The following is a 72,089-nucleotide window of genomic DNA, read 5'->3' on the forward strand; positions in this document are numbered from 1 at the left end:
CATAAGAATAAATTCTGTCCTCGCTTAGTTATAAGCTTGAATTCTGTTAGCCACTGATTTAAATTTTGAATTAGCAACTAAAAAGCATTTTTAAACGGCGCTTTCTTTTACAAATTTTAGAGATAAAGTGTTTTTATTTTATAGAAAATTTTTTGTCACATGACAAGATAAAAGGCTTCACCGTTCATGAACTTTATGTATATACTACGCCATCTCGGATGAAAAGTGTTTTTGAGTATATATAATACATAAAAGTTGCTCCAAAAGAATAAAATAAAATTAAATTTCATAATTATTTTACGGTGTTTGTTGAATTATGCTAACACTTTCAGCTACAAATTTTATTGCATAAAAGTTGCTATTTGTGTATTCTTGTTTTAAGCATGTATGTGTCGCAATACAACTAATCTTGAATTTTTTAGAAATCTTTAAGATTTTTTTAGTGGCTGTATTTTATTCAATATTCTAAATCAGGGATTCTATCGACGCCGTTTAAAGGAACGGATTTTCTTTATAATAGACTGAATTTTTCATGGACATTTTCTTTATAATAGACTGAATACAACATAATTATAATACAAATAATTGTATATAAATAATATGAAGATGACCATTAGATTATGAATATGAACAAAAGTTTTGAAAGAAAGGGCTTATACTAAATTTATGTTTTATTATTTTTTGCATTATTATTAGTTTTACAAATATAAACAAGTTTTCTGAAACAAAATCCTTGCCTCTAATTGCACAAAAATTCTATTTTAATGAATTGGACGGATTTTCTGTTAATACTTGACATACAGTAGCTTAATTTAATTTTTAAATTGCCTCCTTATATATATATATATATATAACCTATTTCATGTTTTCTATTCCAGTTTTATGTTTTCCATATTTTATATTGTTTTCGTATTGTACTTATTGCCCAGAAAACTTTTTGAAAAAAAATTTATTTAGAATTATATTAATTAATTTTAGCATATTATTATTACCCTTATATTTATATGATTTATTTTCCGTACTATATCATACAGCTTTAATGTCAATAAACAATTAATTATCAATTTTTTAATATTTTTTGTTATCAATGGAATCTTAATAATGTCGATTAATTAATTTGCGGGGCATATTCGGCTATCGACTCTCACTCGGTCTCTTGATCATCATGACCTTTTAAAATTTCCTCGACACTCGGGGGGGGGGTGAATATCGATTCCCTTGGGACCCTTGGGAACCCCTGGTATAAATTTATTAAAGTAGTCGGAAGTAACAACGCCTTTTAATTTGTTTGTGTATTTAAGTTAAAAATTATTTTTACCTGAATTAAATTGTTCATTGAGTAGTTCAGAAATATGTTTTTCTGGTTACACCTCTGGCGCCAATCCTTCATGAAATATTGTCTTAGTAATTCAGAAATATGTTTTTCTGGTTACACCTCTGGCGCCAATCCTTCATGAAATATTGTCTTGCCTTTGAATTTTTTTCCCTTTATTTCTTCTTTTATATGGTGCGCAGTGTAAAATTCTTGCTGCCTTAAAAAATTACGAATTCATTCATTATTTTATTTTTATTATTACAATTAAAACACGTAATATTTTACTAAAAGAGAGGCGCCCCCTTGCCGCACCGATGTGTAAAGTGTATACGAGCGAGTTTCGCTTAGAAAGTCCTCCACGAAGGCATCCCTTCCTTAGGCAGATAGCCCTAGTGTGCTTTGCCATATTAAATAAACCAAACCTTGCCGCACCGATGGCTTATTGTTAAAACCGCATACTATTAGTAATTTGAACCCTGGCGAATGGACTTGCTGCACGTTAGCAGGCATAGGCTTAGCAGGCATCCCGCTTTGACCGGGATTGTCCCGATTTGATGATATGATCCTTGCCAATTTGTCGTTTTGTCCCGGTTATTTGGTAAAATCTTATAAAAGCGCCGAATATCCACGTGGAATAGAATTTTTTGTTGGGATAAACAACAGCAAATGAAGATAGTCTGGAAATGAAGCTTCAGGTTAAAAAAATTGATGAAACTGTAATGTCATGGATCAACTTTTTGATGATGTAGTAATAGAAAAACGTTTTCGTTATCAGTTAATTGCGAAATTAAAAGAAAAAAAAATAATGAATGCAATTTTTCAGTCGTTTCAAAGATAAATAAAATCATTCTCCAATCTTGTTGGAACACCTTTTCAGCATGTTAGGCACATTGGCTCCAGTCGAAAGAGCTCTTATTTTCAGTAATAAGTACCGTATAGTCTCAAGAAAGATGCAGAATGGCTGAATCAACTGCAAAAGCTTTACCAAACTGCAAATGAAGATACAATGAACTAAATAGCAGCAAATTTTTCGATACCATTAAAACTATCTAAAATTTTTTTTAAAGAAATTTCACACTAGTGGAAAATCTTAATGATTTCTTAATAATAAGATACGTTAAATCGATTTATCAAATTTTTTAACAACAAAGAATTCTTAAAGAAAGTTCACACTAATGATAAATACTAATAACTTCTTAATGAAATATGCTTAATGGAGTTATTAAAATTTTTTCTAGTAGCGAAGAGTTTTTAAAGAAAAACTGCCTATTAAATTATACATATTTTATTTCTGCATTTCATTTAAACTTATTTCCTCGAATTTCATTAGAGATATATTTCTCATTCAATTAATTCAGTTTTCTTGGCAAGGCAAAAAAAAAAAAAAAAAAGAAAAACTCAAAATATCTTTATTAAAATTTGTAAAATATAGAAAAAACATAAAACATCAAATACCAATTAAAATTAAAGTTTTTACGCAAAAAGCAATTCGTTCAACGGGCTATAAGACCAAATTTTCGGAGCACAAAACTGTAATTTAGCTTACGGTACCACTGGGCAAAAAGACACTGATGTTGGTGTAGCAACTGATTCACTGTTCTACTAAGAATTTCAAATGTAAACAAATGGTGGGCCTTGTTAGGCCTAGCCTCACTTAAAACTTTTAAATTGTTGATAATTCTATAACTATTGCATGCAGATCAACTAAAGGCATAAAAACGAGCACATAAGAATAACATAATTCAACGACTTTTAAATGAAAAAAATCACAATTTTTTATTCGTTTTTTAATTACGTACGTACATAGATGTCACGAAAAATAATCTCTTCTGAGTCCATTTTAAATCCATTTTACAGTCCGTTTTGAGATAAAGAGTTCTTTATTATGTCCATACGTACAGATGATTTGAGAGTGGTTAAAAGGACATTTTTGTTGAATTATGATATCATAATTCATCGAAATTTTTCTTACGACACTTTCTAGAAGTAAGTAAAAAAGAATGCCAGTTTGAGTATAGCAAATGATTTCCACGTTTTCGGATATAAATGTGTTTTCAATTAAGCCGAATCCTTCAATTGCGCTGAGGGAAAAAAAAGGGGGGCTCAGTTGTGTGTAGGAATAATCAATCCTGTCTGTTTGAGGTTGGTGATAGAATTCTGTGTCTTTTAATTCCTCTTTAAGCATTTATCAAAATTCTATTAAATTTTTTAGTGGTCGGGCGTGGCCATAATTAATCGTTATAATCTAACATGGCTGGTAACTTGACACTTGTCGTTATTAATGAAACCAGTGTCCACAAAACTTGGCAGAAGTCCTAAAAATCTACGTTGAACTAAAAATGATTTTGCTTGGACTTCTTAATTTTGTGGTTACCACTCTTTTACGCGAAAGATTAAGCAAACGCCAGATTTGATTTTTTGTATAGAATTTTAATTTTAACTTTCGTTACAGGTATGAGTTACGAAGAATGTTTAGCTAATATTTTGCTGCCGAAGTTAGGTTAGTTCAATATTATTTGCAAGTCATTCGACGACAAAAATAATAATATAGTCTAAATACTTGAAAAAATATTGATTTTTATTTTACTGGATCCTAATACAATGATACCTCAGTATACGTCCGCTTTGAAGTACTTCGAACTTGTTATACGGACTTGTTTGGACGCGAAAATTTTTGTATGGAATACGATTCGAGTTCAGTGAGTCATGACTGCGTGCACCACATTTGATCACCTCTTTCGCTGCGACTGTCCCTAAGCGTCAGTACGGCTGTTGTTACTATTCAGTCAACAGCCTGAGCTATAACTCCGAAATTTTTAGTGATTTTGTATTTTTTAGTGTTTAAGGTTTTTATAAGTTCATTAGCAATGATTTTTAGGCAAGTCAATGAGTAGAGCCAAGCAACGAAGAAAATAGTTACGATCACTATGGGAGTGGAAAAAAAGATCGTTGGAAAGCATGCATGAAGATATGATGCGTATATGGACTTGGCTATTGCATACTGTATGCCGATTACGACGGTGTCTACGATTTACATAAACGTGAAAATGAAGACGCTATTAAATTGGGTAATGCTGCGAAGGGAATGAAATCGATTACCAAACAAAGATCAAAGACGTTTAGGCTTGTTGAAAAATTACTTTGGATCGGGGTAGCTGAAATATTTATGTACAGTATCACCTGTAGTGCTTTAATTGTGTACGATATATATTTCACTCACTGCATTGGCATTTTAGTATAAATAGTGTTATAGTAATAACAATTTTTTTCTAAGAAAGTACTAAATATTTTCGCTATTTCTTATTCTGGAAAGGATTAATGACGTATACCGAGGTACCGCTGTAATCTAATATCGGATAGAGCTGCAGCCCTAGTCCCCTCATGGTTAACGCAGCCATGAGGCCGATTCATGAGGCTGAGGCACTATTCTATATATAAACCAAATTTCTCACACACGGCATTCGATTCGTAATTTTTTAGCAATTTTTGGAATTTCCGTTTTGGTACAGGGAAGTTCGGGTGATTATCCTGGACTTTCAGTACACCATTATTATCTTCAGTTCCGTTCACAGTATTGCTAATGCAATAGTTTTTGGACTATCAATTTCTGTCTTATTTTTCTGCCAGGTAAGGATATGCTGACCTTCTTGCCTGAATGGGCCAAACTTTAAGAAAATTTAATTTCGGCTTCTGCACGGGTTTTTCACGTTTAGCTGAATTTATATGGCAAAATATTATCCTTTCGTTTAGAACATGAATTGTCTTTTATTAGAAAATATGCGTAAGCTGTAAATTGTTTCTGAAAAAAAAATATTTTTTAAAATTTATAAAAGAATGATCCCAATTTAATGTTATTAGAGAATATGAATAAGCTGTAAATTGTTTCTGAATAAATATATATATGTCATAATAGCAGCAAGGAAAAAGTCGGAACACTGTTGATGCGTAGTTATCCTAAATTGAAGAGGAAGTAATCTGATTGCGTCGTAAACTAATGAATGTGTTGACTTCGTAAATAAAACTTGGCAGTAGAAGCGATTTTAATTCCATTTTTATTTCCAATTGATATTTGTGGCCACAATCACTTGGCACTAGTCGTGCCTTTTCACACAAGATTTACATTTTTATATATTGTTAAGATAGAAAGCAAGCCAGCGAAATTACATCTTAGCAGAGTAGAGGGCAAAAGTTGAAGTGCGTAGTTATGAAAGATGGAAGTACGTGAAAAGTTTTGGTTTACAAGGTCAGTTTCAGTTCTTAATTATTACGTCATCAGAGTTGCGCGGGCCATAGAGTGATCTAGAAATGACGCAATGCAGAGAAGTTATTACGATTTTAGAATAAAGAGGAAGAATTAATGTTTTTAGTTATTCTGATTCATATAATTTTATCTTACATATATATATATTTAAATTTATAAAAAATGATCCCAATTTAATTGTGATCGCGTTTGGCCACGGTTGTTTTGATAACAGTAACAGAATGATGATATTAAAACGATGAGAAAGTATATCCTTCAAAATAGCAAGGGAATTAATTTAATATTAAATATACCTATGTTATGTGGCTTAACACCTCTTTTTTCGACATTTCTCTGTGACTTGGCAATTTTTATAATTTATTTTGATTTTATTTGGCGAATTTCATTTACTTGGCGATTTTATTTTAGTTAAAAAAATTATTCTATTATAATTTGACCATATTAACCGAATACTTTGTCACTGTAAGCGATGTGTGGGCCCACCAGCGGCCGAGCGGTAAAGTCGCTGAACACTGGTAGTTCGGTCCGAGGTTCGAATCCCGCGAACGGGCTGGCTGCATGGGCGTTTTCGTGGTTTTCCCCATGTGTAACGTGTATACGAGCCAGTTTCCCTTAGAAAGTTCTCCACGAAGGCATCCCACCTTTTAGGCAGATAGCCCTCGAGGCTTTGCCATACTCAACACACACACACACTGTAAGCGATGTATTCCTCCTGTTTTTGTATACAAACTAGCGGGATTTCGGCAAATCTATAACATCCGAATGATAACATTAACCGCGCTCTTATCTAATGTAATTATTTCCGTTATAAAAAATTTGGAATAAATTTCACTAAAAAATATTTTGTACTTCCAATTCTTATTGTAAGTATTTTGTTGTAAGAAAGAATACGATATTTGGAAATAAGTAGCATATGTTAAATGTTACACTACTGTTGATGAATAAACACGTAAATATGCATGTAAGATTTTCTTTCCTACCATATATTCATCTGCTCCCCCTTCATATTTATTGGACAATTTTGCACTTCTATTTTGAGTTTTCACCAAACGTATTGGCATAGGATTGTAAGCATCAGACGTGTCGACTTTCCTTGATTTTATAACAACCGGTATCCTATTCAATGATATTAGCTCAGTCTTTCACAGATCTTCTTTTACGTAACATTTTCGTTAATTTCACGTTTTCTAGCGTCGATAACGATTTATTTGCGATACGTATTACAGTAGTGGCCACTTAATGTTATAATATTTGTCCACAATTATTTTGATAATTTAACAATGATAATAGCATTAAGCGAGGAGAAAATTATCCTTCAGAATCTAAATGAAATTTAACCAATTAAATAGAAATATAACTAGAAACGTATAAATACTTACTTCAGAACATTTTAATTAGGAAAAATTCGTGGATAGTTGATTTTCTGCAGTTATGACCAAAAGTTCATTTGTGAAGTGTTCGTAACATTTCTGGAAATTATTTGACAGATACGGCTTTGGCAGCAACTGTCTCTTTAAACAATGATTTATCTTTTTTGTCATCTGCTAATCCTTCCCCATTTTTTATGGTTAATTATTCAGCTTTCTGCCGCATGTTTCTGAATACTTACCTACTACCACAACCATCTTAGTAGAAGTCGCCAGATTTTCAGAATGGGCCAAACTGTAGCAACCATGCCCATAGAATCCCTCAGTCAAGCAACGTCATCATTTTCATATACGTTCCTCTTGTTGTATTCCAAGTTCTGACAGTGTTTGTAAATAAATCTTGATATTTTTTGGCCTCAAAATCAGTTTTAAAGTATCCTTTTGTGGAATTTGCCGGAAGTGGAAGAAAGTGCGGTAAAATTTCAGTAAAAATGGTGTATTTTGCAGCAAAATCCCTAAAAAGAAAACAAAGATAGAAAACAGAAAACGTTTAGCAGGTAGTACTTGCGCAATACCGAGGTTGTGGACGATATTTGTAAAGCGAAAACAGATCGCTGTGTACAAAGGGAGAACAGCGAGAAAAATTTGCAGAAGCATTTCGCGCAAAATCCGAATCTTTTATTTTTAGCGTATAATTTTATCCGTGTTTAATAATTAAAATTTGTATTTTACATTGGTAATGTGTGTTTTCTTTTGAGTGGATAATGTTCGTCCACTTACGATAAATATCCTCATTTAGGAAGTTCTTAAAAAAATCATCAAAATCACCAGCTCGCATCCAATGAATAGTAAATTTATCTTTTCATCTCTAGAAAATCGCCAAATTGTGAAAAGAGGATTGCGTTAATACGTAAGTACCTTTCTCTGTCACATCCTTTTCACGAAACCAAATCTTCAATGCTTTCTCAACACTGCGTTCTTTCTTGCTGCCCATCAGTATCATGTTTTGATTTCAGTTTTGCTTTGATTTGAAAATAACATCGTCACGATTCTTCAGAATTTTGCATAAGAGCAGCATTACATTGGCTTACTTTTAAGATCCGGTCATAGCGGTTTAACAAGTCAACTGAATCTCTTAGAATCTGAGGCTCAGATCATTACACCTCTTGTTAGATTTTATGATCGAAGTGACTAAACAGAATAATAGAAAAAAAAAAAAAAAAGAACATTCATAAAAATGCAATGCTTTAAACAAAGAGTTATTTTAGCGCGAAAACGCAAGGTCATCTGGAATTCTGCTTCCTTAAACTGGTTATTCTAATCAATCTTCCAAGGGCCCACCAGCGGCCGAGCGGTAAAGTCGCTGAACACTGGTAGTTCGGTCCGAGGTTAGAATTCCGCGAACGGGCTGGCTGCATGGGTGTTTTCGTGTTTTCCCCATGTGTAACGTGTATACGAGCCAGTTTCCCTTAGAAAGTCCTCCACGAAAGGCATCCCTCCTCTTAGGCAGATAGCCCTAGTGTGCTTTGCCATAATTAAATACACCACACCACACTAATCAATCTTCCTAAAATTTGGAAAAAATAAATTTCCGTAATGCATGCTTGCTTTAAATCAAAATCAAGCTTCTTGGGGACAAACTCTATCACTTGGGTAAAGTACTCAATTTCGATTTTATATGGCAATTTCATTTTCTACTTAACAACTTTATTTCAGATTGAAAAATTTATTCTATAATATTTTGATCCTGTTAACCGAATTGTTGAACACTATAAGCGATGTATTTTCTATGTTTTCGTATACAAACGTTCGGAACATCCGCAGTTCAATATCAATATCCGAATGCTAGCGTTAACAACGATAACATTAAACGGCGCATGCTGTATTACTGTTGTAGTTCGTATATATTGATCTCTTAGTTGACATTTAAAAGGGTTCAGTTTACATCCCAAGTGTAAGTAAAGCTGCAAACATAAAAAAAAAGTAGTTCTTAACAGTGCGTAAGTGTAAATATTGACCAGCTGAGTGCTTCCACGGCACATTTTTTTTTCCCGTTGCCTTTTGTAATATAAGGTGAATGTAATGTGTTTTTTTCATTGTGTGAAAATTTGTTAAAAAATTCATTACGATATTTATCGTATTGTTTTAATTTTAATAATGACTATTATACAGATATCATTTTATTTACATAGAAGTTTCGTTCACACGGCATATTTTGCTGTAAAGTGATCACATATTGTACAATTTATTTATTTTTCTTGGAATATAACAAGCCTTGAATGAAATTATCAGTTTATACCCCAGAGTTCTCTTCTCAGATCATCGATTTCTTTTGGGTAGTGGTGTTTCTGAGGTTTGAGCTGTAACAAAATTAAAGCGTATTGTATAAAAACCTTTTTTTTTATTTTCTATTGTTTAGTCTCAGTCACATGTTATCACTGGTGAAATTTTTAGTAATTATTAAAACACAAGCAATAAATTATAAGAAAATTATGAAATAACGAAAAATACATAAGCAAAAATGTCATTCAGAGAATAAAGAAATCGCTTTAATTTTTCAGTTTTGGAAAAAAGAGCGTAATTACTGTGTTACAAGGAGCATTTTCTTGAAGCTAAAATGAAAAAACAAATATCGCCAATTCGTCGTGAAATGCGCCAAGATGGCAAACAACTTTTCCGCGAGAAAGAACTTTTTCCTTCCGTCTGTGTCAGACTGCAACATATTTTTAAAAATAATGTAAAAAAAATCACTGAATGTTCTTTATCGTTCTTGTTTCCAAAAAGGACGGAACGTTTGTTTTATAATCTGAAAATTTCGAAACTTTATATCCAGTATATTTTCAGATGTTGAATGTTTTAAATCATGGAATTCAAATAGTCGAAAAAAACGAGCAGTTTGAAAAATTCGCCAAAAATTCAAAAATAAAGTTACATTAATAAAATTTTTTACCGCTGCGTTCAGTGATACGAATCAAAGTTCAACGTTTGTTCATTGAACGAAGTATGTGCGAAAAATCTTTTAAGCATTAAATTAAAAAATATAAATCCAAAAAATTGCTATTGTCATCGACAAACAGTGTGTATAAAAAATTTGAACTCGATACCCTCTCAGGAAAAGTAGGATTAGTAAATTCCACTACAGTCAAGTAACATGAGTGAACTAAATAAAAGATTATAATTAAAACGAAGTGTAAATGGGATGAAATGCATTTTTAATCAATTGAAATTAGTTAATAAAGAACGAAACCTAAATATAAATCTTATTCCTGCAGAAGAAATAAATTTCTCCTACATTAGCCAGAAATTAAATAATAAAAACCTAGCACATGAAATTAACCGATAATAATAAAACCGTCAAAAAACTATTTTTGAACATTATTTTTCAACATTCTAATCTGCGCAATATTTTCTTTCGAATTAAACAATGTTCCATCTCACAGCTTTTAAATAGACAAAGCGGAATTTGTAATTCACAGCTTTTGTGCTTTTCGCCTGCAAGGAAAGGGGTCGTATCAATATTTAAAAACATTTTATTCTTCTCGTCACGTACGATCGGATAGCAATTGTTCAGAAATTTATTTTCTTGTTATACATATATGTTATTTTCTGTCGTGGAGAAAATAATATCTGCCGAATAATTGAAAAAAGGGAGATATATTGCTGAAATATGAATAAATCCGATGATTTTTATGGATTAAATATGCATAAAGATTGGAATAAATTGAAATGCATACATGATGTTTTATAAATTAAATATGAATGAAGGATAGAAAAAGCTTTAAAACTGATGTTTTTTTCTTTTTTTTAGTGTTTATTAGAACATAAAGAGCGTTTGGTTTGCTACTCTTGTCTGGCATTATTATTTTTATTTGAAAATTTTCTTCCTGCCGATTGGTGGAAAGTATCGGAGTGAAAATTATTTCCTGTTAGACAACTTAATTTCACAGCTACTGATGTTATAAGGTATTTCTCCCGCCTCCTTAGCATGCCTTCGAGGCGTAATGGTCTGCAAGCTCGGCGCATATTTGAGAGGTCCGAGTCCCGGCGAGAGCATTGCATATTTTTCATGTTTTCTGCTTCGAACTAACCTAATGTCTCCACAGTGGCGCCCGAACTAAAAAAGGTGGTTGATGATGAATCATCACCAGGATTTGGCGATTGGGTCCCCTAATCCCCACTCTCCGTTTAAAAGTGGAGTATATAAGGTATTTCTCCGTCTTCCTAGCATGCCTTCGGGGTGTAGCGGTCAGCACAATCGGCGCGTATTCGAGAGGTCCGAGGTTCGAGTCTCCGCGAGGGCATTGGTCATTTGTCTCTTTTGTTTCAACATAACCTAATGTTTCTGCAATGTTAAAAAACTAATAAATCAATTAAAATTAGGGAAAAAGCAACTTAAGTTCCGTCTACATTTTTTAATAAAACTGTATCGATTTAAAGGACGATTAAACACATGTTCTTTCGCTTTGGGCATTAAAAAGTTTAGATGTTAGAATTTCAAAAGGGTTATGAAGTAATGAATTTGATTTAATATTATTAACTGAAGCAAATAGCTGTTTGTGAATGCGAAGCATTTTAAAGAAATCCAATTCATTAACCGAAGACGCTTTCAGGATAATTTTTGCAGAGCCAGAATTAAAATTGTCTTTAAGCAAGCAGTTGTGATTAGCTATCAAAGCTAGTGTCTTTTTCCCTTATCGAATATAAGATTCATGCTATTTGATGCAAAGTTTAAACTTTTTTTTTGACTCCCCCCCCCCGACGAAGAAGGAATTTGGTAAATTTTTTTAAAAGAGCCGAATATACAAGAAGTAAAAATAGTGCAGCCTCAAGTAAAACGGAGATTTTGTAATTAAAATATCGCCTGTGTTAACACTCAGTGATGCCAATCTAAATATTATTTTGAATGTTGTCTAAATTATTTCTCCCAAAATAGTGACAGATGCCTTTCTTACATTGAATTATGGGAAAACATTAGGAGCAGAATCGGTGGAGCATTCGGTGGAGCAGAATCATTTATTTGGATAAACAAAAGTGAATAAACATAGTTTAATAGGTTTAGTTTATTTGACTATGTCAAAGCTAGGGCTATCTGCCTAAGGGAAGGGACGCTTTCGTGAATGACGCAGAAGTTTTTTTGCTCGGCTAATTGTAAAATTTGGAAAAGTAAAATTTGCGAAGAAAACTGGATTCAACTTCTCAGTCATTTCAAAGAAAAATACGTTTCATTGCCCAGTCTTGCTCAAACAGTAGAATAGATTTTCAGCTTCCCAGAACATGGGTTATTTATTTAATTACGGCAAAGCCTCGAGGGCTATCTGCCTAAGGGGCGGGATGCCTTCGTGGAGGACTTTCTAAGGGAAACTGGCTCGTATACACGTTACACAAGGGGAAAACCACGAAAACACCCATGCAGCCAGCCCGTTCGCGGAATTGGAACCTCGGACCGAACTAACAGTGTTCAGCGTCTTTACCGCTCGGCCGCTGGTAGGCCTCCCAGAACATGGACCGCAGTAGAAAGAATTTTCGCAATAATGAATATCATATGATCTAAAAAAAGAGGTAGAACAGCTGAATCAACAATAAAAGCTTTACAAAGCTTCGAAATTAACGGTGAACTAAACCGTGAATTTTTCTATGCCATTAAATATAAATTTTACAAAATTATTAATGAAATTTACACTATTACACTAGTTTCTTTTAACTCTGTTCTTTTTTTGTTCACAACTACTTTATTTATATTTTTCAGTCATAGGCAGTTTTCAGGCATCCTAGTAGGTTATATTCTCTAGGTGGCGAGTTCCGAAAATCGTCCTCGTTTGAGCAAAAAAAAAAGTTATCATAAGCATACTCTTAAGTTATGTATCGTATAGTAAGAAATGGGAGGGGCATGTTTTCAGTAGGAAGTGGAAGAATTTAATATTTTCAGCGTTAAGCAGTCTTCGGATTTATTGGAAATAAAAATGAGACTTACAGTTTGAGGTTGGTCCAGGCCAATTCTTTTGTACCGATCGGCTCGAGATCTGATTACTCTGTAAAAAGGAAGCATATATTTAGCTAGGTAAGAGTATTCAGTAATTTTCTATTAATTGTTAAGCAGCAATTGATAATAATAAAACATGAAGCCAATGTTCTAAGATATTATACTACCTGTGTCCCATAATATGTTGTGACTTAGTTCACTTGTCTGACAGTAGTAACATCAGAACAAGCCCACGAAATTCATCGTTGCAAGGAGTGCAAGACTGCCTGTGTCGTTGGCAAGAATCTTGAGTACTACACGGATGACAGTAAGAGAGCCCTCGGGAGGTTAAGCTAGGGCAGTAAACTAGGGGCGCAGTCCGGCCCTCCTTGCAAAGTAAATTTACCTTATGGCCATACTTTAGTTGTACCCATTCCAACAACAAACGAGGACATCCAGTGACCCGACCATGCCCCATAGAAAAGATTTTAAGGGGCATGGCCGGGTCGCTAGATGTCCTTGTGGCACCCCGGGAGTACGGGTCACCCACCTTTCTTCCCCTACAACCAACCTCTCAAGAGGATTTTCGGCTTGCCATACATTTCGAGTGTCCCCGTGCTGTACACACTATAAATTTACAAACATCCATGCCATCTCTGGGATTCGAACCGGGCCCTTCAGTACCGCAGTAGGCTCCACTAACCGCTATGCCATCTGGGCTTCTCTGCCCCATCATAATAGTAGCAACTGAATATTTAAATTCCTATTTATTGGCGAATGCAGCTGTAAGTTGTGTTGTAGCGCAAAACTGCGAAACTTTCAATCAAAATCAATGTTTCATGACATCTGTCATTTGTTTTGACACATCTTTCAATTTTCAGGTTAATTATTATGAATAATAGCTATTTTTCTAATTTCATCCGCTGATCGAAATCAGTTATTTTATTTCAGTTGAATATTAACACATTGTGAAAGTAAGATGAAAAAAAAAAGTGTTCAAGCAAAGATCGAGTTGAGATTATCTATTTCTTGATGCACCAAATGAAAAAACGAAATATTGCAGAAAGTTGCGTTTGCGTTAGCTGCAAAATAATTTAAGTGCAGCAGAATGATCGTATCCAGAATCTGGAAAATCAGGGTGAATCTTAATGTTATACAGTCAAAAGTCGTTAATCCGGACTCGTCGGGACTTCGGCGATTCCGGATTATCAATTTTTCCGGATTATAGATCATCAGTTTAAATCTGGTAAGATGGTATGCAGAAATTATAAAATTAAAAATATGAAACCGTAATTTATGAAATAAAGAACAATTATGATCTAAAGGGTATCAAAATTTACAAATAAAAGCTTAATATTTATTTGTTTACTTTACTTTCTTCGGTATCGGAAGCGAATTTTAATGACGAGGAATTTGATTTAAATCATACAAAGACGGAGTACATCGAGATGAAATACTACATTTAGTAAGGAATTATAAGCCAAATAAAATAAAAGCATCTGCCCTGAAGATAAGGATAGTGCTGACAGATCAACTTCCAATTCATTGCGTGCTGCGGCGTTCCCCCGCCGCAGAGCAACGTGAAATTGATAAACAGATTTCGGAATGTTTAGATAAACAAAGGATATGCCTTTATCCATTTTTTGCAGCAATTTCACTTTTTGTTTAATGGACTTCGAAACATACTTTCGCTTTGTAGATCCTTTACATATTAGTAAATATATATCGGAAATTCTATTTGACATTATCGAAAGTTCAAGCTTACTTTTATAAAATTGCTCTAACAGTCTGCAAAAAAATAATAAGCCGGATCCAATTCGAAGATTAAGGAACAACGCAATCTGCAATATTAACCGAATTAGATAATTTTAGCTTAGCTTATACCGTCCGTTATACATTAAACACGCATGCGTAAACGTATTTTGGGCATGCAAACACGCATATTCGCAGCCGTAATAGTCCTACGCGCATGCGTCAACGCGACGGATGCGCAGAAAGTTTGTAGCTTTGAGGTCCGGATTATAGATCATTCCGAATTATGGGTGTCCGAATTAACGACTTTTGATTGTAGTAGATTCATTGAAAAAACGACTTAAATGCAAAGATTAAGGAGAAAAACATCGTAAACATATTTCTGTTAGCAGAAGAGGCACCATAGAAGCAGTAATCATAGTCATATATCTCCCGAAATACTGAATTAATTGTATTCTGTCACTTCAACAAGTTACGCTCTAACTCCAGCAATTTTAATCCCACGCATATAAGGAAAGCAAAGCTTTGCTGCCAAGGACCAACCTACAAATGCAGTAACGAAATTGAAAATTCCAGAAACTATCTGGACACTCAGAATAAAAATTAGGAGTATAATATTTTTAATTTATTGTTCAATTTAATCTAGTTTTTTGATAATAAATGTTGTGTTCTATATTTATTTTCTTTTGATAGTATAATTATTATTGTGTTTAACGTCCTTGTAGTAGACTAGAAGAGAAACACGCTAATGTGACAATCAAAATCGTAAAAAACAACCTTATATTTAGTTAGCGTAGGTATTAGGTAGGTAGGTAGCGTAGGTAACCTTATATTTAGCGTAGGTATATACCTACGCTAAATATAAGGTTGTTTTTTACGATTTTGATTGTCCTTATAGTAGTTTGAAGCGTAACTACTGATTTCAGTCTGTGATACGAAGAAGAGCTGTATTAGATTTTTGTTGAAAGTTTCAGAAGTGTAAAGTATTTCTCTTGGTAAAAGTAAATTTTATCAAGCTATCATAGGTTCTGTGTACATTCAATCCGTTACGAACCCGTACGCACGCAACGTTACAAATCCTGCTTCCTGATGTTCGCGTAAAAAATGTTTTTAGGTACAAGTTTTTTTAAAGCTGTATTTGTTATGTGAATGAAAGTATGCATACTTTTATCTGAAAGTTTTTAACTTGTGCGTTAAACGGATCAAGGGAATTATTTCCTTAAAGAAGAGGGGGGGACTCAGAATGCCGTTTCACGAGCCACATAATGTTAACGACCTGTTTAATTTAAAAGTTTTCAGCCGGCCGCCGAGATATTTCTAGTACTTTATGCTTCTCGAAATTACTTGGAAGGAATAGGAGGGTGGAATTAAGGTTACAGGTACAGGTAGAAGCTAGTCCAGTAGTACTACAGGTAATTGAGGTATTGCCGAACCTAGCTAACTGTTAAACTTTCCACCGAATTTTACGGTTACATCTAACATAGTGATTTATTACATTTATTGAATTTCAGTACATATTACGATTTGATACAGGAACCGAACTAAAATGTCGCCTAGTTCGGCGACTTTTGGCGATGGCGAGAAAATAAATTCCCAAAACCGTTGTCGGGTTGGCGATATCTTGCTAAATTACCGAGATACCCATTTACTCAACGTTAAATGTCCCTATAATCTTACTTTTCCGGCATAGCTTCTCTTCAGATTTTTCATGTTACAAAAGAAATACAACAATTTTACTTATAATTCTACTAAAATTATCTAAGCACAAAATTATTAACAGTACATTTGTTTCTGCCAATTGAAATAAAAAAGGGGAGGTGCATAACTAAATGTTATAGCAGTCTCATGTACAAAATTTCAATCTTCTACGGCTAATCCTTTTTTTGGGGCGGGGGGGGGGAGGGTTATGCGAGGTTCATACGTACGTACCCACGTCAAGAAAAGAATCTCTTTTGCATTGATTTTACAATCCATTTTGGTAAAAAAGAGTCCTTTATTCTGTTCGTACATCTAGACGTCTTGCCATCCCCCCAACAAACAAACAAACAAACAAACAAACAAACAAACAAACAAACAAACAAAAAAAAAAGACTTTACATTACGCCCATAGGGGGCTTTTTTTTTTTTTTTTTTTTTTTTTTTTAACGTTTTGTGTATTACCTTTATTTATTAAATATAATGTTCTTCGCACTTAAACCATAAAATTCAATTCAACAGCAATATTACAAGATAATTTTAAAACAGCATGTCTTTAGAATTTCGAAAACTCAGTGTCACGCGCTGGAGATAAAAATGTAGTGTTATCCCCCCCTCCCGTATAAATGTTGCCATTGCTCGCTTTTAAATCGCTGAGTTTGTTAATCAAAAATTCGTTAAATTTGAAAACGGTAATAAAACAAATTCCAAATTCCAAATTTGGTCTTCCAGATGCCCATATTCGGGTGGAGGATTGCGTGTTATTCAAAATTGGATGGCTCTAGGTGCCGTTGTTATATCACAGTGCGAGAAACATGCATATCTTTGTGCAGATTCTTCATTATTTAATTTAAATATAATACATAGCGATAATATTTGGTGGCAACAATTTGAAAAGTGATTCAGACTTTATAGTGGTGGTGTAGTGGTGTATTTAATTATGGCAAAGCACACTATGGCTATCTGCCTAAGGGGAGTGATGCCTTCGTGGAGGACTTTCTTAGGGAAACTGACTCGTATACACGTTACACATGGAGAAAACCACGAAAACGCCCATGCAGGCAGCCCGTTCGCGGGATTCGAGCCTCGGACCGAACTACCAGTGTTCAGCGACTTTACCGCTCGGCCGCTGGTGGGCCCCAGACTTTTATTGTGAGCCAACGCAAAATACCAAAACGAAATTAATAGCCCTTCTGATAACGCCCTTCGGGCTAAAAAAATCAAAATGGGTTCGAAAACCGTCAAAATGGATAGATATTTCCAATAAAATATTCAAGCAAAATTTTTCGCGAATGTTTACTTTGTCTAAGGAAGTAAGAAACTAGCAAACTTAAAATCAAAGTATAAATACGGGGATAATATTCAATAACTTCGTTAGATGAAATTCGTAAAAAAGTCGCTATGTATATAATTAATTATAATTATTTTTTTGTATTGTCGTTGAAACCATTCGAGGTACGCGCGTACGTCGTCAGGATGGATACCTGTCAAATGAGATAAATTATTCCTTCAGAGTGTTTCTGTGAATGATTATGTTACGGTCGTTATTGTTTTCTCAGCCGAGTGGGATCGAATGTGCATTTTTCATAGGTGACAGGTTTTCAGAATCAGAGCCCGACGATGACAAAGCGAATAACGAGACGGAATAAATACGTCGTTAAAAATGATGTGTCTCGCATTGATGGGGCATTCGGTTCATTCTTGTATGTTTTCAAAAGAAGGACAGCAAATAACTAATTACCGATGTGATTAGCAGTTTTCTAGTATCTGAATGTGGTGTAGAATTTTCAATGCCATGGTTGCAGTTAGTGTGTTTTATTATGCTCTTAATCGTAGTTAAGCGATTTTAGTATGCCCTGACAGATTTACAGTTATCTTTTATCAGTACTAGAAGTGCTATTAAGCTTTGAAGCTCACTTTTTTGTCCGTAACACTTTTGTATTCAAATCACTTTTTAAATTGTTGCCACCAAATATTATCGTCATGTATTATTTTTCAAAAATATTAAATGATAAATCTGTATATATGTCTTCCGCATTCAGAAAACAGGAGAGCTACCGAATTTTTAATAAATGTCGCCCTCCACCGAAAATGGGCAAATCGTAACCCTAATTTTGAATTTTGAAATTGTTTTTGATTCATTTCATATTTTGAACAAATTGTACGAATGTAGTACAATAGTTTAACGAATTCATAGAAATTTAACGAATTTCATATTTTATACAAACTCAGCGATATTAAAACGGATTTTTCACAGATTTTTCTAACTATAAATCTCTGATCACGTTGAGTCATATCAAGTCCTCTTTGCCGGACAACTTTTCTTACATTATTTTGGATCCGATTTTCTTCTTTAAAGCATTTTATCACGTACTGTACCATAAAATGGGATAAATTTTCTAATTTAGCCACATCCCGAATTGAATTTCCATCCTTGTGATAAAAAATGACCAGTTTTCGAATGCTGTTCGTTGTTTCCTTACACCTACAAGCTGTTTTAAATAGTAAATAAAATATAACGATTATCAAGCAAAAATAAAGCCAAACAATTTTTTAAACGTCACCAAAATGCAGAAAAAAAGTGGTAGATGATAATTTTATTTATGAAATTTTACGAAAATATTTCGGTGCACGATGACTTTTGTGGCGTGTTTTATCGATGCCTCCTTACATTTTCAAATTTAGAAAAAAAAAAAAAAAAAAAAAAAAAAAAAGAAAAGAAAAAAAAAAAAAAAGTTAGTATTAAAAGTTAAAAAGTTTGGTTTTATTCAAAGTCACATGGAGATGATATGAAAAAATATTGGCCTTTATATTCGAATTCAATTCCGGGTTACAGCGCTTTTTCCGCAAATTCTTAAAGTGTGAGAACACTTTTGTGAGACACTGTAGGCTTGTAAAGAATCTTCTCTTTCTTTAATCCGTGTCATAGTGGTGTAATTAATTGGAAGCGTATTGAACTGGCAACTGAGAGGTCCAGAGTTTAAATCCCTGCGAGGGTTTTGTTCATTTTTCATGTTTCTTGCTCTAAATTAAACCTAATATCTCAATAGAATTATAAAATTTGTGCTTTGGAATTTACATTATTGAGCAGACCATACATTTTAAATATAAATAATTCTTTTTTATTTCGGTGACAACTTTCATTATTTAATACTAGCAGCTTCGCTGCCAGCGTACCAAATTTCGTAGCCGTGGGTCTATTAGCTTACGCGCAGCGCAAGCGAAAGACACACACACCGCGCCAACGCAAATCGCCAAAAAATCCGTGCAACCGTCTACCAAAGTAGCACCAATCTGTCAGTGATTGACTTTTAGTACTTCAATAACTTACCCGTGCACATATAATTAGAATGTTCACTCTTCTTTTGTAGTTTGTCATTAAGCCTAATGTTAAGGCAGACATCGTCTGTGCGCCATTTGTTGAAATCTTTCTGCCCAGTGTATTGAAATTGAGTGCAGCATTATTTCATATTTTTCTGCGCGTTGACGATTTTATTGGGTTTTCACTTTGTGGCTTAGATTTAATGCTTTTCTGCTCCAGGTGATGCGGAACTTTATATTTTTTTTTATATTAATGTACATTTGTTTTATGATTTTAAATTTTTATTACCTTGTAAAATTTTAGTTGTCTTGTATATTGCACACACACACACATACATATCTGCGTTGTTCACTGGTGGTAATATTTGTCGTGTAATTTGCTGTGCCATGGTAAATTGTTTTGTAAATATCGCATATTAAGTAGAGTTAGATTTTGTGTACTTTGAATTTCATACGAATTTGAAGTATTTCGTATTGAATGCATTATATTTTATAAGTACTTCCCTATAAGTTATTTGGAATTAATGTCAACATTGAATGAATGAGATTAATGTATTAGTATTCTAAGAGTTTTATTTCTGATATTGGTAGGAAAGACGAAACAAAGAACGTGGACCTTTTGAACTAAAGCAGTTTATTCTCAAGTAACAAAGTTCCAGATATTGTAATACTGTTGATAACTTACCTCAGAATTGTAAACAGTGCTAGTTGTCAGAACAGTTTTCTAAATAGTATTTAGATAGTATTTAAGAATTACAAATGTTTATTTTGCATTTAAGCAATCTTTCTCAACAGTCAACATTACACTCAACTATCAAGTAGACCTTTACAATAAATATCATCAGTGGTTTTTGAGAACCTCCCCCACCCTGAAAAAAAGAACAATATAATTTTAAAATGTTAAAATTAAATTTTTCTTCAAAATAGTAAATGTAAAGTTTAAATTTATTTTCCTATATATCATTTTGACCTTTTTTTTTTAGTTATTTATTTTTATATCGAGAGAAGCGGACCATTCTCAAGTGGCAGACTCGGGGATATCCTGGGCAGCAAAAGCTCTAGCTACGCCACTATCCACCAGATTTCGTATTTTTGTGGGAAAAAAATACTTTGAATGAATTATAATTCTGCATTCAGCAAATCGGATAATTTATAAAAATGAAGAATACTTACGTTACATCCGGTTTCGTGCAAAGCATGTACGCGCCGAAAGCAAAGGAACCCACCATGTGGGCAACGAACAGCGTTGTCATAGGTATGAGCTGTATGAAAAAGAAATGAACGAAATGCTTACTAAAATTGGTAAATATTATCCATTTTACATGGAAGACTCGTTATGTTCTTCTATATGCAAAAACATTAGACATTAATTTCAACTGAAAACAATTTTTAAATTCTTCAAGTCACAGATTTGTAATACATCAGAACTACACTTCTTTAAATATACTTTATTCTTTTTAACGTACTTGTCGTATTTTAGCTTGTTTGCTTTATTTAATTATAGCAAAGCACGCGAGAGCTATCTGCCTAAGAGAAGGCTACCTTTGTGGGAAACCTTCTAAGGGAAACTAGCTCGTAATCACGTTACACACGAGAAAACACGAGAACGTCTATATGCAGCCACCTCATTCGTCTGAAATCGAAGCAGGTCGAAATTATCAGTGTTAACTGACTTAAATACTCGGCTGTTTGTGGGCCTTATTATGTATCAGTTTTGCGTTTCCCTCCGAGGCCGATGCCTCACTTTCTCCATTCTAGCCACAGTCTTTCAAAAATAATTTATTCTTAACAGCAAAGTTGTATGTCATCAATCAGGAATTGATTTATAACTTAATTGTCAGTTTTTTAAGTAGCTAAATTCTTTGCAGTTAAATGTTCGCATTTCCCCCTAGACTGCGTTGAGTACCTTATGTATGTATCTTGGACACTGGGGGAAAATGTACGATTTTTTTTAAATTTGATTGCTTAAAAAGAGAACATATTTACTAGGTATAGAATACGAAATCTGCTTCGTGTAGATTTTAGAATAGAAATTTAAAATATTATTTATACAGTATGTAGTAGATTTTAATTGTGTAAAATAATGCACCACAATATGAATTTATGAAGGCCTACAATTGGTTAAACTTTCAAGTGTCCTGTAATAATATTGATAAATAATAGTGTGCTTTTATCCGTTATCGGGTATAATGTATTATATTCCCGGATACTTACGTGTTATCTCTTGGACCATGAAACTGTTGCCAAGCAGTGCTATTTTACGCAAATTATGGATAAACATGACGTCACAATACGCCCGTTAACATTTGCGCTTTCATTCGTTGTACCCCCCCCGATTGATTCTCGATAAGCTTCCGTTTGTTTCTCTGAACGATAATATAAGTTGGCTGTTGTTGCTGTAATTTTACTTACTTGTACGAAGTAAAGGAAGTACTGTAATCCGAAAACATTCTGTTATCCAGATTTCAACGGAACGCCCACTTTAACCGTTTCGTGAGTCCATTTTGACTGTTTTCTTGAATGGCGTCTATACGTACGAGGAAAAAGGTATTTTTTATTCTAAAACTGATTGTGAAATGGATTCAAAATAGACTTTTTTTCACAACGCCTGTATGTATCTACGTTTGTATATTTCTCACATAACTCAAATGATAAGCCGCAAAACGTTCAAATTTTGTGTGTGTGACTGCCATAAAATCTAGTTATGCACTTCCATTTTTTATTGCATTCGCCAGGACCAAACGTGTATACATAATATACTTTTGGAACTGCCGGGGGTTACATGTGTGTGTGTATATATATATATATATATATGTATGTGTGTGTTTTAAATGACGAAAATGTTCATGGTTTGGCAATGGAAAATTTAAAAAAAAAAAAAAAAAATAAATATAAATAAACAAATAAATAAAAATTAAAAAGTTTTGTTTGTTTATTATTATTATTTTTTAAATAACGGAATCAAACTTTTAATGCTTTCATTTCCTATGCTTATATTTTGGAAAGCTTATATTCCGTATGAAGTAATAAAACTGTAAAGGATAAAAACTGACAGGGATATTTAATTTCAAAATCTGCAATTTTTGATATCAGTTTCAACCTGCCTGGTAGGTTCGGTTAATTAATTTGTAGCAATTCGAGGAAATAATTTTAAATGAAGTGCAGCAAAAGGTATAGAATTTGTTAAGCCGTACAATAAAGTCATGCGGTTTCGACATCAGTTTTTCTTTGTTTAAAAAAATTGCATATAATGTGTAATAATATAATAATGAACATATATGGTCAGCTGAATACGGCCACAAAACAGTAACAAATTACAACCTTTAGGAAGTTTATACTCATAGCATTCTAAACAAAGCTTCGGGTGAAATCGGAGGGCTTAAATCGACGAAAGCCTTTTTATGAGGCGCAAAAAGGAAGCGTAACGAATGCTCGTTGTTTTTAAAATAAAAACGCGTCGGGTCCTTCTGAATTGTGCAGAAACGATTGGCGCAACTTTGGCGGCATCTCCGCCAGTTTTCGTTATTCGATTTTAGCTTTCACGGTCGACGGGCTAATACGCAAATACCTAGTATTAAAATTAATAAAATTGTTTTATGACTATATCTTTCCTTGTTCATTTACTTATAAATCTTCAGTTCATTACTAGCAAGGATTTTTATGTCTTTTTCCAGAAACTACCTTTTTTAATGCATTTTTGCTCTTATGTCTGTTAGGTAATTGTGGAGGAAAATGATAATTAAAAGGACTGCGAATTATTACGTAGTCGGTGCCCTGGATGAGAATACTTATTTTGAGTACGGCACAGAGCGTGGTGTCAGCTTCATTAATCAAACTCTGATTTAGATTGTGCATAAGTGCGTTTTAAAACGTTAGAGTACAAATGGGTATTACACACATGTTTGAAAAATACAGCATAGTCATAAAAAATCTTCCCCGATATATGAACCTATAACGACCTACTCACTCAACAACTGGAATGAAATTTCAGGCACCGTTATTTGAAGATAGGCGTTCGTGGTTATAATGATTGAAAAACAATAGAGTCTCCCGGTTACGGTTACATTGAAAAAATTTCGAAATTTTCGAATCGCAATACCCTCTTATTTACGCCCTAGATTTCAGATAACCCCAAGACCAAAAATATGTTACGTTCGTTTAACGTGTATCAATCCAACGTCATTTATGGTTTCTCCGTGTGCTGATCAATCGGCGCAATAAAAGTAGATGTTGCTATCCGAAAATTTCGAAATCTTTTCACTGTAAGTATGAGAGCTGTATTGTATTAAATCATCACAATCTCGAACGACATACCTTCAAATAACAATATCTGAAACTTCATTTTAGTTGGTTCAGCGGTAAGTTGCTAGGGGTTCATATATCGGGGAAGTTTTTTTACGAGCACGCTGTACTGTTTCATTTTGGCATGTTAAATAGTATTTACTTACCTCATAATGTTTTATCAGAGTTCTAAGACTGAAGATGGGTGAAGCCATTGTGTAATAAAATCCTGAAAAAATAAAAATCAAAATAAACTTTGAAATTGTTTTCGAAACATGTTAAAATTTGTTATACTGTATATGGATTCTAAAAAGGGTCATGCAAAGGAATCTCTGGTTTAAATAAACAATTATTATGTCCAAGAATGATTTTACAGTTTAAACTTTTTACATTGATTCCTAGGGAAAAATTGTTCTGTTTTACGAACATTTTCGATGACAAATGGCCTTCACGAACGAATAACCGAGGTTTTACTGTATATCCGAAAGTGTCTGTTAAGGCTGACAAAAATAGTTTCGTAGTGGAGGATTTTTCTCCTTGTAATTTCTAAAGTATCAGATGGATTAAGTCGGTGATGTTTAAAATTTTATTGACTCAAGAAACCTATAAAATTAATTGTTACGAATTTTTTTTTATATATTTAAAGAATTTTAATGAAGTAGTATCTCTTGTATAATGTAACATGAAAGACCTTGAGAGAAGCTTTGGCGAAAAAATAAGATACAGGGACAGGACTAACATTGTGGTTGGTCCGGTCCTTGTATGAATGTAATTGGTATTGTAGTTGCATAACTGTGATTGATCCTTATATGTAACTGTAACAGTATCCGGTTCTTATTAACCGTATATACCTACCAGTAATTTCCAGAAATGCATAGTACTAGAAATTTCTCGGCAGCTGAGGGAAAATTATGTAAGACTGGAGAGAGCAAAAGTAAACTGTATTTTTAATCATCAATTTTGTAGTTTTAATTGTTCTCGTTTGATCCTTTCTGGTTGATAATATATCCTGAGGTATTATAAATGCCGAGGGTTTGGTGATCTTTCTTATTAAAGTCGTCAAAATCGCCAACTCGCCAACTGTAAACTAAATTTAGTGGAATAAAAAAGTTAATGAGTTATTAAATTAATTAATTAAATTACTTTCCTTTATATTTTCGTATTTTATTTTCATATTTAAAAATAAGTTTCAGTGGTGCCATCTGTGAAATAACGAGTTAATTAAAGCGGTAGATCGCATACTACATGAATACCATTGTTTTTTCCTTGTAACACCTTAAAAAAAGCCGATAATTATTATGAAGTTTTACTTAATTAGTAGAGAATTTAGTTAGTTTTTTTTTAATTATTTCGTGTTTTCAATATTAGGGGGTAGCTAATTTTAGTATATAAAACGTAAATTATAGAAACATGTATAATAGAATAACTAAAAAAAATGTACTTTAAAAAATTAAAGTTACTTTTTATTTTACAAAAGAAAAAGAAAAGCATTTTTATGTTTTAGAAGAGCGAGGAAAACAGTTAATCACGTTGAACCATAATTGTTTTGATTTCAGAATAATCTCTACATATCATAAAAGAAAGAGTCTGTTTTGTCTTTCCTTCGTGCTGCGCGTAGACCCAGAGCTACGAAATTTGGTATATAGGTGCATCTCGACAAGAGCCAGTGCACTTCGAAACGATTTTTTCAAAATTCAAATCAGATTTTTTATTTTTTTGAGTTTATCGCATCATTTTGAATAGTTTCATTCTTTTAGAAATGTGGTTTTTAACAACAGTTTTTCATTCAATTGCATACTGGACTGCTGACTGTTGAAAATCAACACTGTAGCCACTTGGAAAAATGAGGGCGATAATTCTATGCAGTTTTTAAATTTAATGTTTCTCTTGAATACTAGACGTTTGTTGAGAGAAGGCAACGGGAAGTTGATTAATTTATTTATTAGGATAATTAATATTTGTATTAAGGGATATTGCGTATTTCATTGTAATTTTGTTATATGTAATACATTTTTTTCATTTGCCTTTTCTTTTTGTGAAGTTGTTTTGCAGAGTAAAATTCTGCGCAGATTTTAAATTTAACGTTTGGTATTCCCTTCAGGCATTTTTCCGGTACATTTAAAGCCAGACGAAAAATGGCAGCTTAGCTGCTAGTTGGAAATAAATTGTATTTTTCTTTGTTTACAGCTAGTCTGTAAAATTCAGATACTTATAAAACAAATAAATATAATTTATTTTAACAAATAACTATAATTTTCTTTAATGAGTAAGCAATCAATAAAACTGTTAAAATATGTAAAAATATTGGTTAAAGGATATGAAGCATACAGCGAAATTCCTGCATAACATTAATTCGATATGCGCGATTGAACGAAATGATAGTTTTTCAGTTTAATCAAGTTTTCGGTAATAATATTTGGCTGAAATGCGGTTTAGCCCACTGCTTGGCGATTTTTTTGAATGGGCAATAAACACGCCAAAATGGCTATCACGATATTTTGAAGCTGTGTTGTTATTCTGTTACCACTAAATGTTATCGCTCTGTGTTATATTTAAAGAAATTAAATATTAAAAAATCTGCATAAATGTTTCTCGCATTGTGATAAAACAATGGTACCAAGAGCCATCAAATTTTGAATAACGTACGTTTTCAACCAAATATGGGCATCCCAAACTTGGAATTTTGTTTTGTTATCTGTTTCATATTTTGTAAAACTTTAACGAATTTTCGATTAACAAACTCAAAAGATTTCAAAGCGAGTAATGGCAGTACAGTGCAGGGGGGAGGTATTATCTCCAGAGCGCGAAACTGTATATCGGAAGTTCTAAACGCTATGCTCATTTTAAAATTATTTTGGGATATTGCTGTTGAAGTGAATTTTATGGTTTAAGTGCGAAGAACGTGATACTTGATAAATAAAGGTAACACACAAAACATTAAAAAAAAAAACGCCCTTTTGGGCGTAATGTAAAATCTGAAAGCTTTCTTTTTTTTTTTTTTTTTTTTTTTTTTTTTTTTTTTTTTTTTTTTTTAATTTGAGCAGCTAATTCAGTTGCGATTTGAATGTTCTTATGTGGTGGTTCTTAATCGAGCGTTTCCCCCTGTGGGTTTTTTCCATTTTTCTGCATATATTACGGAAACGGCGGATAAAACGTTAGTAAGTTTTCTTAAAGATAGGGGAGTGTCCAAAAGAGTTTCCTCTTGAAATGAATTCAATATATATATATGTCATAATAAAAGCAAAGGAAAAACGAAGGTCAGTATCCCCGCCTGTCACGCGGGAGACCGAGGTTCGATTCCCCGCCGGGGAGCCATAATTGTCATATTAAAAGCACAAAGGAAATGACGGAACACTGTAGATGCGTGCTTAGATCCATATTGAACAAGAATTTTGATTGCGTAGTATTTAAAGAACTTGGCAGTCGAGGCAGTTTTAATTCCATTTTTATTTCCAATTGATATTTGTGGCCACAATCACTTGGCACTCTAGTCGTGCCTATCCACAGAAGATTTACATTTTTGATACTTTTGAGATAGAAAGCAAGCCAGCGATATTACATCTTAGCAGAGCACAGAGCAAAAGCTGAAGTGCATCGTTATGCAAGATGGAGGCACGCGAAGAGAAAAGTTTTGGTTTACAATTCGGTGATTGGTCGTCAAGAGGCATATGGTATTAACGGTTACGTAAGATCGCATGATTAATTTGAATGACGCAATGCAGATAAGTTATTACGACTTTAGAATAGAGAGGGAGAATTAATGTTTATAGTTATAATTCTGATTCATATATTTTTATCTTACATATTCCCCCCCCTTCAAAAAAGAAAAAGGCGTAGCGAAAGAGAAGCCTTTTTAAAGAGAGAGAGTTAAAGCACTAGCAAATGTTAAAAAAAAACATAAATCATAAAATTTTGATTCTATAAAAGTATAATTTATAAATATCAATTTTTTTTAAATAAATTTTTAATTTTTAGAGTCCTATTGACTTTTTCAGCATTCCAGTCTAAAAGTCTTTTTGTTTGAGAGTTCACATAATCATAATTCTTCAGGGAAGGTTCTTGTTATCGCAGAATATTACAAAATAAACTTTTACATAATCAATATTTATAATTAAATGTAATGCACATAAATATTTATGATATTAATTTTCATATTGATAAATTATATTTTAATACCATATAATAATAGGAGTGAGCTTCAGAAATTATGGTTTCACCGTTATCATCTTTCATTTACAATTCCTGTATTTTACCAAACTGGAAGCCTCGCAATACTTCTAAACAAACATATCCATCAATAGGGCTGTCCTCTTGAGCTAACCAGTGTGTTCTATGCACTGGTGGCCTAGGGTGCCTTGGCAGTTACTTGAAAAGGCCTCCGTTCCTTGCATTAAGGTAACTGGCCTTTGAGAACTGCACTAATACATTCCATAATAAAAAAATATAATAATAATGATAATATAAAAGAATTGCACACACTCATAAAATGAGAGCCTCCAACATTATCTTATTTGAAGAGGGTGAAGGGAACAACTGTACAGAGGTAATTACAGGCCTCTGTTGAAGGAACCAGTACACCCTCATCATACTATACTTAACACACAATAACCCATAAATCTTAACATGCATTTACCATAATTTCATATTACTTATCTGTAATAATTTCACTTATTTTTAATATCTTCATTTTTAGAATAATTATAAAATTCGTATTCAAAATTCTCAACAAAATTTCAAAAACATAAAAACTTATCTTAATATCCTTCCCTATGAATAATTTAAATAGCTTAAAATTCGTTACTAAATTTGCTCACATATAATTATGAAAAATTAGAAAAATTAATGAACAAGAATTTCAGATTTTGTCAAAACAAATTGCAGAAATTTTAACCAAAGTTGAAATGAAAACTATAGAATTCGCAGCACATTAAATAATTTAGTTCCTGAGCTAGGTTCACACGAATGTAATAATTTTTGAGCTGTTGAAAAAGCGGAAGTGCAAATAATTTTCTGTCGCACATATTTGCAAACACTAACTCGGATCGACCTTGAACCGCTGTAATGCTTAATTCCTAAACGGTAAATTCACTGATGATTTCTTTTTCACTAGGCATTCGAACTTCTCAATTTATCGAGAGATTACTTTCAATCTGGAAACACTACGCATGATTATTTTTTTTTTGAAGCACTTGCAAAACACCACAGCAGAAGAATGATCTGTTATTTTTTAAACACTGAAAAAACAAACTTGATCATTCACTTATTTCACATTATCTTGGATTTATCACAAAACGATGATTTGAAGAGCTGAATTAAATTTTCCATTGAGGTTTCAGGCTGCAGGAAACTATCCTGTCGACTTAATTGTCATAATAAAAGCAAAGGAAAAACGAAGGTCAGTATCCCCGCCTGTCACGCGGGAGACCGGGCTTCGATTCCCCGCCGGGGAGCCATAATTGTCATATTAAAAGCACAAAGGAAATGACGGAACACTGTAGATGCGTGCTTAGATCCATATTGAACAAGAATTTTGATTGCGTAGTATTTAAAGAACTTGGCAGTCGAGGCAGTTTTAATTCCATTTTTATTTCCAATTGATATTTGTGGCCACAATCATTTGGCACTCTAGTCGTGCCTATCCACAGATTTACATTTTTGATATTTTTGAGATAGAAAGCAAGCCAGCGATATTACATTTTAGCAGAGCACAGAGCAAAAGCTGAAGTGCATCGTTATGCAAGATGGAGGCACGCGAAGAGAAAAGTTTTGGTTTACAATTCGGTGATTGGTCGTCAAGAGGCATATGGTATTAACGGTTACGTAAGATCGCATGATTAATTTGAATGACGCAATGCAGATAAGTTATTACGACTTTAGAATAGAGAGGAAGAATTAATGTTTATAGTTATAATTCTGATTCATATATTTTTATCTTACATATATATATATATACATATAAAAAAGACCCTCAAAACGACTTTACATTTTTCATGAAAAGGGTAAATGAAAATTTTTTTCTTGTATGCTTCATTTTAATTAATGTTGCTTATCTTTAATATTTTGCCTCAATCCTAGAAGATGAAAAAAGCTGAGGTTGTACAATTCTTTGATGTTTTTCAAGTAAAAATAGATCGATGTGTACATAGGCAAAGCCAATGCAGTGTGCAATGCCGATGTTGTGCAATTCTCTAATGTTAAGTGAAAATTAATCGATGTGTACATGGCCAAAGCAAATGCAGAGTTTGTGCATTTCTCTGATGTTTTCAAGTGAAAATAGATTGATGTGAACATGGGCAAAACCAGTGCAGTGGGCAATGCCGAGGTTGTGCGCGATGCCATGTTTGTGTAATTCTCTGATTTTTTTTTTTTTTTTTTTTTTTTTTTTTTTTTTTTTTTTGGAGTGAAAATAGATCGAAGGGTACATGGGTCAATGCAGTGCGCAATGCCGAGTTTGAGCAATTCTCTGATTTTTTTTTTTTTTTTTTTTGAGTGAAAATAGATCGAAGGGTTTATGGGTCAATGCAGTGCGCAATGCCGAGTTTGAGCAATTCTCTGATTTTTTTTTTTTTTTTTTTTGAGTGAAAATAGATCGATGTGTACATGGACACCAAGTTTTTGCAATTCTTTGATGTTTTTCGAGTAAATACAAATCGTTATGCACATGGGCAAAGAGACGCTGTATGTTATGCTGAGCAGTAATGTAACGTATTTTATATGCAATGTTTAATGTATCGTTTGTGAATTTTAAATTGGTATTGTTGTTTTAATTGCAAGTTATACTTTAGACATCTCTTGTTTTAAAAAAATTAAATTGTATTTTTAATTGTTTGGTTTTGATATGTTGATAATGCTCTCCGAAAAATATCGATTATCCGACGATCTACTCAATAGTAGCAATGTAAACTTTGACCCTGTAAATAACTTTTACTTTGTTATTTTAATACGTAAGATTTGCTATCGCAGTTGCACTTGATAATATGATCAATTCGATTATCAATTATATCGAGTTCATTGATAATATGTGTGTGTGTGTGTGTGTGTGTGTATGTGAAGTATTGCTTGGTGTTCCAGATTTGTAATATTTATTTCTTTCATTGTGAGAAATTAAGATTTTTTTATCAGTAGAATGTGTAGAGTTCTAGTATGACTACAGAGAGAATATGACGGGATTTAAGAATTTAAGAAATAGTGATATGAAAGCTGTGTATGATGTTGATATGCGATAAAAAATATTTTCTTTTTTTATTAATGTTTAAAAGTCTTAGAAAATAATGGAAGATTGTCTACTTACTAGTACCTAAGGAAATGTGTCGTTACTTAGCAACAAGGTTATTTGTAAAAATGATAAAATTAAAATGTTCGATAATATGAATTTAAATTTGTTGGCAACTACTCCGGTAAAAGAAAAAGAAAAAAAGAAGAGGAAAAATAGTTATTGATTCGAGCGTTTTGGCAACAGAGAGAAACCAGACGAAAACTGTAGAACTAGCATTTTTTTTAGAACCTGAACTCGATTTTGGGCAGTTTTTGAATCGTCTGTAATCGGATATTGTTGTTTAAATAATTATCCTTTTAAACTTAAAATGTAAATAATATTATGTCAATATAAAACTAAGAAAAAGAAAAGTCATGCGTATGATTAATTTTACGTTATGAATGATTTCACAAAAGACATTAGTTTTTTCCTAGCAGCTACCCGGAATATAATCCAGCATCAAGAAAATCATCAAAAGGGCAAGTTTTGAAATTTATCGAGCCCTTATATTAATAGATTTAACACAAATTGGAGTATATACTATTTTTTTTTAAAAGACACGCAATAATTTGCAACATTCTGATATCATTGCCGGAATAAATTTACAAAATTTTTTTTTATTTGCATAAATTCTATAGCTTAAAAATCTTTGAAAATACTGAAGCTGTATGAAATACAAGTATGAGAGACTGCGACGTTGTTTACTGTTTTAATAAATGGTATAATAACTGGTACAAGCTTAGTTTTAATAACTGGTACAAGCTTAGTTGCACCCATTTATGGACGTCACTTAGCTCCGCCTTCGCAACTTTGTTTATGCAACGTATTCTGAGACTTTACTGTGAAAATCAGCAAACAGTGGGCTAAAGCACATTTTCACCATGATAGTTTATCGGTTTAGGTTTTAGGTTTATTAGATTACGGCAAAGCACTCGAGGGCTATCTGCCTTAAAGGAGGGATGCCTTCGTGGAGGACGTTTTAAGGGAAACTGACTCGTATACACGTTACACATGAGAAAAACCACGAAAACGCCCATGCAGCCAGCCCGTTCGCGGGATTCGAACCTCGGACCGAACTACCAGTGTTCAGCGACGTTACCGCTCAGCCGCTGGTGATAGTTTTTCGGTTTAATCAGTTAAAGCACAATTTTTTTTCCCTCACCCGCATTTTTTTTTTTTTTTTTTTTTTTTTTTTTAAGTCACGCGGAGTTTTCTTGTCACCATTCCGTACTGACAGATTTGTTTAAGTCCTGCAGTGTTGTTAAAAAATAAATTAAAAAAGATCCCTATCGCAATGAAGCAATTTTATGACAGCCATTAAATAGTATTTTAAAACGTTAGGTAGCATTTCTAACATTATTAACCCACTGCTTTTACATGAAAAATATTATTGATTATATTTCAGTTTGAAGTTATTCAACTTTGAAAAGCGTTAAGAGTTTCAAACACTTGACTTTCAAAAATGTAATATCACTCACTAGTGCGCTTACGAAATTATTGGGTAAATTTAACAAATCATAGTTTGAATATTAATACGTAAAGAAAGTGGGATTAAAAAGCAGCTTACCTTTTAATGGAAAGGGGAAAATGTGAAAATTGTTTTCAAAAAGAGAAGGAAGAGTAAAATTCAAAAAATATCAGCTGTGGGTTACTGTTGCCAGAATGCAAAAAGTTCATTATTCGTATAATTAATTCCTATATTATGTATTAGGTGCTTCTTTGGTAGACGGTTACACGAATTTTGGCGATTTTCCTTTGGCGAGTAATACAACTTATAGTAAACCCATTGCTGGATAAGTTATTTATGGTAACCGATACTTTGTTGTCATTTTATTTAAAAAATAATACGTTTTATTGTGCATAAGTTCCGTGTTTAAAATATTATTTATGGCTTTTAAATATTAAAAATCAATTTAATTTTGCATTTTTATTTGAAATAAAAATTTTATTGTTTATCATATTTTATGAAATTTTATGTTGTGGATGATGTAATCAATGACGTCACCTCACTTTAAAAGTAATTCGTTTTAATATGTATAAATTTAATCTATTGTTTTAAACATTATTTATGGCTGTTAAATATTAAAATACAATTTAATTTTGCATTTTTTTAAAAAATGATTTTATTATGTATGAATTTTTAAATAATTTTAGTTCTAGCCGTGATGTAATAAGCTCTCTGATTGGTTATAGAATATTTGTGCATTAACGAGCTGTAATCAGCTCCCTGATTGGTTATAGAATATTTGTGCATTAACGAGCTGTAATCAGCTCCCTGATTGGTTACTGACAATTTGTGTATTTCGGCGCCGTTTTAAAATTTAATTTATATCTTCGAAGTCCTACAAAGATGTCTTCAAAGATGTTATCTAAATTATGATTCTGATTTTTTACTGTGGTACTTATCAATAAACAACAGGTTAAACACTCAAAAAAATGTAAGTACATATTTTTCTTTTATTTTATAATTGTATACTTCAATTTTTGTTAAAAAAATTAATACACTATTTTCAGAAATTGCTGAGATAATTATTGTCCATATGTTTTAATGTTAATTATATTCTATATAACGTATTTTAAAGTATTTGAATTTAATAATATTCTAATTCTTTTAAATGTTGGTATGATGGTTTTTAATTCGATATTCAATTTCAGTAATATGTTAATCTAATTAAACGTTGGCCCAATGTTTTTATAGCGGTGTTTTTATTCTCTTCTTTGCTATGTGAAAGTAATAATAACCTTACTTTAGTATTTTATACTCATAGTAAATGTATTTATTTACACTTGGCTGCCATCTTAAAAAATGACATTTTCAACAAAAAATTAATCCATTACTTTTAACGATATTTATTTATTTTTTTTAAGTTTCGAATACTTTACTATGCGTAAAAACAGCGTTTTTCAAGATGGCTGACGTTTGTAAAAATCGCGCCAACAATTCGGCCAACGTAAATCGCCAAAAATCCGTGCAACCGTCTACCAAAGTAGCACCTTTTAAAACGTCCGGTAGTATTTCTAACATTATTACCCCACTGCTTTTACATGAAAAATATTATTGATTATATTTCAGTTTGAAGTTATTCAACTTTGAAAAGCGTTAAGAGTTTCAAACACTTGACTTTCAAAAATGTAATATCACTCACTAGTGCGCTTACGAAATTATTCAATAAATTTAACAAATCATAGTTTGAATAGTAATACGTAAAGAAAGTGGGATTAAAAAGCAGCTTACCTTTTAATGGAAAGGGGAAAATGTGAAAATTGTTTTCAAAAAGAGAAGGAAGAGTAAAATTCAAAAAATATCAGCTGTGGGTTACTGTTGCCAGAATGCAAAAAGTTCATTATTCCTATAATTAATTCCTATATTATGTATTATTATGTACTTTATTGTGAACATTTTGAAGTGTCTGGAACGTTCTGTAAGTGATTCATGATATTTGTTTTAAAATTCTTAATACTGAGCAACGTTAATTTTTTTCTTGATTATAAAAGATTGAGTGAATGTATCTGGCATCAGTAGAAAATGTTATGGTTTTGGAGTATGTTGTGATTCTGGTTAGGAAAAATGTTCTATAGTAAAGTTTCTTTTTTAATAGTTTAATTTGTAATGTTTCTTTTTTAATTAAAGTTATTTAGAAACTATAATTTAGAAATCATCAACAATAATTACCTATAAATAAATGTATTAAGGTACGTTTTTATTTTTCAAATCAATTCAACCGATGTAATTTTTATTGAAATAGTTCTAGGACTAACTATGTTTAGAGCTCCTTTATTATTTCCTTGTACGAAGTTAAAAGAAGTACTGTAATCGCAAAAAAAATTCGGTTTTCAGATTTCAACTTAAACATCCATTTTGACCATTTCCGAGTCGATATTATTATTATTAATAATATTTATTTTTTATTTTTATTATTTATTTGTTTATTTTATTTTATTTTATTTTTATTTATTTATTTATTTTTCATGACGTCTGTATGGACGTACGAAATAAAGGAATCTTTATTCCAAAACAGATCGTAAAATGGATTTTTTCGTGACGTCCGTACTTACGCACGTATGTGTGTATTTCGCATAACTCAAAACGATTAGCAATACGGGACTGCTGTAACATCCAATTGTGAACCTCTCTTTTTACTTCCTTATACGAAGTAAAAAGGAAGTATTGTAATCGCGAAAAATTTCGGGTATCATATTTCAACGAAAATATCCATTTTGACCGCTATCGAATGCAATTTAACGATGTTTTTGCGTGAGATCTGTACGTAGGGACAGAATAAAGGAATCTTTTCCCCTCAAAAAAATATAAAACTGATTTAAAATGAATTCTGAAGAGATTTTTTTTTCTTGGCGCCTGTACGTATGTCCCTATGTATCTCGCATAACTCAAAATCGAGTAGCCTCAGAAGAGAGTGGATTCGACTTAGGTAAGTTTCTTTATTCTTATATGTTTGTAAATTATGCATTTTTTGCTTTAAAAATTATTGAATTATGTTGTTCTGGTTAAGATTTTTATGCCTTTAATTAACCTGCATGCAATAATTGTGGAATTACTAACAATTTAAAAGTTTTTTAAGTGCGGCTAAGCCTAATTTTTGATTACCATAGCAGCCATATTTGTTTACATTTGAAACTTAGCAGAATAGTGGATTTGTTGCAAACTAGAGGAACTAAGCTTTGCAACAACAAAGTAACGTCTTCTTTTATTATTGCGAATTAAATTATGCTTAATTCATTCTGGAATTATCATTTAGGTTATTAGCTTGTTTTTGCATAGAAACTGTAATTTTAATTGTAAAAAATGATTTTTAATTGTTTTAACTGTACTTGGTGTTTTATGTTTTTCTATATCTTTCAAATTTTAATGAAAATATTTTGAATTTTTATGTATTTTTGCCTTGCCGCGAAGTGAAAACTGAATTAATTAGTAGCGCATGCGCATTAGGTAAGCGGCGCTGAATCGTCTGCGAAAAACTGCTTCTTTTTTATTTGTTTAATCTCTTTTATACATCGTTTTAGATTTATTTCTGGTAACTCTTCATATAAATAATTTTTATGCACTCTGAGCTATAAAATGAATGTTTGTGTGTGATTATGGCAAAGCCTCGAGGGCTATCTGCCTAAGAGGACCGATGCCTTCGTGAAGGACTTTCTAAGGGTAACTGTCTCGTATACACGTTACACATCGGGAAAACCACGGAAACGCCCATGAGTATTTTCGCACTTTAAACCTGTAAGTCACTACAGCCGTGATATTACTTGCTTCCATTGAAGTCTAATGAAAATGCTCGAGGTTTTTAGTTACTTATTGTGAGTTTTAATTAAGTTTTTTTTTCACCCAAGTTTTATAATCTCACCTAAAGTTTAAAATGCTTTTGATTATATGATATATGTTTAAAGGTAGAGTGTGTGTGTGTGTGTGTGAGTATGGCAAAGCCTCGAGGGCTATCTGCCTAAGAGGAGGGATGCCTTCGTGGAGGATTTTCTAAGGGAAACTGGCTCGTATACACGTTACACATGGGGAAAACCACGAAAACGCCCATGCAGCCAGCCCGTTCGCGGGATTCGAACCTCGGACCGAACTACCAGTGTTCAGCGACTTTACCGCTCGGCCGCTGGTTTGCTGTTTAAAGGTAGAATTTTGGTATTTTAATTATTCAGTTTCGGTTTCAGTTGTTTTAACAAAATAGAATTTTCTTTATTTAAAGTACAGGTTCTAATTGAATTTTTTCCTTGTTTTTTCACCGAAGTTTTATAATTTCACCAAAGTTTAAAATAATTTGGATTATATAAATTTTTAAAAGTAAAATTATGATTTTTTTTCACTGAAGTATTTTAATTATGTACCTTCGGCTTCAGTGCTTTTAACAAAATAGAAATATCTTTATTTAAAGTACAAGTTCTAATTGAATTTTCTTCCTTGCTTTGGGGAAGGGCCAGAATTTTCGCTTGAACTATTATCATTAAATTAGATTGAAATGGTACATCAACTAATTCTGGATACAGAAAAGCAAGGATTTTCGTAGAAGAGAGATTTCAATTGATTTCAATGTTCCTTGCGCCTGATGAAATAGCATTGAAGTTGATTGAATTACTCTTCTGTTATGTTCTTTTTTTAAAATTTCTTTTAATGATTTTTTGGAATTGGGGTATTGATTGTTTAAAGTTTTGGTTTTTATATTTATTAAATTCTTTGTTGCCTTTATTAGGTTATTTAAAATTTATTAATTATGAATTTCAAAATTTTCGCCTTTGTGAAGCATTAGTTCTAAATATATTCTTCCAATTACAGAAGTATTTTAAATGACGAAAATATTCATGTTTTGGCAAATCCAAACTTGAAAAAATAGTTTTCGACAAATAATGAAGTCTAACATTTAATGCGGGTCACCCGGTTCCTATATTACATTTCGGAAAGTTTTGACATATTTATATTTGGGAACGTTTTGTGCTCGTTATGAAAACAATAAAAAGAAATTTAACGTGAGACAAAATTTTCCACGGATATTTTATTTCAAAATTGAAATTTTTAACGTCATTTTCAACTCACCTTGAGGGATCAGCTAATTAAGTTAGATAGAGGAAATAAGTTTAAATAAAATGCTCAAAAAATGTGTATAATTTAATAGGCGTACAAGGAAACCATGCGGTTTCCACATCGGATTTTTTTTTAATGTATTTCAGCTTAGTTTTTGTAACTGTGGATAATTTTGTTTTCAAAGTATTGATATGCGTGTGCTTTTTTGAGGAGTGAAGTTCTTCAAACTTATTAAAGATGGAAAGAAATTTAAATCTTTGACATAGTCTTATTCATGATTAACTTTATAAATATAAAAAGCAATTGAAGGAATTTATCCACCATTAAAAGAAAATGAATAGATACCTTGGCTTACCTTTCTTTTCGGATACTTGTATTTTCGAAATATATTTACATAGATTTTGTACTAAATAATATAACCCTCCCCCCAAAAAAAAGAAAGATTTTATATTACTCCCAAAAGGAGTTTTTTTAGTGTTTTTTTATGTGTTACCTTTTTGTTTATTAAATATCATGTTCTTCGCACTTAAACCACATAAAATTCAATTCAACTACAATATCACAAAATAATTAAAAACAGCATTTCTTTAGAATTTCCGATACACAGTCTCGTGCGCTGGAGATAAAAATGTCTTTTTTTTCCCTTACAGTGTTGCCATTACTCGCTTTGGAATCGTTGAATTTGTTAATAAAAAATTCGTTAAAGTTTTACAAAATTTGATTTAGATAATAAAACAAATTCGAAATTCAAAATGCGGGCTTCCAAGTGCCCATGTTCGGTTGGAGGACTACCTTATTCAAAATTTGATGGCTCTAGTTACCGTTGTTTTTTCACAATGCGGAAAACATTGATGCATTCATACATATTCTTCATTATTTAGTTTTTTTAAAATATAATACATGGCAAGAATATTTGGTGGCAACAGTTTGAAAAGTGAATCAACGCAGAAAGTGAAACGACGCAAATTGCCGTTTTAAGACTAATAGCCTTTTGGTTCTAACACCCCTTTGGGCTAGTAAATTTTAAATATTTTTAATATATTATCTTTCCTCTATTTTAAGTCACGCTATAAATATCATCAAACTATTCCTTGTAATAAAATAATTTATTCAACAAGTGCGAATCAGTACTTACTTAATAATTCGGACACTCCAGTAGTGCTTTGTTTTAAGTAAAAGTATATCACAAGAATTATCGTCTTCATTTGGAAATTATTATTTGTGTGGATATATACTAGTTTGTATGGAAAGTTATATGAATCAAAATAAATATATAAATATTCTTAATGGAAACCTGAAAGCGTGTGCAAGAAATTTAGAATGCAAAATACGTTCAAGTTCCATCAAGATAACGATAATAAACATATTGTTCTAAATATTCGCCTTTTGGTAAATGTCCTGAAGTTATCTGCATTATTTAATATTACTGCACTTAATCCTAGGGAACGTATGTTGATTGAATTTAGCAATTCTTAAGGAGGAATAGTACAAAATCGAATATTTTTACGCGAAAAAATATTAAAATAAATGCTAAAGGACATAAAAAGTGTTATTGTAGCTAAAAGATATAAAAAAAAAAAATTGGAGACCTTGTTATTTTCGTGTTGTTATTAAATATAATATTATTTATTCGAAATATCCGAATACTTACATGAGTTCATTTTCAAAACGTTTTGATAAGTTATTTTGTTTTCCCACAAAATACCAGTAACACAAGCAGATTTTTAAAACAGGTAATCAGTGGTATACGTGGGAAAAATTATTTCTCTAGTATTTAGTAACTGGCATTTGCAAATAAAACTGGAAAACTTAAATGTTCGAAAACAAATGAGATCCTTCGTGAATGGTCCTTTTTTCATTTTATTTCTCTAATACTATTTATTAATCTAATGCTGTATCTTAAATTATTAATAAAATCTCTTTACACTTGGAGGGAATATCACGTAAGGATTTTTCATTTGTTTTCGTACTATTTCTTCCCCTTAAATAAAGCAGCTAAAAAAGTAAAGCATTTGTTTTAATACTGAATAATATTATATATGATATTTATATCTGGTTGATAATAAACTCTGTGTATTTATTTGTTAAATATTGTAATTGAGTTTATTGGCTTGATAGTGCTGGATAATATGGAATACAGTTCCTTAGATTATATAAAAAATTCCGTATAATAAATGTTTCGTCAAAATGCTAAAAATTTAATTAATTTTTATTCAGCACTTATTCTTAAAATGGCCGGAAATAATTATACGTTCTTGCCGTAACGAAACTTTAGATTTTGTTATTACAAATTTCTTACATTTGAACCTTATCGTAGGATACTCATCCCGACTGATACGAAATCAGACTTATTGTCGGTCTGATTCGGGATGTTACTGTATATTGCATTTTAAAGAAGCAGGCAAATAATGTAAGCTTATGGATTACTAATTATGGAAGTTTTATACATGAATGAGATCATACTTGTTTGCTTATCCACCAGCTGTATCCAGAAAAGTCTGATATGTAACCAGCGTATGACTTCCCGCCAATTTCATGTTTTAAGTAAAGTATCAGTTTCAGTGGATCGTTTGTAAACAGAATGTAATTGGTTGTTCCAATAAATAGAAAAGTCTGTCATACGAAATTTTCGGTTATATTTTATTAGGTATAATTGGCTAAATGTTAAAACTGGTGTTTCTAAATTTATATATCAATATAAGTCAATGTTTGTCCCTTTATTTTTTAATTAAAAATTATATTTTATTTGGAAAGTCAATTAATGCTTTTTAGGTACTTGCGTGTTATTCCAACCGTCTTAGGAGAAACCGCCAAATTTCAGAATATGCTATACTCAGGCAACCATATGCATAACTGTTCATCAGACAACCCTGTCCATTATAATCCTTCAATAAAGCAACGTCGCCATTTTCGTATGCATCCTTTTTGTTGTATTCCAAGTTTCAACGTTTATAGATAAATGGTGATATTCTTTTGTCTCTAAGGAGCAACAAAGAGATACATTCGTTAGATATCTGGTGTTGACGAGTTTTGCGCGATGCCGAGACTCTGCAGTTCTCCAATTATTTTAAGCCAAAACAAGCCGCAAACAAACAAATACTTGGGGAGAAGAATACTGTAAAAAATTACCGAAGGATTTGATGATGTAGCAGTTTTAATTTTTTTAATATATCACGTAATCTTTATTTAGCAATTAAAACTTGTACTTTTAATTGCTAAAGTATATTTTCTTTTCATAACTTGATAATGTTTGCAAAACTTAGGATAAATATCGATAGTATAGGAAACATTTTTAAAAAGGCACAAAAACCACCAACTTGCACCGGATGAGTAACTTTTACCTTTTCATCTCTAAAAAATTGCGTCAGGGTAGTTGCGTTAATACGTAAGTACCCGTTTAATTAAAGAAAAGGAAGTGTTTATAATATATTTAATTCTTTGAAACGAATACCATAATTTAATTTTCTTCTGTGCTATTTCTCTTGTAGAATATAAATTCATCTTGACTTGCAGCCATATTCTCACGTTATTGAGGTATCGATAAACTTGAGGACATACAAGTGCAACAATACGCTATATTAATTGCTGCAAAACTGTTATAGGTTTACAGTTACAGGGAAAAAGTTTTGAAATTTTTTAATGGCAACACCCCCTTGTTTCTTGCGTAAATTGATCAGCGCATTGAAAAAACATACATCCTGTTGAATCGATACACGTATGCATTATTATGACCATCTTATATATAAGTTGGTAGAAGGTAGTAAAACATGCTAGTGATGGTATTCACGTTGCTTGTTGCCACCGCGGGTACTTACTTTAATTAAATTAAAGCATACGAGAGTTTCCAGGTTTAGAGAAAGATGCTTCCTGCGAGATTTTCTGAAGGATCTGACTACTAAATACTGCGCTACAAAAAATCCGAAACTAATTGCTGTCAAGCATATTTTTATCTCGAAAAGGATGCCAAATATTCCTTTAATCCTTGCAGTTTACTTACCTTCTTGAATCAAGGACATGCAAATACTTTTTTTTCTTCAAATCACTCCGTAAATATTAATTACCAAATGAGCTGTTGCGCACGTACGTTACTCTTGCTGAGCGTTCAGATTTTTTTTTTTCAAGATCTTCAACATATTGCCGATCGTTGAGATATACTTCAAATTCAGATATATTTTTAGTTGTACTCTTTAATTGAGGCTCGTTGTGAATACTGGTGGTCGGAGATTCAGTTTGAATATTCGTGGTGAAAAATTCAGGCTTTTCATACTTCCGAAGAACGACGTTGCTTTTCTATAATTAATCCGAAAAGTTGATTAAATTATAATTAAGAATTTTTAGACACAGATCTGACTTGTGAATTCGGGAATTTTCATTTCTTTTTGCATTGTTGTTATTGAGTGAGTTGTTATATTGTAAACTGTTGAAAGTGTTTTTCATTCTAAAATTAATTGACGATGGTTAGGAGGCAACTTGTCGATAGAATTTAGCAGAAATATTTACCCTATTTCCTTGCGTAATTTATCCCTTTCGTAATATGCGGGAGTCAAAGTTCTTGTATTTTTAGTTTTTCACAACGAGTTCAAAATTAGATTTCTTCACTCTGTCTGTACGGGTAGACATCTTGCAAAACAATACTCAAAATGGATTCGGGAATGGTTAAAATGGGTATTTGCATTGAAATATGATACCCGAAAATTTTCGCGATTACAATATCGTCTCTACTTATTCAAGAAGGAAGTAAAAATATTCGCTGAATTCTACTCTACTGATTCAAGAAGGAAGTAAAAATATTCGCTGAATTTTCCCCTTCCTCAGTGTATTCGAATATCTTAAAATGAATTCGTTCCACGTTGTAATTTGTTTCGTCTCATTAATAAAGACAACCCTTCGCGAACTACCTACAAAAATCACGCCGAACCTATCCCTTCTAACTGTCGAACTGTATGCCAACCTGTTACAAGAACCAACCCATCACACAAAAAGTGTGACTTTCAAGTAGGTGGCTTTTTAGCTCAAGTCGTAAATCTTGATTTATTATTTTATTTATTGTTGCAGCATTTATATTTAAAGACTACGCAATTGATTTCTGCATCGGGGGATTTTCTTTGTTACCAACGAGTTAACTTTAAGAAACATTAGAAGCGTTCGTCACTTGCATATTCATTTTGTGTCTTCTTTCCATGTAGAAGTAATGATTTACGGTTTTTCCCTTTGCGTTCAATAAGGATGCTTATTTTGCAGTTCGAAATTTTCAAAATTTCACAACGTTTTGGAATTATGGAATAAGAATATTTCGCTTCGGATCCGAAAAATATATTTTTCAATTTACAGTTTATATATTAAATTTTGAGAGAAGAATCAATGTAAAAGTAGAAGGCGTTAATTTTTGTTTCAAATAATAAACTGTTGCCAGAAATTTTAATTCCAAAACACTTGCCTTTTTATTAACTCATTATCAAAATGGTTCTAAAAGTTTTCAAAAACCTTCTGTATAATTTGAAACATCTGCCGAGCATAAAAAACGAGTATTTTAAAAACTAAGCCCATGTAGCTATTTCTTCGAACACTCTGTACACATACGTATATATATTACATATATTTGTGTGTAATAAAAAAACAAACTTAGAAGTAATGACGAGCAGAATTTTGATGGCGTAGAAGTGTTGATCCATACTGAATAGGAAATTGGAGATGAAGGCAAATTAAATCTTCATTTTTTGTTTCAACAAACATGTTGTGGCCACAATCAAGTTGGCACATTAAATGTGCCTATCCTATTACATTTTAGGTAAATTTGCAATAAGAAAAAGGAGCAGACAGGCAGCAATCCAGCTAAGCCCAAAGCGTAGGAAGCAAGTGCATTATGTTCAGGGTGAAATCTTAATTCAGACTGAGTTAGTTTAGGTTCTCAATGCATTTTGGTTGAACATTTAATACTGCTGTAAAATTACTATTGACTGCTTAAGTTTTAGTTCCATTTACATCACCAGAATTATGTAAGAGTCATCTGACATGGATTAATCTAGAAATGACGCACTGCAGAAAGAGAGGTTACTATTTTTAGAATTGAGAAAGGAAATTAACGTTGCTAATTTAATCTTTTACATATTCTTTTATTTTTCTTACATATATATAGGTATGTTTGCTTTTTTTTTTTTTTTTTTTTTTTTTTTTTTTCATTTTTCCTCATTGATTTTTCAATTAATAAGGTCTTTTTATTTAAACTTCGGTTGTTGTAGGCAGTTTTAATATGAGTATTTTCTAAAAATTTTTAAGCTATTTAACAACACTTCATTTGTTCTTGGCAGCTTTTGTTTTGAGAATTTTGGGGTATTGTTCAGGGTATTTTTAATTAAATACTTCGTTATTTCTCTGCAGCTTTCTAAATGAAACTTTGTTCTGGGTAGCTTTTTGTTTTGAGTATTATAATGTATTATATTTTTTTAAGTAAAATCTTCGTTAGTTCTCGGCAGCTTTTTATGGTTATTTTTTGAAAGCTTTTTAAAAATCTTCGTTTGTTCTCGGCAGCTTTTATGGTTATTTTTGAAAGCTTTTTTTATTAAAACTACGTTAGTTCTCTGCAGCCTTTTATTATGAGTATTTTTCTGTGTATTTTTGGACGATTTGGAAGAAAGCTAATTTAATACTCTTTCGAACCGCCCTTATTTTAGGCTTTAAATGCTGACCAAATAAAAAAATTTCATTTTGAAAAATGTTTCTTGTATTGTTCAGGGTTTCCCCTTGGTGTATATGTTTGTAATTAGTTCGTTTGGCCTTTTTAGGTTTTCTAAGCATTTTGTTTTCCCATAAAATGAATGTTTTTGTTTTTTATGTTTTTAACTTTTGTATATTATTTTTGTAGTTCTGGGGTTTCGAATACACGTGGAGAAAACGTCTGCACGTTTGACAGCCACTAAAATATTGTTTTAAAGTTAAGATTTGTACAAATATAGCGGTTTTGAGTCTCAAATGGTTCAGAGGAACGAAGCATGTATTCAGAACTCATTAATCAACTCTGATTTTAAGGCTTCAAAACACTTTCCCCTTGACAAATTCTGTTTGAAACGTTAAACAAAGGAGATTAATGCATATGTTTTGTTTATTGTTCCATTTTGTATTATTTTCAGTTTTGTGTACGTGTTTGAAGTTTTTAATTTTACATGTTCTCCTTTTGGGTTACGACTTTCAATAAGAAAAAATTGGTTAGGGCCTTCATAGGGAAGAATTTATAATCTACCATTAAAATTCCGACTTTTCCTTTAATTTTTTAAATTATATATATATACGAATATAATATTGTTGCAATGTATTATATAGGTGTAAGCCAATAACATAAATAATGATTAGCGACTTACCTCTAAAATGCTACCGCTTGCTGTGTCCGTTGAGATAGGGAATATGAAAAGGTAGCGAATGACTGCATTTGATGCATTTTTTAAGTGACATCATCTCCTGCTAAGCCGGAGAAAATAAGTTAAATTTTATTATTATTATTATTATTATTCCAAGGCTAACGTGTCTTCCGGGAAAGAACAAACCTTTATTTCCTCCATTGTGGAAAATTTCTCTCTTATCTCACATCCTTTTTGCACTTTTCTTTATCGCAGGCACTTTCGCTTTCAGATTTGCTTTCAGGAATGGAAGGCAGGCAATTTTTTCGTCACTCGTTAGGGAATAGATAGAATTCAAGGGAAGGAAAGGACAGGGGATTCGGTTATTTGGGGCAGAGAATAATTTTTGGCAGAAAAAGGAAGGTGGTGAAGAAAAAGATTATATTAATTGAATTAAATTTAAGTAAAATCTTACTCTGGTAAAACAAAAAGGGTATAAATAATATTATTTAATGTAAAACTTTAATTAAATTTTAAAATAAATTAATCCTTAAAAAAACTTAAAAAGTTGTCCAAAAAGTGATCAAATAGTTTTTAAAAAATGTTAATAGATATGAGTAATATATCTATAAATTTGAATTTTATTTTTTAAATTTTGTACTTTAAAATTACAGAAAGAGTTTAAAAAGGAAGTAAAGGAATTATGTTAAAGTAAAAAGTCTTCACGACATGGGCTGCCATGACGACTTTGAAAATATATAAGGCCAATGTTAGTAACAGAATAATAATTTTAAAAAAATACCTATATACCCTATAAGGTATATAATATATATACATATTTATAACCGTCTTCTTCGCATGCCTTTGTGGTGTGGTGGTCTGCACGCTCAGCGCGTAATTAAGAGTTCCGTGGTTCGATTCCCGGCAAGGCGTTGCTAATTTTTCATCTTGCCTGCTTCCAAAAATACTTAATGTCTCTACAACCCTTTAAAACATCCTTCTTTATCCTTCTCTTTTGAAGCTTTCAGGTAAAAAATTCATACTTAAAAAGTATTATAGGGTGTAGACTACTCCATATTTCTTTAACATACTATTAATGAATTTTAAAGGAATTTCATTTTCTTTTAAAATATTGATGAGAATTAGAATTTCTTCTTTTCGTGTTTCTATTTCAGTGCAAACTTTTTTAATTCTACTAATTTTGTTAAAAATAGTATTTGCAATAACTTTTTTAGATATGTTTGAATTCCAATTTAGAAGTTTATTAGTAGAAAAATTAAAATCTTTTCTTTTATCAAAAAGTTTAATTTCCTCTAATTTAGAATACATAGATTAAGATAAAATATTTCTGTTTGGTTTTTATTGGTTTTATTTAGTTTTTAGACAATTTGGGTAGATGTATAGAAGAATTCAGATTGCGTAATATACTAAAATGTTGACTTCGCAGTAATTAGGAAACTTGGCAGCCGAGTAATATTAAGTATTCATTTTCATTCCAATTCATTTTTTGGCCACAATTCACGTGGCACTAATCGTGCCTATTTACAGAATATTTAAATTTATGATACTATTCCGATAGAAAGAGATCAGAATGAAATAGCGCCCAACCTGAACAGAGGTAGAAGCAAAAGTGCTCAATTATACAGTATGGAAGCTCACTAAGAGAAGGTTTTGATTTGGGTTGAAAAGGTTTCACTTCTCAAAGTTTTGATTTCAGATTCCGAATTACGTCATGAGCGTTACGTAAGCCATTTGACTATATTGATCTAAGAAATGATGCAGTCCAGAAAAGTTATTACTATTTTTAAAATAGAGAGGAAATACCCAAATTAAAAGGCTTAAATTAAGAGGCCAAATTAAATTAAGAGGCTATTAAATTATAAATCTTATTTTTACATAGTAAATGTAAAAATAATATTTTATCTTATTTTTACATAGAAAAATTAATATATATATATATACACATTTAGTAGAGGCAACTGCAAGAAAAAGGGAGGTGCAAAGCGCATCTAACAGGCGGAGTTCACGCAGAAATCTCTCAATGCTCTGAACTAAACAACTGAGAACTGACGCTCTATCCGTTCTTATATAGTCCCCCCCTCGCCGCCTAGAAATTTTCAGTACATTCAGCTTCTCGAAATTTCAGGAAGACAGATACAGTTGCATTTATATATTAGAACAGAATACACTTACACGCAGGAAACAGAACAATTATATTCATAGAAGGGATCGGACCAAAATGTCGCCAAATAATCGCCAAGTTTGGATGACTTCTCGCCAGATTTGGCGTGTCGCAAAAACACCTGCCACCTTGGCCTTATCTCTCCAATTTAGGGAGATGCCCATTTAGCTCGATGTTGAAATGGGCTTGGCCCTGTAACCTTATTTTTCCGTCGCACCTTCCCTTTCTTAATGCCTTTCGTATTACATTATACAAGAGATACTCAAATTTTTCATATGATTTCACTAAAATTATATACATGTATACAAAATTCGTACATTGCCTCTTTCCCAAGGACCGCACGTCCCGGGCAGTACAATCCCTCGAATGGAAGCCATATTTGCAACTAAGGCAAGTCAGTGTAATACAAAAACAATAATTTCAGTAAATAACAAATCAAATGCTAAATCAATAAATGAGCGCATAAACTTACAAATTTAGAAATAAATAGGACCATGGCCTTATACTATTTGCATTATATACACTGTGGGGACTACGTATTATGGCCAGAGTAAAGAGCTAGCTTTAGGCTTAGAATTTGACTTCGGATCCGAACTATGACATTATTCATCCTGTTTAGGACTGTGTAAGGACCGTACCGAGTGACTGTATTTACATAACCACACCTTATCACCAGCGAATCGTATTACATAACCACACCATATCACCTTCTTTGAATCGATGTCCTGTAGCTGTCGTGTTGTATCTGGTCTTCATCGTCTTTGTCGCCAAACGGACTCGTTATCGTTAAATATTGTGAATCACTTCCAAGCCGTGCCTAGAGATCGTGAAGGTACTTTTCAGGCGATTAAGGTGCATGTGGATGACGACCAAACAGCATATTACTAGGCAGACAAAAGTTCAGGAACGAAGAGCATCTGAGATGGGGAATAGCCGGTAATCTCGTGGACAGCACGGCGATAAGCCAGTAAGAATAGAGGTAAACTTCTGGTAGTTCTGTTGGTTTCGGAAAACCATTAACGAGAGGTTGCTAAGTATGTATGTTTCAATAAACCAATCTACCACGCCGTCTGATTTCAGATGTAAAGATGTTATTTACGTTTTGTCTGTGCCGAGTAATTCACAGAGTTGTTTAATTACAACCGAGATAAAACTCCTTCCTTGATCGGAATGTAATTAAAGAGGCATCCCAAAGCTGAAAAATCCAGTGATGTATCATTATCTCTGCTACCGTGGCAGCTGTGCGGGGATATGATATGGTTTGGCAATTTTGTGAAGTAATCAGTGACAGCGAGGATGCATTTGTTGCCTTTAGCAGATGGTGTCAAAGGCCCCGGGATAGTGAAGGCGATGCGTTTGAAAGACGCTTCTACATTTTAATGTTGCAGTTTCCTTTAGCAGCGTTTTTACGGTCCTTTCCGTGACGCACAGACATCGCAAGATTGGAACCATTTTTGCACATCAACCTTCCATTACTCCAGTAGGAGCGCTCTCGAGCCCTGTGCAAAGTATTCATTATTCCTAAGTGGCCGGTTGTTGGACTGCTTTGTAATTCTGGGAGCTAGGATCTTGGAAATATGAGCTGCCATCTGAATGCTTTTCCAGCATACGATTTCAACTTTCGGTATGAGACGCCGTTTGGAATATGGAGTGAGTCCCAGGGAATATGAAGTGAGTTGTTGAGTTGCCGTAGGACTTAGGATCGAAATATCCTGCCAGGTAGGTTTCCTGTTTGAAGACTTTATTAAGTCAATTATGGGTTTAATGGCGCCGTTTTTCAACTTGACTTTCTTAAGTTCTTCACTTCACGGATCACACGATGTTGAATTTGTTGCTTGAACCCGATTAAACAGTTCATATTTTGCTTCGACCTTGAAACAGTATCGGTAGCTTTCTGGACATGGTATCTAGACAGGGCGTCGGCATTATCTAGACAGGGCTTCGGCATTTCCGTGTGACGATCATTTCTTATGACGTACAATGATGTCATATTCTCAGAGTCTGTGTATCCATCTGGGTAATTGACTGTTCTTAATAGCCAAGTCGACGATGCAGGATGGTTGCGGAGTAGAAATTTTCTGTTGTAGAAATAATGACGTAAATACTCTACAGCTTTAATTAGGGCAAGGAACTCTTTCCTGGTAACACAGTAATTCCTCTCCAGTTTAGATAGACACTTTTTCCAGTATGCTGCGACACGTTTATGACCATTTACTTCTCGGAATAAAACAGCTTCGACACTCACATTCGTGTTGAGAATAAATGGTTTGTGGACTTGAAGATATCAAGATTGTCAAAGCCTCCTTCAGTTTGTTAAAAGCATCGTCACATTCTTTTTTTCACATAAACTTTTGTTTGTGCAAGGAGTCTTGCGATGGAAGAAAAATCCTTCACATATCTCCTGTAGTAGGTGAAAAGGCCGAGGAAACTTCTCAGCCTGATGGCCATTTTCGGGGCGTCTGCAGTCTTTGCATGCCGACATGCTTTCTGCACTCGTGTACACACCTTTGACAGAGATTATATGCGCGAGGTAAGTCGCTTTCTGTCTGAATAATTTACATTTGGCGGGGCTTAGCTTTGGATTGGCTTCTTTCACTTCCTGAAGTAGCTTTCTAAGATTCTCTAAATGCGTTTCATAAGTTTTCCCGACCATGATGATGTCATCCAGATATAGCAGACAGGCTTCATACGAAAGACCTCTCAGCCTGGTCTCTCTGAGAGGTTTGAATGTTGCTGTCGCATAGCATAGTCCAAGCGGCATCACCTTGAACTGCGAAAACCCTTGTCCGGTCTTACACTCCGTCCTTTCTCGGTCATCAGGGTGTATCTTGACCTGCCTATATCCACTGTTTAAATCAAGCGTCAAAAACACTTACCTCCAGAAAAAATATCGAGAATATCGTTCATTCTAGGGAAAAGATAGCTGTCTTTCTTCGTGATAGCGTTAGAGCGTCGGTAGTCCATGCAAAATATATTTGAACAACCTTCATTCTGACGATGACGATGGGAAGAACTTGTTGAATGATCGATAATATCATTTCCTTCCATCTCCTTTAAAAGTTTTTCCTACGTCTTCCTATTTAGCAATCGGTAGACGTTTTGGATGCTGCTTGATTGGTGGATGATCCATGTGTATCAATTCTGTTCTTTGCCAGACTTGTTCGACCTACGTTAGAATATAAGCGGAAGAGAACATTTTGAAATTCTTGAATGACACTTTCTATAACATTTCTCTCTTTATCGCTTAGTTGTGCTTTCTGCAATAACTCCGTTGTTAGGCTTTCCAAAGTCACAGACATTGGCGGACTGCTGGTTCGTTTAACGCAGGTTACCTGAGTGCATGCTTCAACGACTTCGCCTTTCCTAATAACTTTCGTCTTATCACTGACGTTGGCAAATCTTATCGAGAAGACGATCCTCAATAGGTCGACAAGTGCTGAGGTATTAGTATTCCTTTCAGGCTGTACAGTTGTTGGGATGCTCTATTATGCTGTACCGGACTTTCTTTTTCAGCTGTGGATCCAAGTAGTCAAAATTCTGTTCATGTTGGTACTGTAAATACCGTCTTGGGCTGTTATTTTGGTGGACAGATTTACTCCTTCATCTTTAATTTCCAATAGGATTGTGTCCTCAGATGTAAAATGCAATTCGTTAATTTTAAAGTCCAAAGAAAAATCGTATTTCCTTGAAAGTTGTAGAGTCATTAGGATTTCTTTTTGGAAGCCGGAGAGATTAAAAATTAGCAACTGCCTTCGCCCGGAATCGAACCACGAACCTCTGGAATACCGGTCCAGCGTGCAAAACTACTACATCACGAGGTACGCGAAGAAGGCGGGAGAAATACCTTATATACTTCCCTTTTTAAAGGCTGACTGGGGTTTTTAGGGGACCCAATCACCAAATCCTGGTAGTGAAGAATCACCATTTACCACCTTTTTAGTTAGGGCGCCACTGTAGAGTCATTAGGATTTTTTGGAAGCAATAGAGATTGAAAATTAGCAACGCCTTCGCCGGGAATCGAACCGCGGACCTCTGGAATACCGGCTCAGCGTAAAGAACCACTACACCACGAAGGCACGCTAGGAAAGTGGGTGAAATACCTTACATTCTCCTCTTTTTAAAGGGCGACTGGGGTTTTCAGGGAAACCAATCTCCAAATCCTGGGTGAAGAGAATTATCATCCAAACCCTTTTAGTTCGGGCGACACTGTAAAGACATTAGGTTATTTTTAGGAAGCAGAAGAGATGAAAAATTACCAATCGCCTTCGCCGGGAACCACGGACCTCTGGATACCGGCCCAGCGTGCAGAACCACTACACCACGAAGGCATGCCAAAAAGACTGGAGAAATGTCTTATAAAGTCTAATCCGAGTATGCAAATGTCTATAATATTTAGCATATATACTGTGTGATAGTAAGCGGAGTGATGTTAACGTTTAATTTTCCATCGTTGTCGATCTTAATTTCGTACACAGTCTGGAGGGTAAAGCAGGACGGTGCCTAGAAAAGTTTTACTTCTATTTGTTGAGCCAAGCTAGATCTTTTCGGATGATGGTAACTCTGTCTTCTGTATCGATGGTCATATTGCTAAGAACTGCATTTTATATGTCCAATGATTAAGGGTGCATTACTGCCGCCACTTTGCAGAAATCTAAAGCGTTTTAAAATGGGGCTTCTTAATATCTCGCAATCTCCGCTCAGCGAGATGGCTACTGATTTATTTCCTATGTCCTTTTTGGGGAGCGGTGTTATCTTTCGCCCGCATTTTTTAGATTTTTGGCATCCTCTATTCATATTGCTTTCTGTACCACATCATCCCGTATGGCATCAGTGAACTACAGGATGAGGATTTCCGTTCCTTCCGTCGGGATTCCGAAAAGGCGAGATGATACAACCTTTCAGCATCTGTGACAAGCTCCTAGAGTGTTTGCTTAGCCTGGGAGTTGGCGAGATTTCATATGAAGTCTGCTATAGTCTTTTGAACACTTCTCGCCAAAGCGCAGGTCCAACTCTCTGGACAGAGCCGCTTGTTTTCGGGCAGAGTTTGAAGAATAAGCTCCTCGTCTTCTCTCAGGAAAGCAACGAGATGGCTGTCCGTAGTTTCGGAATTCAACCAATTTGTGTCCGCCACAATAGAGAATTGAGTCTTGCACACCTGGCAGGAGGTCCATCATACGTGGATAGATTAAGAGAGGGTCGAAAGACAGATACGAATTTTAAGGCATCAGAAATGCGTGCTGTGGATTTTTTCAAGCAGTCAACACTTGCAGTACAGTAGGGCCGGATAGAGGTACAATTATATATAGGAATCTGTGAAATTCAATTATAGAGGGAGCGGACCAAAATGCCGCCAAATGGTCGTTAAGTTTGGTGACTTCTCGCCAAATTTGGCAGAAAAAGTAGTTGGGAAAACCACCGCGAGCTTGAAGATACCTTGCCAATTTAGCTCAATGTTAAATGGATTTGCTCCTGTAATCTTATTTTTACGGCGGAGCTTTGCTTTCTTGAGATCTTTCATGCTATATTAATAAAAGAAGTACTCTACGTATAATTTCACTAAAATTAATTACATAAATACAAAATTCCTACCAATCGATAACTAAAAGCCAGTTGTATAAGCAACGAAGGTTTTGATGTTAGTTGTATTAAAGCGTCCCGCAGGCATCAGCAAGTAATTACGCTGATTCGCTTGTAGAGGACTCGCTCATTTTTAACAAAGTTTCTTATTAGATTGTATTCTCTTAGTTCCTGTTTATTGGTTATTACATTGCTCTGCATTAAAAACATCTGATTTTTTTCTTCATATTGAATAAATAAGTAATAATTTTAATAGACTTTATAGTTATGTGCTAGAAACTTTTTGATTTTATATTGATGACAATACTTAGTTTTTACAAATGATTTTTCACAACTGATTTTGTTGGTTGAAAATTGATCTGAAATAGTAAAGTTTATGGTGTGATCTTTGAGATGCCTCTGAAGAAATCTGAACGTTTTAATTATTTCACGGAAAAATTGCTTCAAATTCAGGACAATTTTTATATTATTTGGAAAAAACTATCAAGTTCTTTAAAAAAAAATATGGTGTAGAGACTTTACAATCGGACTCTAAATTTAATTTACAGCAACATATTTTCTTCTAATATTTCTAAATTACGTCATGAAGCCGTTTATTTGCTTTGCTCGTAAATATTGCACAAAATGTTCCTTCCTTTGCTAACACTCTAACACTTTCTTTTCAAAAGGCTAGCCTATAGCCCAGCCGTTTTTTCCTTGAAAAGATAAATACACTCTTTTGCAAAAAACTTCGAAGCACCGAGAAGGACTTTTGCGATCGTGACGAAATTTGGTATGCAAAAACATCTTTATCGAACATGCAAATGATCAAAGTTTCAAGGTAAATGAAGAGGAATTACGATCATAGCGCACATTTCTAGTGCGGAATTCACAAAGTATAAAACCAGTAACAGAGGCGGAAAATTTATCTATTTTTGTTGCTGCCATTGTAATTCCGTAAAGAAGCAACTAAAGATGCATTACGACGATATCGAAGACCTTACAGACAACTAAACGACTTCGAACGTGGTCGCATTGTAAGGTTGCGTGAAGCTGGGTGGTCATACCGAGCAATAGGCCGCCATCTGCAGCGTACAGACACTGCTGTGCAAAGATGTTGGCAGCAATAGTTGCTACAAGGAAACTGGCGACGAATGAAGGCTCTGGAAGGCCAAGGAGCACAAATGCAGAAAAGATAGGATGATTGTTCGCCAGGCCCAAACCGCGCCAACGGTATCATTGTCGATTATTCGACGCACTACAGCCACGTCTATACCTCCCGTGGCACCGTCCACCATCTCACGGCGCTTGTCTGAGGCGGGGTTACGCTCACAGAGACCTTTAAGACGTTTGTCTTTGACTCCACAACATCGGCGGAATCGTATGGAGTGGTGTCGCAGCCGATCATCATGGCTGCCATCAGACTGGCATCGTATAGTGTTTGGCAATGAATCCTTTCACTCTTGAAGCAGATGACCACCGTGTTCATCGCGGAGAGGACGGGGCCAGCGGTACCAATCAGCCTTTGTTTTACAAAGGCATACAGCCATAACCCCTGGTGTGATGATGTGGGGCGCTATTTCTTATGTCAGTAGGTCATCTTTAGTCATCCTCCGTACATCTTTAACAGCTCAACGATATGTTGATACCATCCTGCGGCCGGTTGCATGACCCTTCATGTCACGTCATCCTGGGGCCATTTTCCAACAAGATAATGCCAGGCCACATATCTCTGGACTGTCTCCGTGCGGTTGATACTCTTGTGACCTTGCTGGCCAAGGAAGCTCGACCCCAATCGAGCTTGTCTGGGACATGGTAGGCCGCCAGATTCGGGCACCACAAAACATCGCAGATCTGGAGACGCAACTGATGAATGTCTGGCAGAATGTGTCGCAGGATAGCATTAGGAACCTCTACCACTCTTTACCTCAACGAATTCAAGCATGTATTGCCGCCAGGAACGGTTCGACCAACTACTAATTTGAACACTCAATGGGTGATTGTGAACCGCGAACAGGTACTATGACCTTGATTTTTAAATCATTTTATTATCTGTGTATGAGCTATACACATATTCAGTTTCATCAAAAACAACCACTTCTTTCATGGTGCTTCGATTTTTTTTGCAAAAGTGTGTATGTAAAATATAGAATATAAAAGATAATCACTAACAAAATTTTGACAATCGACTGTTAAATTTATGATTTGAAATAAAAATACAACCCCTTATGGCATCTGTACTACGCTGCAGTATTCCGCATTGCGAAAACTCTCGCACAATCGCTGTCCAGAACTCAGACAAAGAATTTCCAATCTTATAAATACTACTGCAATTACTGCGCATTATCTGTCTGCGCCTAAGATCGTTTGCAAAAGGACGTCTGTTTGCTTGGCTGCTTCTATTCATTGTTTAAAGTGTAATATGTCACAATTAAAATTGTGTTCCCATAGTGCTGTGTCATGCCGGGCACTTTTAAGTCTTAATGCTGAGGCACTTTCGGTGAACAGTTGTTAACTTACATAAAAATGTCGGCACATTTATGTTACTTGGTCAAATCCCCCAGTCTGACTCTGGTTACGCAATAAATGTATATGGAAAGAAGCAAAATCTTTTAAGTGCTTAGGGTTTCTAAAAATCTTACCCCAGTAACCGGCAAAGCCGTGTATATACGACTAGAATATTTTTTGCGACGTCTTTGAGAAAGTGTACGTACGTGCATCTTGAAATATCACGAAGAAATTAAGGCAATATATTTAAAGTACATAAATCTAGGTGTAAAGTACCAGGGGCATTTTGGCATTAAAATTAAGAAAATGCTTCTTTCTTATGGCAGTTTGGGTGAACTTTGACGTACTGTCAAGAGGGTTTCAATCCGGCTGTAAGAAAATACCTAAAAATAAGAAATCCTCCTAGTTATTTTATATTTTGTTATTTGCATGGGTATTTTTCCGTTTTGCGTTAAGAAATGAGAAAAATAACATGTTCTTAGACATTAAGAGATTATAGTAAAGGCTAGATGTATTCTACACTTTTATAATCATTTAAGACTAAGAGCTAAGTACGTCGCTTATGAAATATATTTTTTTTTGGACCCAACATCCGTTCTAATTACTATAATCATCAGAGAAAGGAGTTAAATTTTTTTAAAGCAGGCCTTAGAATTTATTTGCTGATGCATATTGAGGGAAAATGTGCGTGGGTTGTCTCACACGCGGTGCGTCCTTATATGCTGTCTCGCTGCATAAACAGGTGCGTTCCAACTTTGCCTTGCACAGTCACGGTTCTGGTAGCGGCGCCGTTTTCGAACCGCGCGAAATGTGCTTCAGGAGGCGAATCCTGTAAACTCGCGTGAGTTCTTCGACCGAACCTACCGCCTCCGCCTTCTCACCACCCTATACTCTTCAGCAGTCCTTAAATTTGCGCAAGCCCTCCCCCTCGCCTTCCTCGTTCGCCATCCCTCCCTCTCCACATTTCCACGCTGCCTGCTAAGGTAAAAAAAAAAGAATCGGAGGAAAGGGGGAAAGAGGAAAGTTCGTGCTTGTACACGCTAGCTAGACTCAGATGGAAGCCAAGCGTGGCTGCAGGGAAGAAGAGAAAGGAAAAAACGGGATAAAAAAAGGAACAAAGTGCGGGACGGGGGAGGGCGAAGTACACTGTGATGGCCGGTAGACTAGGATGGGGGGAGGAGAAGAGGGTGAATGGGGCTTGAAAAAGCAGTAACTACCCTCCCTCTTTTTTTTTTCGCCACCATCCCTTAATTCTTTCCCTTCGAAATCCAGTCCCCTTTTGCTTTCACGTACCCACCCCCATCATCTTTTTGCCTCAACGAAAAGACTGGCTGCCCTCCAGCGTTTTCCACCCAGCTTGCGGTAGACGCCCCCCACCGCTGGTGACGAGGGCCAGTAAAGGACCCACGCAGTACCGGCATCGACTGGCCGAGCGTAAATATACCGTCCTCTACTCGAGAGTATTACCGACGCGACGCGAAAAGCAAGAGAGAGAGAAAAAGCTGTTAGGTCAATATGGCTGCCCTGGCGCGAAGAGGAAAAGGGCTTATTTTCTGCTGGGGCTTCTACCCGCATGTAGATGGACGCACGCACGTATTAAGTCGAGAAGCAAAAGATGTAAAAAAAGGATACATTCTGGGCCGCCATTTTGTAACGACGGCATCGTTAACGAAGAAACCCGCAATTAAGTTCGTAATTGCAAGAGCGCCAATTGCAGTTGGTAGTACTCATCAAATGGCTTAAAAATGTCAAAGAGAAGATTTTGCTCTGTGTTTCGGGTTTATTTACTGTACTTATCTTCAACATCCTATTGAAGGGCATGGGATGGGAAGGAATTTTAATTAAATGTATGAAACCAGGGAACAATCGCAAACCTTAGCTGTGGGTAATTTGGCTTTACATGTAATGTAAGCTTGTTATCAACATATTTGCACTGTAATGTTACCTGCCTCGAGACTCTAAATTTGAACCCCGAAATTTGTAATTTTTATTGATTCTGTTTGTAAGGATATACAGCGATAATTTAAAAATCTAATTTCTTATTTTTGCTTTAGGTTCTTTCATTTCGTATCAGCTAGTAGCTTTTGTAGCAACCTATTAGCTACTTAGCAATCAGGTGATGACTCCAAAAACTCTTAACTGCTGTGGAAAATTGGTTTTAAAATAAACCGACAAGGGTAAAAATTTCATTCCCTAAAAGACGAATTAGCTGTATAACCCCAAGTTCATATGATTGATTGATTCCCCTCTCCCCCTCTCGAATAGCGAAAATTTCTAAATATCTACCATAGCATCAGCCTCGATAGAATTGTATTTGAAATCTCAGTCAAAGGTACATGGGACCAGACAGCTCATTCTTATGGTGTCCGAAGGTATGCTTATTGGGTCCTCGTCGACACTGAGTTGAAAGTTCTTTCCCCACGTAACTACTCGGATTAACTACTCCCCACTCGGATTGTTCTAGTTTGGTTGCACATTTGGGGGTGTTAATAGACAGGCATTTACACATTTATTCAAATAAATGTAGTATATTGAAGTAATCATTAAGTTGCTTAATTTTAACTTAAACCGATAATAATCAAGTAAATAAAACTTCACAGGTGAGATAAAACTTGCGAATAAAGAATGACAGCCATTCTCTCTTTAATGTACTAGTTTTTACATCGACGCATATAAAAAAGTGCTTATGTTGTTCGTATGTAAAATAATTATAAATTTCTTTATCTATTTACTACAAATGTCAGTTAAAACACCTCCTGATGTTTCTATTTTGTTAAAGTTTGTACCTTGGGAAAAAATTGCTGGAAACTGTCTTTATTATCTCGAATGCTTATCGGCAATCTGATTTTTTCTTATTAATTTTCAGCTGGATAAGTTCACATATAAATTATTCCCTAATAAAGCGATTACTTTTATTGCAAAATTTCCTTATTGAGGGTATTAATCTTTTGGCAAGCAAGAATAAAATTTAATTCAATCTGTATATTCAGATTTTTGACTAAGATTTATATAACAGTGTAGATTAATTAATACCATTTGAAGAATTTGTAGGCTGTCAGTCACGCCCTTTTTTAACGGTAATAAAAAGAATTTAAAGTTGGACTCCAAATAATTAAAACCGTAAATTTTTTGTCTTTCCCCTTATAATAATGTTAATTAAATTAATTAAATTGTTACTATTCGTGTAAGATCTGCAAGTTTGAGACCACTAGCATATAAAGACAGGTCTCATTTGATCTAAACACTTTTTTTTTCATCGACCCATTTTTAAAAAATGGTTTCCTTCATCGAACCCCATACATTTTTCTCTATAGTATTAAGCATAAATCATAATACACATAATTGCGCAAAAATACCTTTAATATTATTAGATTAAGAATATGAAAATATTTTGAAAAATGGTTTATTAGATTTATGTTTAATTATTTTGAATTTTACAAACATAAAATAAGTTTCTTGAAACAAAATCATATATTCTAATGTTGTAAAAATTCGATTTGAATAAATTCAATTAATATCTTGATATCATTTTTTTAATATTCGCCATAAAATTGCTTTATTTAATTTTTGAATTACCCTCGTTCAAAAATATTAAACCTGTTTCTTGTTGTCCATTCTATTTTTGGTTTCTTCGTATTTTTTTTAAACGTGTTTTTTTTTTTTTTTTTTTCCCCGGGGGTGTCTTTCCGTTTCATTTTTTTTATTTATTCCACTTAATTACATAAAAACCCTCTCTGTTTTTTTTAAAAAAAAGATAGTATTTATTTTTTTTAAATACATTAAGGAATTTTAGTGTTTTTCCCCCTTATACGTAGAGACAGTGTTTATACATTTTTAGAACGATTTTGGGGCCTGTTTAATTATGCTTAAAATGTTAAGAATATTTTTCTAAATGTTCGATCTGATAGCCTTATTTCTGGAATTATAAGTTTGCATCCTGATGTCCATGATAGAAGGGCTTTTCGTAAAATTTCCAGTGGTACTGATTTCCATTCCTTTTCCACTACTTTCCAGAATCCCTCTATCGTGGTGAGTTTGCGCTGTGTGCTGTTTTCCAAAGACATAATAGTGCATACGTAAAACGTCACGGAACTTGGCAGGAATTCTTTGAAAAGGTATATATGCAATATCTGTACCAATCTTCATTTTTTCAAAGATTGCAATGGTATTTTTCGAAGTATGACTTGTTGCTTCATCTTCATGAAGTTTCTTTCATAGAAAATCTTTGGAATACGAGCTGGAATTTCTTCCGTGAATATCGGAATTCTGTGAAATTTTCTCTTGATAGTACGTTGAGTTGATTTTAATAACATATATTTCCCACTCGTATTATTTTAATTTGCTGTTGTAAGAGAATTCAGAGACAGTCATAAACTTCTTTGTGAAACTTTCTTTACATTAACTGAACCAGGTTTGTAGATTTCTTTTTTCTCCGTTTTTCGATAACAAATAGGCCATTTTTTTGCAATGATTTAGGTAAATCCTTGCTTCATCGAGGGTCATAATGTATTTTCATTTATCTCCTGCTAAATAATTTTCATACAGGTTTCTACAAATTGTTCTGCTCTGAGCCATATACTTCTGCAAAAGTTGTTTACATTTAAACCTTTTTAAGCTGTAAATCTTGGTGTATAATTTTATTTATTATTGCCATAGATGTATTTTAAGATTAACAGTTGATATTTGCGTCGCCGGATTATCTTTTATTAACAACGATATAACTTTAAAAACATTAGAAAACAGTATATACCTTTTTTGAATGTTCGTTTGGAGTCGTCTTTCCATGTAGAAGTAATGATATTCACAAAGTTTTTGAAATATAGAATAGGAATATTTCTGCTTCGAAAGCGCAAAAACATATCCTTCAATCCACAGTTCGTTTACATTGGACATTTTGAAAAAAGAATAAATTTAAAAGTATCAGACGATATTTCGCATTTCAAATAATAAGATGATGCCAGAAAGTTTTATTCCAAAATATATATTTTATTTTTTATCAAAATCGTTTTAAAAATGTGTAAACACCGTAATATGATTTCTTCTTTGCATGACAGAGCTTTATGTCAGTAAACAATTCAGTGTGAATTTTATTAATAATTCTTTTTAAATTGCCGTCAGTGGGACAATGGGATCTTGATAATGCCTACCGACTGCCGATGCATATTAGGCTGTCGATCCTTGATCATCATTCTCGATATTTAAAATTTCTTTGACCCCCAAGGGGCAATATCGACCTTGTTGGAAACTCACGAACATCAAAAACATGGAGGTGTAAAAGAGTTCAGTTATATTATTGTTTTATGTTGTAAATGTGAACTCTGAAAGAAAAAAAGGTTACTTATTTCTCTTTTCAAACGGCTTTCGCAACTTGTACATTTCGCCGCCCTATTTCTGCTAACTTTTTTTGCCGCAGATTAAATAGGTACCAATAGCAGTTGTTGCTTCCTCTTTCAGACGACGTGAAACATCTGCTTTTGGAATGCTGTTGTTGCAGCTACCAATACCTGCTTCTCTCTGTCTTTTTTTAAACCTTCCCATGTTGCTATCGGCTTCGAGTACTTTTCACTGTGCTGTTGCAGCGTTATGTTATGTCGAAGTGACGTTTGCTTTTCAAATACATTGTTATGGTTATCAATCGTTTCTATGAATTAAAATAATACAGTCTGTAACTTCAGCCGCCGGTTAATGTGATCACGTTTGTCCAGGACTATTTTGATAGCATTAAACGATGTGGGAAAATGTCCTTGAAAACAAGAATGGAATGGAATTAATTTAATATAAATATGACCAGAAGCATATGTACTTTCAACAGCATTTTAATTAGGAGCAGACAATTTGTTTATGAACTGTTTGTTACAATGTCTGTAATGCAGAAGTTCACTTATGAACTATTAGTAAAGTTTCTGGAAATTACCTGCCCGATGTTAAAACCCTAATCTTAGTACTTGAAAAGCATCCCTCGTTGAAAGAGAACATACCAGTGTAAAATTTAAAATTAGGCAAAAGTTGCATCAACCTTAGTAGATAATTCCGTGGATTTCTTTTTCAGGAAAAAAGAAAAGAGAGTAGTTCTACAGGAATTCCCACCTCCCTTCTGAAGAGGAAGGACCTGTGTCTGACCCCTTCAAAATCGATAGAGTTACTGAAAATCTATGCATTTTTTTGCTAAATTTTAAATAATGGATTAAAATCGAAAGCAGGCTGTTTGATGACTTAATCCGTTACTTGGCAACATTTCTCTTTCACTTGGCAATTTATATAATCGATTTTAACCTTATTTGGCGACTTTACTTCAGTTAAAAAATTTTATTCTATAGTATTTTGATCACATTAACCGAACTGTGTATTACAATAAGCAGAGTGTTTTCCACGTTTTCGTATACAAAAGTATTTTCCACGTCCCAATTTCGTACACAAACGGGAGGGACTTCGGTAATTCGATAATAATATCTGATTGATAACATTAACCGCGATCACATCAAATGGCGTCTTCTATATTGAAAGCACAATTTTCTTTTGACTACTATATTATTATTTATATATAATGTTTAATTGATAAAAGTAATGGTACCCTATTTAAAGATGATCGCTTTAAAAACTGCATTTATTGAAACTTATGTGAAATTCAGTAAATGCATTAATACCCTGATCTTCTCGATTTTTATTTCGAAAAATAGCTACGTTTCTATAGAGAAGAACAAAGCATTGCTTGCACACATTGCTATCAAATAGCCGAATTTATGGATTAAAATTGAATATCTTACATTTCGTCGTATGGCGGATTAAAAAAAAAAAAAAAAAAAAAAAAGTTCTATTTTGAGTAGTATTGCCACTTTTTTTCTGGCTTTCAAATCGCCGAGTTTGCTGAACGGAAATTCGTTAAATTTGTACAAAATATGAGGGAAAAAAAAAAAAAAACCTGAGAGCTTTCAGATTTTACATTACGCACAAAGGGGCTTTTTAAAAAATGTTTTAGGGTTATCTTTATTTATTAAATATCATTCGCACTTAAACCATAAAATTCAGTTCAACAGCAATATCACAAAATAATTTTTAAATGAGCATATCTCTAGAATTTTTGATACACAGTCTCGCGCGCTGGAGATTATTTAAAAAAAAAAAAAAAAATTCTTCTCCCGAACTCCGCTTTTTTCGTAGTGTTGCCATTACTCGCTTTAAAATCGTTGAGTTTGTTAATCAAAAATTCGTTAAAGTTTTACAAAATATGAAATAGATAATAAAACAAATTCCAAATTTTGGCTTCCAGATGCCCATGTTCGCCTGGAAACGTACGTTGTTCAAAATTTGATGTCTCTAGGTACAATTATTTTATCACAGTGTGAGAAACATGCATACACTTTGTAAAGACATTAAGTATTTTTTGAAAGCAGGAAAGATGAAAAATGCGCAACGCCTTCGCCGGGAATCGAACTACGGACCTCTGGAAATACGCGCCCAGCGTGCTAGGAAGGCATGCGAAGGCGGGAAACATACCTTATAACTTATGCCGATCCTTCACTATTTAATTATTTTAAATATAATACAGGACTGTAATATTTGGTGGCAACAGTTTGAAAAGTGAACTGACATTTATCGTGAACCAACGCAAATTGCCAAAACGAAAGTAACAGCCCTTCTGGGTTAACGCCCTTTGGGCTAAAAAATCGAAATTCAGAATTCGATCGTCGAGGTGCCCATGTTTATGTGTAAAGTTACGTGTATTGAAAATTCGACGGCTGTAGATGTGGTCGTTTCTCCACAATGCGGGAAACAGCATACCTGCAGATTTCTTAATTTAAAAATTAATTTATTAAATTTTAAAAACACAATACATGGCGATAATAGCATTTGATGGCAACAAGTGATACGCACATGAAGTGCGTTTCGAGACTGATAGCGCCTTTGGTACTAAAAAATAAAATAAAATAAAAAGTAAATATCAATTTTAAAAAATTCCATTACGTGAAAGAATTTTAGTTAAAAAAAAGTAAATTTCTAAAAGAATTCTGAAAACTTTAAACGGAGAAATCGATACCAAACCACGTCGCATATATAATGTATTTTTCTAATTGTAAAGATACGCTTATTGTTTAATAACAAGAAAATGAGCCAATATGAATTTTTATAATAGTTTGATGTTTCTTTACGACGACAAAACTGTAGATAAAATAATTGTCATTTGAACAGCTGATTATGGTTATTTGTAAATATCGAAACTTTAGTTATAATATACGTTGTTCAAATGCCGTCAATCACAAATACAAAAAACCTGATTTGTACACGACATGACTTCCTTACACGGAATATTAAATGATGGGCACTTTTGTTGCATTTCATTTAAATTTATTTCCTCGAATTTCATTAGAGATATAGTTAACATTCAATTAATTCAGTTCTCACTTTGGGGCTAGGCAAAAATACATAAAACCTCAAAATATTTTTATCAAAAACTTGAAAAATATAGAAAAATATAAAAGATCAAATACAGCTAAAACAATTAAAAAAACAATTTTTACAATTAAAGTTAGAGTTTCTACGCAAAAACAAGCAATTCGGCACGCCGAGCAAGAAAGCACCGGCACACAAAACTAAAAGTTTACTTTTGGTCCCACTTGCCAAAAAGACACAGAAAGTTGCAAAACCTGACTTATATCACTATTGTGCTAAATATCAAACGTAAACAAATTTGGCAGCTGTAGTAAAAAATTAGGCTTAGCCGCACTTAAAGAACTTTTAAATTGTTGATAATTCTACAACTATTATATGCATATTAACTCAAGTTAGAAAAACTTTAACCGGAAGATAAGAACAACACAAGTCAAACAAACACTTTTTAAAGCAAAAAATGCACAATTTACTAACGTATAAGAATAAAAAAACTGAGTTGGCGGAGCCGACTAAGAGAGTGTTACCTACAATGTAATACTACTAATACTGTGCAAAATGATATAGTTTACCTTGATTTGCATATTCTAGATTACAATTTTTTGAAAATCTACGATAAACGAAGAGATTTCAACTTTTTTACACTTAAATTAACTAACTGGAATTCCAGTATTTCTAAAAGGGTCATAATCAATACAATTAACGCACAACTGCTTAGAATTAAAAGAATCTGCAATACTACAAAATACCTCCAAGAAGAATTAATTTATTTTGTAACTTTTCTTGATTTCCTCTTGCTGTGAAAACGCGTGTTGCTCATTTCTCTGCTTCAGCCATTGTCTAATTATGTGATTCGTTATATAAAAGTGTGGAGGGTGCTTATGGCACCTAAAATGATGTGTAAACATGCTTATGCTTATCAAGAATGCCCACGAATAAATGTGATATTTTGGTTAAGTCTGTCTGCGTTATCTTCGTTGTTAAGAATGTTTTTCTTATCCTCAAGTCATCTATACAGAATTATCACACACAAACATGTATATATATATATACTCTCCTTTCTATCTGTATGTGTATGTGCGTGTGTGTGATAATTTTGATTGGGAGATTGGATAAATTAGAAGATCGCAGAGTACATCTAGAAGAGAGCCGTTAAACGATGAGATGCTTATTTGTGTCATAGTTACATGGAGAGATCCCAATGCGTAGATTCACAAAAAGAAATAATGAAGATAGCTTTGAGGAAAAGAACACATTGACTTATTTGTGAATTTTCTTGCTGTTGACACCATTCTTGAAAGCGCGTGATGCAACGCACAGTTTTTCTATAACAGCGATTCACATCTTAACAAAAAAAAAAACGCTGCGGAGCAGGTTTATTAGCATCAAGCAAAGCAGGAGAAAAAGGCAAAAGAAACAGCGCAGTTAGTAGCTGTGGTATTTATAGTAAAATTTTTCTTTGATCTGATTGACTGAGATTTCATCGCATTGCAAGCATGATCGCAAAACGCATTAATTTCAAACGCATTAATTTTGATTCTTTCAAAACGCATTAATTTTGAAAGACATACCTTAAAAGAGTTATTACTGCTTTTAGAGTAGAGAAAAGTACCCAAATATAAAAGAGGAATTAAGGGTCTATTGCAAATTTGAAATATAATTTATAGTTGCATATTTTTTATCTTACACATATATCAAGATGTGATAAAATCAAAACCAGTGAGTGTAACACGAAAAACATTCATCAAAATTGGAACAAAAAAATTCAATAAATTTTGTCTTATTATTTCATAGTGTTTATATTGTTTTATTAAATATTTTAAAATTATTGTATTTGTTTATATTATTTTATACTGTTTTATTTTTATTCCAATTTTGATGTGTGTTCTTTTTGTTAGACTGTTAACCATCGCTTTTGGTTTAATTATCTAATTATTATACCTTGATTATTTAATTAATTTAGCAACATATTGCTTGATTTATAAAAACTTATTATCTTTATTTGGAAATTTCAAAATTTTTGTTTTTATGTTTCTGTATACCTATATATGTAATGTTCGATGATGCACATGACTGGCTGATTCCCATACTACGCACGTAGCCTGACGTGCAACATTTGGTGGCAACAGTTTGAAAAGCGATTCGGATAGTTAAAGTAACTCGACGCAAAATAATAACCCTCGACTAATAACCCTTCTGGGCTAGCTCCGATTAAAGCTAAAAGAGAGGGCGGGTTTAGTAAGAGTGAATTGTAACAGCAGATTGGTTGATTGCGAGCTCAGCGAAATTGTAAAAATACCTTAGCAAACCTTTTGGTCGACTGTTAACATTTCAAGATTTTTAAAATTTTTCTTTTGAATTTAATTTTTTTTTGTTATTGAATAACAAACTAAACGTTTTAAAAGCAATAAACACAATTCTTCATCTGCGTTGTTATTAATTACTAGCTAGACCAATTAAAATCATTATATGCTTGTTTATGACAGTGATTTTGTTTCAAGTAAGACACTAAATAATAAGAGTAAATGTAATGCAAATTTGTATAGGAGTATCAAGAGATATTCCTTATGGAAATTTATGTGAGTCTGTTATATTTTAATATCAAAACATTATAAGTTATACCTATTGTTATAATATTATAACAATAAGTAAATACGTTTTTAATATATTTCATTAATGTTCGGTGTGTAGAAGCAAACAGAGTTTAATAAATCCAATTTCCGTTTAATTCTCGCCCCTTCCACAGCCTATTACTTTTATATTATAAGCTTCTTCTTTTTGCTCTTTCATGAGAATTTTCTTGTTTTCAATTTTATTCGATAAAATATTCTATCTTATGGAAGGGAACATTCTTTTGCTTAATATTTCATGTAGTGTCTTACGTTAAGATTTTTGTAGTACTTCAGGAAAATGCAACAGTTTGCTGGGTTTTGGATACGTAGCCATTTGCATCGTTCAATGCTATTTAATTTTATAATCTGTAAAGTAAGAATATTTTTATGGAATTCTGATAATAGATGACATCGATTAGAGCATTTTTTGTAGTCATTACGAAGTCTTGAAGTAGAAATAAAGGAGTGGTAAATAGCGCAGGAAATTAGATTTTCCTTTATTCTGACGATATTTTCTCCATCGAAGAAACTGCTTGTGTGAATCGCTTAATTGTGAAAGCTTGTGATTAAATTATTTGCTTTATTATTTTTATTAATATTTATTTTATTTTGTTTTCTTTTATTATTATTATTATTATTATTATTATTGCACTGTTGTATGAGTAAAACGATGTTTTTAAAATAAATTCATGTTTTCTTGAGTTGCAATTTCATGAAGAAAAATTGTTCCTTGTGTCTTTAAAAACGTTCGGAAAATGCTAAATAAGTTTCAAATTTTCTGTCCTTTTAATTTTGTAATTATTATTTCTGTTATTCAGTTATAATGCAGAAATTATAAAATTAGATGTTTCGTTACAGCCCATTTCCTCGCGTATTCCCCCCCCCCTTGTTTTACTAATTTTACCGTCCGAAAGTCGAGAGGGGAAAAATGGTGTCAATAATCTAGTTTTCGAAGGAAGTAGTTACGGTAAGAATATAGCAAATGGAACGTAGTCGTGGGTAAACTACTGATAACTATCCCAGTATTATTTCTTTAAAAGAAACCTACATTCCTATAAGAATGAATAGTAAAATTAATTTTACAAAAAATCTAATAAAGTATCTTCTACTTCCTTGTCACTTGAAACTTGCCCGTTGGTATTGTCGTCTCTGCTACTCTTCCTTTAGGCCTCAAATCAGCCATAAATAATTAGAGAAAGTGAATATGCAGCCGACTGCGCAAAATCTTAGAAAGGATGTCATTTCATGTCTGCTTCGCCGTGATGCTCGGTTTTTGTATCAGGCTGGTATAAAGTTCAACCCTCATGTGATGTGACCTTTGCAGTTAATTTGCAAGAGTGTGTCTTTGTTTATTATTGAGATAGTTGAAAATGATGCGAATGTTTTTAAAATTTTCAGAACCTGTCGTTAGGCTGAGGGAACATCAAGAAATACTGTACTGTTTCTGTTATTCATTGATAGTGCAGAAAATGTAAATTAAGATTTTCGTTATATTTATTACTATGCGGAGAACTGGTACTAGAAGATGTTTAAGAACATCAAAACCCGTGCCTTTTTAGCCGCTTTTATTCTTGAATAACAAACTCAACGATTTCAAAGCGAGCAATGGCAAAGTTGTATAGAAAACACATTTTTATCTCGAGCGCGTGAGTTTGTGTATCGGAAATTCTAAAGATATGCTCAATCTAAAATTATTTTGCTATATTGCTCGTGAACTGAAATTGTCTGGTTTAAGTGCGAAGTACATAATATTTAATAAATAAAGGTAACACACAAAATGTTGAAAAAACGCCCCTTTGGACGCAATTTAAAATCTGAAACCTTTCAGATTTTTCTTTCTTTATTTGTACTTCTGTTAAAAAATAAATAAGCTCAGTTACGAATTTGTACACTAAAGAATAATCGCTTTGGTTGGAATTTGGTGAACAGCTTTGCTTTTCACTGCTAAAAATTAATAAGAACCGGATTAATTGATGGACATTACAATCTATGATAACTTTTGGTAATTTTCTCTCCAAGAAACTTAATTGGAATTGAAACACCATCCACTGCCAAGCTGGTTAGAAATAAAAAAAGTTTGTAATTACAGAGAAACATACGCATATTTTGATTTATGTGTCGGAGAAATATTTAATGAATAAGAGAAAGAGACTAGGTTGTTTTAATTTTTCTCAAATTGGTTTTTTATATGAAATTTTTTTCTGAAAACTTTCAGATTAAATTAAATCTAATTTATTTAATTAATTAAAATTAAAATTAATTAAAATTTATTTAATCATTAAAGTTATTTAATGATTAAATAAATTGTTTGTAAACGAATTGGTGTTTATTTAATTATTAAACAAACATGTTAGAATTATTTTAAATTAATGTTAGTCTTAAAAATTAGTATTTAATTATCAGTATATATATAAAAATGTCTAATCTTGCTAGTAAGCAATTTTAGATTTAAGATAGAAAATAAATACTAATTGTATTCCCCCTTGTGATATTATTATTATTATTGTGTATTTATCTTTCGAAAAATGTTTATTAAGCGAAATTTAAAGTCTCTTTAAAATATTTTGTATTTTGTTAAACATATTTTGTCTCGTGAACGGTTTACAGATCGTGCATTCAGCCCGCATGTTTAGTTTGAATGTGAAATCACTGTATTACAGCATTATACTTGATATCTTGAAGTGTAATTTATGCAAACCATTCTCAGAAATAACATCATTGTCCAAAAAATATGTATAAAACGAAATATTTTCATTTTTCAAGAAAACTAGAATGACGAAATAGACCAAGACTTAATGGATGTTGTGCCACAATCAATTGGAATTTAAATAAAATTCAGATCATTCCTCTTTTTTAATATAATGGATATTTCTACTCGACAGTTTTACCAGATACTTATTTTTACCTTTAGTTTTCAAAACCGGTGAGATATTCGGAAGCAGTGTTATCCGAAATTAGGTGGACTGTTCGGATAATTGGGATTCTAAAGTTGTTTTTTCACGCATTAAACCATGATCCGTACAGTTTAGTTTCATAGCCCGTGACGTTATTTCGATGATTATAACCATAACCGCCAACAAATTAAAATTGGCAGTGTTTCAAAATTCACTGGTATCAATGCAATTAGTAAATTGAGTTTTATGACTGGTTTATTTTCCATTTTTTATGCACGTATAAAAAATGCACGGTTAGCATTTTTTATACGTGCGGTTAGCATTTTTTATACGTTAATAGCGAGGAGAAAAACATTGTCAACAAAATAAAGCTAATTACTGCGGAACGGCAAATTAAAAAAGAAGTAAAAAAAAATCTCATTTATTTTCTATTTTTGTTTTCCTTGCTTTCTCGTGTCCAAATGATATTAGTAATGTCTGTGCTCGATAGCTTTTCCTCCATTTTTTTAAACATATTCCTACTTGATCATCTGGCGTGTAATCAATTTTATGTACGACGAATACGAATGAAGGCCGGATTACACTCGAGAGGAGAAAAAAGGAAAAACAAAATCGGAATGTAATATTTGGTACACGAAATTGAGGTTTTAGCTAGGCATTGTGAACGATATCGGTTCAGCCATACGGGGGGGACCTCAGTACATTTTTGCGTTTCGGATAAATTTAAAGAAAAACAAATTAGCCAGATGGTAATCTTCAGAGAGATAGTAATCTCCATTTTAAGGAACGTCTGTGTTTCTCGTATATATAATAAAGATCCATCGACCCAACGAAATCGATTTATCTGTATACATTTGCTTCTTCTGTGAAATCCAATGTATCATCATGCCTAGGAATACATCGTGTAAGTTTAGTTTTGTTGTCGACTTCTGATCACCTCATTTAATTTAAGTTGTGTGACATTCTCTTTCTACCAGGATAAAGTCGACTTAATAAATTACCATATTTCTTCGTGTTCCCCCCTAATTTCTTAGTGCGGAGTTCTAAAAGTTTTTAAAATGTTCGCATAAACTTCCCTCTCCTGAGTACTTTCAGAGAACGAGCTCGCCTAGATTTTGTAATGTATTAATCCGCGTAGTGGTTGTTTTCGTTTTGTTAATAAAGACAAACCCTCGCAAACTACGGAACCTTTCACTTCTAACTCTTTATGGCTCGCTTAATACACGAATCGACCGCGAAGCAAACACGAACTAACATTTAGTCTTCGATTTCACTTCAGATTTAATCTTCGGTGGGTTATTTTTTTAAAAACAAGTGATGAAGAATCTATATGTATATAACGTTCTTCACATTGCGAAAAAAGGATGGCCCTTAGAGCCACTACCTCCTAAGGGCCATTGTGTTGCCGCTCACTCAAATAGAATATTTATAATCTCCACGCACTTGCGTGTTTGCATGCAATAAAGCGTAAGAAATGTAAGTTTCAAATTGAATCTTTCTGTTACTGAGCAGCAAGCCAAGTGATTGAAAAGCAATAAACGCATTTATTTATAATATTATTTTTTCTACTTTTTAATCAGAATTCATATAAATAAAGATGCATTTAAATCATGAGATGTCTAATTAGAAATATTAAGTATTTTTAGAAAAGGACACTAACTAGACTCATTAAAATCATTACATAATTCTCACAATTTTTTGATAATTATTTTAGGCAGCTGGCCGCTCGAGCGGCTAGTTTTCAAAGAAATAATATAGCGAATATAAAAAAAAAAGTATGGCAACCCCTAATGCTTGAAAATAAAGCTAAAAAGACCAAAAAATTGTGGTAGTAGACATGAGTCCAAGAAAACATTGGTAACTGCGATGCTCAGCGAGAGCATAAAAAACATTGGAGAGTCATGAAGATTGTTTTTAAATGCTGGATACGTGAGAAATAAGCAATGCCCTCTCCGGGACACGCAGCTGGACTTCTCGAATACGCGCCGAGTGTGTTACCGATACACCACGAAGTCACGCTGGAAGGAGGGAGAAAATACCTTATGTACATCCCCTTTTAAACTGGGGCTGGAGATGAGGGGACAATCGCCAAATCCTGATGGAGATGAATTATTGTCCACCACCTTTTAGTTCGGGTGCCATTGTAGAGTAATTAGGATACTTTTTTTATGTTGGAGACGTGAGAAATGAGCAATGCCCTCGCCGGGACTCAATCCTGGACCTTTAGAATACGCGCCGAGTGTGTTTTTGTTATACCACGAAGACATATTGGAAAGAGGTAGAAAATATCTTGCAACCTTAACAAAATCTCTGGTGCGACGTTAAAATTTGAAATTAAAATCTATATCCTTTCAAATTTTCTTTCTTCCTTCCCGCTATTCCCTTTTTGTTTTAAATCTGGGAGCTTTGTTTCAAAAGCGGGACTCATCTTATATGAAGAGTGCGATTTTAGCATTTCGCAGACTTTGTGGATTTCCTAATTTTTTGACTGTATTTTCAACAAATATAAAACTTGGTAAGTACTAAAATAAAAATTTATATACTATACAAAGACTGGAAAAGAAAATGCATCGAAAACTGGAGTAAAAATAAGTTGCACAACTGTCTGCTATGTCCGTTTTAGCAGAAAACTTAAGCTGTCTCCTTTCTGTTTCAGCAGTAAAATTTTCTCCTTTTCAGACAGCAGCGGCAGTCAAAAGAGCAGTTTTAGCAGTTAAAATTTGTCTTAAAAAAGAGAAATTTTATCTGCTAAAAGAGAGATACTTGCGTAAAATACTGTACTGCTAAAAGAGAAAATTGATGGCATTTGCTTGAAGGAAAAATTGATACAGCTAAACGTTTACGCTTCTAAATGGGAAATTGATAACTGAAAGA

General features: G+C 33.3%; 1 long non-coding RNA gene across 1 annotated transcript; it reads right to left on the reverse strand.

The window, feature by feature from the left end:
* Positions 1-9,074: 9,074 nt before the first annotated feature.
* LOC146994977 (uncharacterized) lies at positions 9,075-45,230 on the reverse strand. The gene is made up of 5 exons (XR_015043409.1): positions 45,103-45,230; positions 24,119-24,180; positions 20,844-20,932; positions 12,915-12,972; positions 9,075-9,303 (listed from the first exon to the last, which is right to left on the reverse strand). It is a non-coding gene; the product is annotated as an uncharacterized LOC146994977 (long non-coding RNA).
* Between the last annotated feature and the right edge of the window lie 26,859 nt (positions 45,231-72,089).

Source organism: Stegodyphus dumicola, chromosome 10 (assembly GCF_044657685.1).
Source record: "Stegodyphus dumicola isolate Sdum_Otavi_A_Nest chromosome 10, ASM4465768v1".
In the NCBI taxonomy this organism is placed as follows: Eukaryota; Metazoa; Arthropoda; class Arachnida; order Araneae; family Eresidae; genus Stegodyphus; species Stegodyphus dumicola.